Source organism: Mobula hypostoma, chromosome 3 (assembly GCF_963921235.1).
Source record: "Mobula hypostoma chromosome 3, sMobHyp1.1, whole genome shotgun sequence".
Taxonomy (NCBI): domain Eukaryota; kingdom Metazoa; phylum Chordata; class Chondrichthyes; order Myliobatiformes; family Myliobatidae; genus Mobula; species Mobula hypostoma.
This window is the reverse complement of record NC_086099.1, coordinates 99,526,885-99,598,973: the sequence shown is the minus strand read 5'-3', so window position 1 is coordinate 99,598,973 and position 72,089 is coordinate 99,526,885. Positions and strand designations below refer to the sequence as shown.

The 72,089-nt window shown below is 40.4% G+C and overlaps 1 protein-coding gene across 2 annotated transcripts; it reads left to right on the top strand.

Annotated features, from left to right (window-relative positions):
* The first annotated feature begins 29,828 nt into the window (after window positions 1-29,828).
* tmem175 (transmembrane protein 175) lies at window positions 29,829-61,559 on the top strand. Of its 2 annotated transcripts, XM_063042199.1 has the most exons (10): window positions 29,829-30,105; window positions 38,401-38,439; window positions 39,449-39,546; window positions 40,350-40,401; window positions 43,095-43,130; window positions 43,471-43,554; window positions 49,508-49,672; window positions 55,437-55,515; window positions 55,906-56,035; window positions 59,918-61,559. In XM_063042199.1, the coding sequence occupies exons 1-10, from the start codon at window positions 29,890-29,892 to the stop codon at window positions 60,576-60,578; spliced, it is 1,560 nt and encodes a 519-aa protein (XP_062898269.1). In that variant the 5' UTR covers window positions 29,829-29,889; the 3' UTR covers window positions 60,579-61,559. The 2 variants fall into 2 exon arrangements, with proteins under 2 accessions (XP_062898269.1, XP_062898270.1); XM_063042200.1 differs by lacking the exon at window positions 43,095-43,130.
* Window positions 61,560-72,089: the final 10,530 nt, after the last annotated feature.

Sequence of the window (72,089 nt, the reverse complement as noted above, 5' to 3'; positions counted from 1 at the left end):
CAAGGTATGTATGTACAATACAACTCTGATATTTGTCTTCTCTAGATAGTCATGGTATGCAGAAAGATCATGCATTAACTCCCGCTACATGATAAAGAAACAAAATTCAGAGACTCCAAAATCCTCCACCCCCTCCCCGCAGAAAAGAACAATGACAATAGCAACAAATCTCTACCTCCTCCCCGCAGCCAGAAAAACAGGAATAACAATCCCCGACCCGTTCACCTGCAGAAAAAAGCAGCGACGATACAGTGCCTGACTCTTCAGTCGCAGAACAAAATAGACAGCGACTATAGCAACGCATCCCCAGCCCCTCCCTGCAGATAAAAAGCAGCAAAAGTAACAGTCCCTGACACCCTCACTGCAAAAAAAAGACAACATAGCATCAAAAATCCCTGACCCCTCCTCACTCACACACAAAGAACTAATAGTTCACCTACCCACCAATCAGCCACAGGAAAAAAATTGCTGAAAAGCTGAAGGAGACCAATATAGAGTACAGTCCAATCACATAAATCTCAGAACATCAAACTGCTCTTCATTGACTATAACTCAACACCATCATCCCCTCAAATCTCATCATTAAGTTCAAAGATCTGGGCCTCAGTACCTCCCTGTGCAACTGGATCCTCATTTCCTCACTGGAAGACCACAATTAATATGGATCAGAAACAGCATCTGCTCCACACTCACCATCAGCACAGGTGCAGCACAAGGTTGTGTGCTTACCCTACTGCCTTTCTCAGTTTATACCTATGAATGTTTGGCTAAGTACAGCTCCAATGCCATATTTCAGTTTTCTGACGATACCACTGTGGTTGGCTGATCAAAGGTGGAAACAAATCAGCATATAGGAGAGAGATTGAAAACCTGGTTAAGTGGTGCCACAACAATAACATCTCACTCAACATCAGCAAAACCAAAGTCAATTATCAACAGGACGAAGAAGCCGTAGGTCTCTGAGTCAATCCTTGGTACTAACATATCAGGGGATCTGCCCTGGGATTGACACGTAAATGCTATCACAAAGAAGTCACAATGGAACCTCAACTTTCTTGAAGTTTGCATAGATTCAGCATGTCACCAAACACTTTGACAAACTTCTATAGATGCAGAGTAACCTAACAGGTTGCTTCACAGCCTAGGAATGGAAAAGACCACAAAAAGTGGTGAATCACCCAGTCTGTCACAGGGAAAGCCCTCCCCACTATTGATCATATTTACATGGAATGCTGCTAGGAGAAATCAGCATACATCATCGAAGACCCCACTACCCAGGCCATACTCTATTCTCACTACTTCCATTGGACAGGACGTTGAGAAACCTTAGGTTGCACAACATTAGCTTCAGAAATAACCATCACACCCTTCAATCGGCATGAACAATTTCACTCACCCCAACTCTGAACTGACTCTACTGCCTGCAGGCTCACTTTCAAGCGCTCTTTGCCACTCATGTACTCAGTATTACTTTTTATTTGCTGAATGTCTTTTTCATTTTGTCTTTTTTGTCATTCTTTCTTTATGTGCAGTTTTTCATAAATATATTGTATTTCTTTATTTTCCTGCAAGTACTTGCAAGAAAATTAATCTCAAGGTAATATATGGTAAAAATAATACCAAAGAGCTGATTGTGGACTTCAGGAAGGGTAAGACAAAGGAACACATACCAATCCTCATAGAGGGATCAGAAGTGGAGAGAGTGAGCAGTTTCAAGTTCCTGGGTGTCAAGATCTCTGAGGACCGAACCTGGTCCCAACATATCAATGCAGTTATAAAGAAGGCAAGACAGCAACCATACTTCATTAGGAGTTTGAAAGGATTCAACATGTCAACAAGTACACTCACGACATTTACAGATGTACCGTGGAGAGCATTCTGACAGGCTGCATCACTGTCTGGTATGGAGGGGCTACTGCACAGGACCCAAAGAAGCTGCAGAGGGTTGTAGATTTAGTTGGCTCCATCTTGGGTACTAGCCTACAAAGTAGCCAGGGTATCTTCGGGGAACGGAATCTCAGAAAGGCAGCATCCATTACTAAGGACCTCCAGCACCCAGGGCATGTCCTTTTCTCACTGCTATCATCAGATAGGAGGTACAGAAGCCTGAAGGCACACACACAGTGACATTGAACCCTTGGACACTACCCCACTTTTTTTAATATACAATATTTCTGTTTTTTGCATATTTTTAATCTATTCAATATATGTATACTGTAATTGATTTACTTGTTTATTTATTTTTTTTTAATTTAATTTATTATTTTTTTCTCTTCTAGATTATGTATTGATTTGAACTGCTGCTGCCAAGTTAACAAATTTCACGTCACGTGCAGGTGATAATAAACCTGATTCTGATAATATACATTCTTTGATAATAACTTAACTTTAAAATTTGAGAAGAAAACTAGTAAATCGGTCATTTGATAGAATAGAGTCAAAGAAGGAGGAAGTATGTGGTTTCCTTTACAGTGGTGAAACCAAACACAGATTGGGTAACTGCATACAAATCCCTATATTCAGTCTGCAGTAGAAACCCTGAGCTTCCTTTTTCTTGCTATTCTCCCACTCTAACCTACTTGTTATGGTGCCCTGCTCTGTTACAAAATCTTATACAAATTTGGCAAATAGCACATTTCATTCATCTGTGCACATTATGGTTATCATCACTAACCAAGCAACTCCTAGAAGTCATGTTATCTGTATTAGAACTGGCCATTTTTGCCTTACAACCAACCATCTGTGCTATTGGCTCAGTTTCCTCTGTCCACTAGCCTTAACTCCTGGCACATACTCTGCCCTCGAGTCCCCGAAGTATTATCCTCTTTTATCTGTATCAGCAATCTCTAACTCCTACCAGTACCCCATAGACTACGATCACAAATTTTCCCTTTGCCTTAGCTATCCCTATCCCTGTCTTTTGTGCTACTTTAAACTGATTTCCTTTTCTTTTTTTTGACTTCTGATGGAAGACCTTCAACGTAATATGTACAGATTTTGTCTGAATAGCATTTTCTATTTTATTTCAGGTCTCAACCTTTAAAATTCCAGAATGTATTAACACTTTAGTTCAAACTTTCGTCACAAAACAACCTCCTCAATCTGAGGTGAACTTCTGCTATATTAGCTCTGAACTATATATACTTCCTTAATTGACAAAATAAAAACTTTCTGCACTACACTAGTTGGGCCTCACTAAAACCCTGGAGAGTTTCAGTAAGACTTCCTGACTTAGTACTCCATTCCTTTTGTAATTAAAACTCACATTCTATTTATCTTCTAAATTATGCACTGTTCCTATAGACTTCCTGTACGTGTGCAGGGACACTCAGATCTCTTGAGATGCCAACATTTAAATGTCTCATGCTGTTTAATTAATATTATTTTTTTTCTATTCTTCCTACCAAAGTGAATGCATTCACATTTGTTCATCTATTGCCACTTAAATTCCTTTGCAGATATTTTGTGTTCCCGTCAAATCCTACTTTACTACCTACCATTTTATAATCTACAACTAATGCAATTTGTCCCTTTGTCTAGATATGCAACGTATTTTGTAAATAATTGGAATCCTATTATCTTTGATCCCTGATCTACCCAATTAATTACAACTGGTCTACATTTAAAAGTTTCTGCCTATTAATTAACCTGTCACTTGTCCTATGGTAATAATTTATAAAGCACATTATTAAATATCTTCCAGAAATCCAAATGATATTCTTCTGTTTACAAAATGATGCATTCCTGAAAAACATCTTTTTAAAAAACATCTTTTTTTTATATAAACACTGCTCGGGGAGAAGGGCCTGCACTGCGTAAGCGCATGACATAGCACGCCAAGGTTTAAAAACAGACCACCATATACAGCGGGCAGCGTTGTCAGTGGGCAGCGGAGTGAGAGGGAGCAGAGTGGGACGGCTTTGGCTCAACAGGCTTCAGCGAGAACAGGCAGAAGCCAGGGTAGATTTTGGTAAGTTTTTTGTCCAGTTTGTTTAAAGTAGAGAGAATGCCAGGCAGGATGTTGGAATGCTCCTCTTGCAGGATGTGGGAAGTCAGGGAGCCCTTCAATGTCCCTGACAACGTCACTTGCAAGAAGTGCATCCAGCTGCAGCTCCTAACAAACCGCGTTAGGGAACTGGAGCAGGAGCTGGATGACCTCCGGATCATTTGGGAGAATGAGGAGATTATAGATAATAGCTACAGGGAGGTAGTTATGCCAAAGGAGCAGAGCACAGGAAATTGGGTCACTGTCAGGAGAGGGAGGGGGAAATGGCAGGCACAGCAGGGTTCCCCTGTGGCCATTCCCCTCAACAACAAGTATACCGCATTGGATACTGTTGGGGCAGTTGACTTACCTGGGACTAGCTGCAGTAGCCGGATCTCTGACACTGAGTCTGGCTCTGCAGTGCAGAAGGGAGGGTGGAAAAAGAGGAGAGCGGTAGTGATAGGGGACTCGATAGTTAGAGGTACAGATAGGAGGTTCTGTAGTCATGACAGAAAATCCAAGATGGTTTGTTGCCTCCCGGGTGCCAGGGTCAAGGATGTCTCTGATCGCTTGCGTGACATTCTGAAGTGGGAGGGTGATCAGCCAGATGTCGTGGTGCACATCGGTACCAATGACATAGCAAGGAAGAGTGAGGAGGTCCTGGAAAGTGAATATAAAGAGCTTGGTAGGAAGTTGAAAAGCAGGACCTCGAGGGCGGTAATCTCAGGATTGCTACCTGTGCTATGTGCCAGTGAGGGTAAGAATAGGATGCTCTGGAGGATGAACAAGTGGCTGAGGAACTGGTGTAGGGGGCAGGGTTTCAGATTTCAGGACCATTAGGACCTCTTCTGGGGCAGGTGGGACCTGTACGAGAGAGATGGGTTACACTTGAACTACAAAGGGACAAGTATCCTTTCAGGAAGGTTTGTTAGTGCTGTTGGGGAGGCTTTAAACTAGATTTGCAGGAGGATGGGAACCAGAGTGCCAGAGTTGACAGTGTGGCTGAGGTGAAAATAAATGATGTTAAAAGTTCAAGCAAAGCCACAAGTAGAAAGGTTGTGAGTGGTGGTAAAAATCTTCTGAGGTGTATATATTTCAATGCTAGGAGTATTGCGGTGAAAGCAGACGAGTTGAGGGCATGGATTGACGTGGAATTATGACGTTATAGCAATTAGTGAAACTTGGCTACAGGAGGCGCAGGACTGGCAGCTTAATATTCCAGGGTTCCGATGTTTCAGATGTGATCGAGGCAGAGGAGTGAAAGGTGGGGGGGGGGGTGTAGCTTTGCTTGTCAGAGAAAATGTTACAGCAGTGCTCAGGCAGGACAGATTAGAGGGCTTGTCTACTGAGTCCTTATGGGTGGAGCTGAGAAACAGGAAAAGTATGGTCACATTAGTGGGGTTGTATTATAGACCACCAAATAGTCAGCGAGAATTGGAGGAGTAAATCTGCAGAGAGATAGCAGGCAACTGCAGGAAACATAAAGTTGTGGTGGCAGGGGATTTTAATGTTCCATATATTGATTGGGACTCCCATACTGTTTGAGGTCTAGATGGGTTAGAGTTTGTAAAATGTGTTCAGGAAAGTTTTCTAAATCAATATATAGAGGTACCAACTAGAGAGGATGCAATATTAGATCTCCTATTAGGAAAAGAGTTAGGACAAGTGACGGAAGTGTGTGTAGGGGAGCACTTTGGTTCCAGTGATCATAACACCATTAGTTTCAACTTGATCGTGGATAAAGATAGATCTGGTCCTAGGGCTGAGGTTCTAAATTGGAAGAAAGCCAAATTTGAAGAAATGAGAAAGGATCTAAAAAGCGTGGATTGGGACAGGTTGTTCTCTGGCAAGGATATGATCGGTAAGTGGGAAGCCTTCAAAGGAGAAATTTTGAGAGTGCAGAGCTTGTATGTTCCTGTCAGGATTAAAGGCAAAGTGAATAGGAATAAGGAACCTTGGTTCTCAAGGGATATTGGAAATCTGATAAAGAAGAAGAGAGAGTTGTATGACATGTATAGGAAACAGGGAGTAAATAAGGTGCTTGAGGAGTATAAAACGTGCAAGAAAATACTTAAGAAGGAAATCAGTAGGGCTAAAAGAAGACATGAGGTTGCCTTGGCAGTCAAAGTCAAGGATAATCCAAAGAGCTTTTACAAGTATACTAAGAGTAAAAGGATTGTAAGGGATAAAATTGGTCCTCTTGAAGATCAAAGTGGTCGGCTATGTGCGGAACCAAAAGAAATGGGGGAGATCTTAAATGGGTTTTTTGCGTCTGTATTTACTAAGAAAACTGGCATGAAGTCTATGGAATTAAGGGAAACAAGTAGTGAGATCATGGAAACTGTGCAGATTGAAAAGAAGGAGGTGCTTGCTATCTTGAGGCAAATTAAAGTGGATAAATCCTCAGGACCTGATAGGGTATTCCCTCGGACCTTGAAGGAGACTAGTGTTGAAATTGCAGGGGCCCTGGCAGATACACTTAACATGTCGGTGTCTACGGGTGAGGTGCCGGAGGGTTGGAGAATGGCTCATGTTGTTCCTTTGTTTAAAAAAGGATCAAAAAGTAATCTAGGAAATTACAGGCCAGTAAGTTTGATATTGGTAGTGGGTAAGTTATCGGAGGGAGTACTGAGAGACAGAATCAACAAGCATTTGAATAGACAGGGACTTATTAGGGAGAGTCAACATGGCTTTGTGCATGGTAGATCATGTTTGACCAATCTATTGGAGTTTTTCGAGGAGGTTACCAGGAAAGTGTATGAAGGGAAGGCAGTGGATGTTGTCTACATGGACTTCAGTAAGGCCTTTGACAAGGTCCCGCATGGGAGGTTAGTTAGGAAAATTCAGTCACTAGGCATACATGGAGAGGTGGTAAATTGGATTAGACATTGGCTCAATGGAAGAAGCCAAAGAGTGGTAGTAGAGGATTGCTTCTCAGAGTGGAGGCCTGTGACTAGTGGTGTGCCACAGCGATCAGTGCTGGGTCCATTGTTATTTGTCATCTATATCAATGATCTGGATGATAATGTGGTAAATTGGATCAGCAAATTTGCTGATGATACAAAGATTGGAGGTGTAGTGGACAGTAAGGAAGGTTTTCAAAGCTTGCAGAGGGATTTGAACCAGCTGGAAAAATGGGCTGAAAAATGACAGATGGAGATTAATACAGACAAGTGTGAAGTATTGCACGTTGGAAGGACAAACCAAGGTAGAACATACAAGGTAAATGGTAAGGCACTGAGGAGTGCAGTAGAACAGAGGGATCTGGGAATACAGATACAAAATTCCCTAAAAGTGGCGTCACAGGTAGATAGGGTTGTAAAGAGAGCTTTTAGTACATTGGCCTTTATTAATCAATGTATTGAGTATAAGAGCTGGAATGGTATGATGAGGTTGTATAAGGCATTGGTGAGGCCAAGTCTCGAGTATTGTGTTCAGTTTTCGTCACCAAGTTACAGGAAGGATATTAATAAGGTTGAAAGAGTGCAGAGAAGGTTTACAAGGATGTTGCCGGGACTTGAGAAACTCAGTTACAGAGAAAGATTGAATAGGTTAGGACTTTATTCCCAGGAGCGTAGAAGAATGAGGGGAGATTTGATAGAGGTATATAAAATTATGATGGGTATAGACAGAGTGAATGCAAGCAGGCTTTTTCCACTGAGGCAAGGGGAGAAAAAAACCAGAGGACATGGGTTAAGGGTGAAGGGGGAAAAATTTAAAGGGAACATTGGGGGGGCTTCTTCACACAGAGAGTGGTGGGAGTGTGGAATGAGCTGCCAGACGAGGTGGTAAATGCGGGTTATTTTTTAACATTTGAGAATAAATCGGACAGATACATGGATGGGAGGTGTATGGAGGGATATGGTCCATGTGCAGCTCAGTGGGACTAGGTAGAAAATAGTTCGGCACAGCCAAGAAGGGCCTGTTTCTGTGCTGTAGTTTTTCTATGGTTCCTATGGTTCTAAAAATAAGAAATATTATAAATTAGAAAGGTTGGGTAAAGTACTGGAGGACACAAATTTAAAGTAACACAGAGAAGTTTAAAGGAGATTTGTGAAGTAAGATTTTTACACAATGAGTCGTGGGTGCCTGGAACATACTGCTAGAGGAGGTGGGGAAGCAGGTATAATCCAGCATCTGCAGATTTCCTCGTGTTTGCGTTTTTAAACAATACATTTAAAAAGCATTTAGACAGGCACATGAACAGGCAAGAGACAGAGGGATATAGACCATGTTCTGGAATGGCTCTGAAGAACTGGCAGTTTACAAATGTCACTCCACTCTTTAAGGGCGAGGGGGGAGGAGGCAAAAGACAGGAAATCATAGGCCAGTTAGCCTGACTTCAGTAGTTGCAAAGATGTTGGAGTGATGCTGATGTTCTATAAGGCACTGGTGAGGCCTCACCTTGAGTATTGTGTACAGTTTTGGGCTCCTCATCTTAGAAAAGATGTGCTGGCATTGGAGAGGGTCCAGAGGAGGTTCACAAGGATGATTCCAGGAATGAAAGGGCTATCATACGAAGAACGTTTGATGGCTCTGGGTGTGTACTCGCTGGAATTTAGAAGGATGAAGGGACATTTCATTGAAACCTTTCAAATGTTGAAAGGCCTAGACAGATTAGATGTGCAAAGGATGTTTCCCACGGTGGGAGAGTCTAGGACAAGAGGGCACAGCCTCAGGATAGAGGGGCGTCCATTCAAAACAGAGATGCGGAGAAATTTCTTTCGTCAGAAGGTGGTGAATTTGTGGAATTTGTTGCCACATGCAGCTGTGGAGGCCAGATTGTTTGGTGTATTTAAGGCAGAGATTGATAGGTTCTTGACTGGACATGGCATCGAAGGTTTTGGGAAGAAGGCCAGGAAATGGGGTTGAGGAGGAGAAAAAAAATGGATCAGTCATGATCGAATGGCGAAGCAGACTCGATAGGCCAAATGGCCTAATTCTACTCCTATGTCTTATGGTCTTATTATTAAGGATGAGGTACTTGGAGGCACATGATAAAATAGGCCAAAGTCAGCATGGTTTCCTTAAGGGGAAATCTTTCCTGACAAATCTGTTGGAAATTTTTGAGGACATACCAGGCAGGATGGACAAAGAGAAGTCATGCAGAAGGTCTTGGACAGATTGAGAGAATAGGCAAAGAAGTAACAGATGAAATATAGTTTAGGGAAGTGTATGGTCATGCACTTTGGTAGAAGGAAAAAAGGCTTAGACTATTTTCTAACTGGAAATCAGAGTTGCAAAAGGATTTGGGAGTCTCCGTGCAGGATTCCCTAAAGGTTAACTTGCAGATTGAGTTGGTAGCAAGGAAGGTAAATGCAATGTTAGTATCAATTTAGAGTTGTTCTAAGTTAAGTCCTAAATCTCCTGGGATGTAATTAGCAGAAGCCAATCTAAGTTTTTAACTGCCAAATGGTTTTTCTACAACCGTGTAACCTTCTATCATTGATCTGAAGAATAATTTAATATAGTAACAATTCTAGAAACAGACACTTGACTATAATAAGAAATCTTTTATAATAATGGTGATTATTCAAATACAAATTTTCACATTTAAAATGAAAGCTTAGGTTCAAAAGGTATATTTTTGTGATGGAGTGAAGATATATTCCATATTCAAGACATTGAACAAATCATTACACTTGTAATTACTGATTATAGTCAAGCGCCTGTTTTTATATTAATTTATTCTTCAGAGCAATGACAGAAGGCTTCCTACTGAAGAAGTAGGGTTTTTTTTTAAATATGTCCAATGAATTTTCTTTGCAAATTTGTAACTTCCCTGCTAGCAGATTCAAGTCATAAATGTTAAGCCCCCATGATCCCTGACAAATAGAGTTAGCAGGATGCAGATTCTAGGGAAATCTCAGAGCCAAGCTACAGCCTGTACTTACCTTATTTTCATACCTTACCAGTTCCAACAGAAAATGTAACAGACCATTCAGATACAAATAAAATCTTCAAAGATACTTAAACTTAAATATTCTGCAATCCTCTGACTATATGTTATTTATCACATATCAGCCTATCAAGTCAACATGGCTCTCAGAACAACCCCAATGGTCCCATTCCCTCACTTGTTTGTATATCTCTGAAATGTGTTCTTTCTTACATTCTGCTGCCATCCACCTCTACAAGGGGTAATTTTATAGTAGAAAATTAACCTTATAACATTGGGTAGTGGTAGGAAGCCAGAGTACCTGAGGCCATCCCATCTGATCAGCGGGAGAACATACAAACTCCACACAGACCATAAATCACATCAAATCAAAAACAGGTAACTGGACATCTGCAGTAACAACACTACTGAATTGTTGTTTATGTTGACAGCTTTTCATTGTTATAAATTGCTTGTATTTTCAAACTTGTTTTTTAACTTTGAAGAAATATTGATAAACACTTAGTAATTCGCTAGACAATACCATACTTATCGTGTACTTCAAAAACATTTAAAATACTGTCAAAAAGAATAATGTGAATATGTCAAGCAGAATTTTGAAACCTATAACATAGTGTTAGAAAAAAATGTTTTAATAATTTAAATAAGAAACTATTTTAGCAAGAAACTATATTTGTAATAATTTGACTGAATATTTTGTGAATATTTCAATATTATTCTTTTAATACTTGAATGGTATATTTTCAGTAAAATTAATCATGCAACTAAAATCTGCAATTAAAAAGGAAACCATACCAGAATCTGCATACAAGAAGCAAATCCTACTAGAAATCCCCAGTTAAGAAGCAACTAGTGTCAATGTTTACTTCAACAAAAAAGATTCTATAATCGTAATGCATGGAGTCTCTGGTGCAAGACAGCACTACCTATCAAATATTGTAGAATCGTTCTTGAAAATCTGTCAAGAATCATTTTATCCAGATGCAAAGACAAGCTGATATTGAAGCTGTAATTCTTGTTACAATTACTAACGTTAACAATTCTTTTGACATGATAATATCGCTATGAGAGGAAATTTTCAAACCCTTTTAGAGCTGCTCCATAAGTCAACAGAAATTTACAAACCAACACTTTTTCTCCCCTTGGCCTCTCTAAATGAAGAATAGATTTGTATGTATTTATTTAACAATTTATTCATATTTTTTAAGTTAGGATTCAGGATCTAATAAGAATGATGTGTTGTAGGTTTGGTAGATCCTTAGAGAGAATACCAGTAATTTGAACTGACTTTTTAGTTGAAAATAGCCAACAGAGACAATATAGAATATTAACTTAATGAACAGCTTCTTACTAATTCTTCTCTGCTTGTAAATTCTCGCTCTATGTCATTTGACAATGATGTAATCAGCTTATAACTGACATAAACTATGAAAACCAAAAGGAAGTTGATGTAACAAGTCAAACCAAGATAAGGAACGAATACACAATTTAGGATGCACAGGAACTTAAAATTTCAAAACGTATGAGTGTTATTTATAATAGCGGCTAACTCATGAAGTAGTGAGTTGGAAATCTGGTGCAAGAAATTACTCTCTAAGTTACAGATTCTCACACTTACCTGCAGCTTCTTTCTCAGAGTGTTATTACTTTGCCTTTTATCTCTCCAGACTTATTGCCTGATGGTTCATAAATGGTCTTAAAGTTGGATTGTAATTTGGAAAAGTACATTCAAATCTCTCCTTCTTCCATTATGCTCCATTATCTACCAGTTTTAGAAATAAGTTCCAAAAATGCACTGTTAACAGCGTAACAAAGTTGTCAAAAATTGTTGTTAACAGTTAAGGTCCCTGCCATGCATTCTGAGATAACTACCGCATCTACCTACAGATTAGGTTGCAAACCCAAGTACACTGTCTTGCCAATGTACTTATTGCTTTCACGTGAATGGATTTGTTTACAATACACTCAATTAATGCACTATCCACTCCAAACGTTTTAATCATTTAATCTTAATCTTGCCAGTTGCTGTAATTATATTTTGCACCATCACATTGCTGGTGATGATTTTTCTTTGTTTATTAAGAATTTCCTAGCTCAGTCTTTCATTGCACATGCCTGACCACATCTCTAAACCAAATCACAGTTCTGTGGTTTTGGCTCTAATTCCTTACATCTGCAGTCCTTTCCTTTGACGAAATTTCCTTCTCACCTTTTATTTTCTTTGTAATCCAGTATATAAACCTTGTCATCCGCAATGAAATTCCACTGGATGTTTTCTGAGCTTTCTTCTCTAATTGTCCATTCCCAGTTTCATCCTCAGTAACAATTTTTCCACTTGTAACTAATCATTAGACCTAGTGATAAGACGGGAGGTAATTTATTTTCAGAGAAAAAATAATGGCCTTATAAGCAACTTAGTCTGTGAAAGCCAGGAGACCTCTCCTGCTAAGACAAAATTTTCTAATTACATGAATGTATCATACCAGAAAGAGATTACAGATAAATTAAATGCCATATAAAGTACTTAGAAACAGACTTGCAAGAAACCAATCAACATGAAATTATGAATGGAGTAAATCACAATTGTTAAACCTTAGTGCTAAACAGAACTATGACTCAGGCAACAATCATTCCTCCATGAACACCATCAAACTGATTAGTTAGATTTCACCTGATTGTTCTCTTACCATTAGAGCATTAGATATAGGAGCAGAATTAGGCCATTTGGTCCATTGAGCCTGCTCCACCATTTCATCATAACTGATCCATTTCCCTCTCACCCCCAATCTCCTGCCTTCTCCCTGTATGTCTTCATGCCCCAACTAATCAAGAAACTCTCAACCTCTGTCTTAAATATATCCAATTACTTGGTATACATAGCTGCCTGTGGCAACAAATTCCCTTGATTCACCACTTTCTGGCAAAAAAAAATCCTCCTCATTTCCATTCTAAAAGGACTCTCTTCTCTTCTGAGGATGTGTCCTATGGTCTTAGACTCCCCCAACATAGGAAGCATTCACTCTGTCAGGGCCTTTTAACATTCAATAGGTTTCAGTGAGATCCCCCAGATTCTTCTGAATTACAGTGAGTACAGGCCCTCGTATAACAAGCCTTTCAATCCCAAAATCAGTTTTGTGAACCTCCTTTGAACCCGCTCCAGTGTCAGCACATCCTTTCTTAGATAAGGTGCCCAAAAATGCTATCCTTTGCATTCCGAATTGCTCCCCCCAGAAACTCCAGCCATTGCTGCTCTGCTTTCATCCTTGCAGGTGTTTCCTACCCATTAAATTTGTCTGTCTTTTCTCTGATGCCTTTGTGATTCCCTTTACTCCACTGTAATGCTGTATCATCTGAATCTAGCTTCTCCTTTTTGAATTGCAGAGTGAATTCTATCATATTATGATCACTGTTCCCCTAAGGGTTATTTTACCTTAAGCTCTCTAATCAATTCTGGTTCATTGCACACACCCAATTCAGAATAGCTGATCCCCTAGTGGGCTCTATTACGAGCTTCTCTAAAAAGTTTTCATGATAGGCATTCTACAAATTCCCCCTCTTACGATCCAACACAAACCTGATCTTCCCCATCTACCTGCATATTGAAATCCCCCATAACTATTGCAACCTTGCCCTTTTCACATGCATTTTCTATCTCCCTTTGTAATTTTTAGACCATATCTTTGCTACTATTTGGAGGTTTGTGTATAACTCCCAACAGTATCTTTTTACCCTTTCCATTTCTTAGCTCTGCCCATAACTACGTATCTCCCAAAACTATCCAAAACTATGTCACCTTTTTCTAATGTTTTGATTTCATTTTTTTCCCAAATGAGCCACCCATCCCCTTGGCCTACCTGTCTGTCCTTTCAATACAATGTGTGTGTTAAGCTCCCAGCTATAATGTTCTTTCAGCCATGATTCAATGATGTTCACTACGTCATGCCTGCCTAACTGCTACAAGTTTATCTACCTTATTTCGTATACTGTGTGCATTCAAATATAACATCTTTAGTCCTGTATCCATCATCCTACTTGATTTTGGTCCCCTTTTATATTGCAACTCATCCCATTGACTGCAATTTTGCCCTATCATCAGCTTCTCCTTGCTCGCAGTGTCACTACCCACTGCCTCTGATCATAAACCAACTACCACCCTCAGTCTTATCACTCTGGTTCCCATACCCCTGCTAAAATAGTTTAAACCCTCCCAAGCACCTCTAGCAAACCTACCTGCAAGGATATTGGTCTCCCTTGGGTTCAGGTGTAACCCGTCCATAGGCTGTGGAAACATTTCAATAATGGGACCAGTGAAGTTATCCCGTTTGGTTCAAGAGCCTAACAGTTGAGGGGTAATAACTAGTCCTGATCCTGGTGGTGTGAGACCTAAGGTTCCTGTACTTGATGGCAACAGTGAGAAGAGAACATGTCCTAGGTGGTGGGAATCCCTGATGATGAATGCTGTTTTCCTGCAACAGCGCTCCATATAGATGTGCTCAATGGTAGGGAGGGCTTTATCCATGATGAACTGGGACCTATCCACTATTTTTTGCAAGATTTTCCATTCAAGAGCATAGGCGTTTCTATGCCAGGCTGTGATGCAGCCAGTAAATACACCCTCTGCCTCATGAGTAGTAACAGGTAACATTTTTAAATTCCTTTTAATTTGTGATTTTGATTGTGCAGTCAAAATGGCAGTCAGGACAGTGGAATGCTCCTCCTACAGGAAGTGGAAAGTCAGGGAAAGTCATGGTTTCCCTGATGACCATATCTGTGAGAAGTGCACCCAACTGCAACTTCACCAGACTAGGTGAAGGAATTGGAGCTGGAGTTGATTAACTCAGGATTCTGAAAATATCACTGATGAGTTTGGTCCATATTGGCACCAATGACGTAGGCCAGGCTAGGGACGAGGTCCTGCAAAATGACTTTAAGGACCTAGGTAGAAAGTTAAGAAGCAGGACTTCCAGGGTTGTATCGCAGGATTACTATCTGTGCCAATTCAAATTGAGATGAGTTCAATGTGTGATTAAAGAAGCACGGAGGAACATCTGGAGAAACTTCTGAAATGCTTGCTTCGCTGCTGCTGCTACTATGTGATTGGGAAGCTCCGGAGGGCAAGACCCCAAATCCTCGGCTTTGCCTATTGCCTGTTGCCAGGGCCGGGGTCGATGTGCTCGGCAGAGATAGTGCTCAGTGCTCAGTGTCGGAGGCTCGAAGTTTTCGGACGCACCCAGAGTCGGACTGTGATCGGGTGCTTCCAGGGTGCTGCAGCGGCAAGTTTGCGGTGCTGGAAGCTCATGGCAGGGAGAGTTTCTCCCTTCAACCATCTGCATGAGATGATGGAACTTTCGAGAGACTTTGAGACTTTTACTTTTACTGTGCCCATGGTCTGTTCTTCATCAAATCACGGTACTGCTTGCACTGTTGTAACTATATATTATAATTATGTGGTTTTTGTTATTTTTTTAGTCTTGGTTTGTCTTGTGTTTCTGTGATATTATTCTGGAGGAACTTTGTATCATTTCTTAATGAATGCATTACTAAATGACAACAAATGAGGACTGCGTGTCCTCATAATCTAATCTAATCTAATCTAAATCTAAGAGCTGGGGCAGGAGGGCAGGGTTCAGACTTATGGATTATTGAGCTCTCTTCCAGGGCAGGTTCAGTATGACCCACACAAACCAATATCCTCCCTGGGAAGTTTGCTTGTGTTACTTGGGAGAGCAGATAGATGGGAACCACAGCAGCAGAGCCACAGGTGATAGGCTTGACAGTAAGAAAGCTAGTATGAAAAGTAAGATGAAAAGAAAGTACAACATGAGGCAGGCTAATAAACGTCATAGGACCAATAGACTGTGATGTTTATTTCAACACATCGACTAAAGTGGGTAAGGAGGATGAACTTACAGCCTGGATCAGTAAATGGATTATGATGCCTTAGAGACCTTGCTGCCTGAGAGACAGGACTGGCAGCTCAACATTCCTGGATTTTGTTGTTTTGGATGTAATAGAGGGGGCAAAAGAGATGGAGGGGTTTGCACTATTGATAAAGGAGAATGCCACAACAACAATAAGAGGACACACTGAGGCAATTTGGATGGAGCTCTAAATTAAGAAAGGTGCAATCACAATGATGGGATTATACAATAGACCACCCATTAGCTAGCAAGACATGGTGGAACAGATATGTTAACAGATAATGGAAAAGCACAGAAACAACATGATTATCATGGTGGGGGACTTCAACCTCCTCAGTATTGATTGGAACTTCCTAAAAAAAAAGGTTTAGCTGGGGTGAGGACTTACCTTCAGTCCAGCTAAGAGGGGTTCTGGCAACATCACATGGAGATAACATACTGGACTTTGTTTCGGGAAATGAGGCAGGCAGGCCAGGTGACAGACCTGATGGAGGGCAAACGTTTTGGAAATGGTAACCACAACTCATTATGCTTCGAGATAGTTACGATTAAAGGTAATATGTGGGAAAGTACTAAATTGGGAGAGGCCAAATTGTGACTGGATAAGACAAGAGCTAAGAGATGTTGACTTGGAGCAGCTGCAGTCAGACAAATCCATATCTGAGTTACTTAAAGACCAACTGATCAGAATTCGAGGTAAGCATCTCTAGGAAAAGAGCAAGGACAAGGATGGTATGGTGAAGGAACCTTAGATAACCCAAGATGTCCAAAATTTAGTCAGAAAGGAAAAGGAAGCATATGGAAGCTAGAATCAAAGAAGACTCTTGTAGAATACAGATACAAAGCAATTGCTTTTGGAAAACATCTGGCATTTCTCCTTACATAACATCAGTGTAAAGGTTAGTTGAGAGCAATCAGTAATTGAATAAGAGGACTTCCTCATCTTCACTTTATATCTATTAAGGATAGTTGTTGATTACTGTAATGGGTTATCATAATCTCTATTTGAGATCCTGTCCAAAAATTTCTAACGAGGTGGATTTCTCTCAGAGGTAAAAGAGACTGCAGGTGCTAGAATCGAGAGCAACAAATAATCTGTTAGAGGACCTCAATAAGTTAAGCAGCATCTGTAGGAGGAAAGACTGTTGATGTTTTGGGTCAAAATGCTGCAAAGAAGATGGACGGCTTGTGCTAGGTGGGGGAGAGGAGGATTTTGATTTGAAATTGATAGACAATTGCAGGTGGATGATAGATGGAAGCAAAGAGAAGTAAAACAGAGAGTCAGGTGGAATGAGGTTGGGGGGAAGGTGACAGTGAAGATCTGAGAGAGCTGCTGGAAGGTGATAAGCAGAAATACAAAGGGCTACCAGTATCTGCCACTGCCACTGTCTCTCAACTCCAACTCTCTCACTCTCCTCCCTGATCCTGATAGAACCCTCATCTTCTTTCACCACCCGTCAGTCAACCAATCACCTCAGTCTCCTGTCTCACCGTTCACCCTCTCCTCTTCATACCAGCCATCTCACCTCTCTACTCTCAGTCCTCATGCAGGGTTTTGACCCAACACTTTGGATTTCTCTCAGAACTGTGTTGATATGCAAGCTTAGATTATGAAAGCCCACTCATTACATGGAGGACACACAGACTCCTTACAGGTGACTTCGGAATTAAATTTAAAACTCCCATACCCTGAGGTGTAACAGTGGCATGGGGCAATTAGCGCAATGCTACTGTGGCACCCCATACCACACAAAGCCATGTCGACTACCCCAATCAGGGACTATCTATCCAAATATTTGTATATCCTATCCCCTACTTGTCCTGTGAGGGTGTGGATCTGTGATGATGATCTGTTCTGGACAGTTAGATCAAAGCTGCAACTTTATTACCTTTTACAGTAAGTACATTTCTTTCTGTATAGCTCTAAATATATTTTTTTCTTCTGTATATGCACTTTAAAAATAGCAATGAATTATCCTTTTTTCATATATTTAATTTTCAAATTATCTAACTTATACAGCTCCTGTGGAGCTGCCTGAAACTTGACTCCCAAAAAGGTATATAAATAGCACTCGGGATAGTATTGAGAACTTCCTGTCCATGTATCAGAAGTACACAGATGTCCTCCATAATAATAGAAGGAAAAGGTGCTCCTTTTAAATATGTTGTCAACTGTCTATGGCTTAAGTCAAATGAGTCAGGCAAGCCACCAGGATATCTGCACTGGGAATGAAGAGATTCATGACATGATGATAATTTGAATGATGAGCATGAAAAGCTCCAAACTCTGAAGCACTGCCCAAAACATAAAATCTACCAAAGGTTGACCCTTAGGGAAATTACAATGATGCCAAATTCAGGTGCCTATTCTGCCTCATCTTGTCTGCTTAAAGTAAAAGGCAAAAAGTCACTTTTAGAATCCAGAATATGAGTGAGCTTCCATGACAGGGATGGGGCTCCCATGCTTTTTGCCTCAGTTCTTGCTCATAATACCTTTTATTTTTGCACCCAAGCTTTATGTCTTCTGAAAAAAAAAAGCAGATGTACCACGGACAGTAGTGATGATCAAACTGTAGTTTCAGAATGAGTAGACAACCCCCAGGTTTCTGAAATTGTGAATAAAGTATAAATATGGTTCCTAACCACACAGGGAGCTTTATAGAAATCTGGTTGATTTGTGAGCTGCACCAAAAGGCAAGTTTCATCCGTTGAGGCTAAAACCTTGGGTCGGGTAACGAATGATAATACTATACAGGCTATTGCAGAAATGTATCAATTACAGAAACACAATTCGTGCTGGAACATGCCCAGATGTATTTCCAGTGTGATATGAAACAAGCTGGAGATACCTACAATGAGGTTTAGAATTCACTTCAGCACCATCTTCAATTACACAGTCTTCTTGATACTCTTCGGACCGTAAGTACTAACCAGTGGGCTACATGGCCTATCTTGTCTCTGATCTATCAGGAAGGCTCAGTATACCAGCTCCAACATGCAGACTGAAACTTCTGCCCTCGTAGTTGCTATTATTAAATTTGCTCCTAATTTCCTTCCCTCCACTCTTCCAAATTGAGCAAAGCAAGTCTCAGATAAGTTGTGAATTTTCAATTAAAGACACATCCACAGATGTATGTTCTTTAGTGGGGAGTGACATTGTTTTAAAGTTCAGCAGAAATGCTAAAAAATTCATTTTTCATTATGATGTTCAATTGATCTTCCTTGATCTGTTTCTTCAATGTATCTTTTACATTCAAAATGTCTTTTCCACTTCTCTGTTTGAATTTGGTGGCAAGGAGAAGTGAAATAGCTCTTCATTAAAGCGTCCTTCATAAATTGTTCTGAAGCATGGATTATTCTCCAAACTGACTTTTTGAAAACAAAACTTTTCAACCATACACACATATACCATTACACACTCAAATGAGCCAGTACCTGGCTGAGTACTAAAGACCTGTGCTGATCAACTGGTTGAAGTGTTAACCTTGCACTTCAGCAGTCTGAGGTATCCACCTGCTTCAAGCTTCAATTATACAGGTACCTAAGAAGAATGTGGTAACCTGCTTTGATACTGTCTTCCAGTAGGATTTACATCTGCTGTGATGAAGTGTTTTGAGAGATCGGTGATGAAACACACCAACTCCTACCTGTTAAGCAAATTGGATCTGTTCCAATTTGCATACGTTAGGTCAAAAGCAGATGCAAGGTCATAGTCTCTTCACTCAACTCTGGGACATCTGGACAGTGAGGATGCATACATTAGGATGTTCTTCATTGACTACAGCTTGGCATTCAATACTATCTGTTATGTATTTGATATCTCAGTAATATTTGAATAATCTTGTATTTATTTATTTGATTAAGCATTCTTGTTCCTTTAAATAATTTGTTACAAGTTATATGTATAAATATATGAATTGCATACATCTTCACACTACCATGTGATGCGTGGGAATCTCACTTAAAGTAAACCCGAAGATAGACCCACATTTTCGGACTCCCATGCCTACCCTTGAATTAGTTTAATACTTTTAAGTTACAAACATAACACTGGCAATTAGCTATTTTTAAAATGAACCTAAGACAGCTATCAGTCTGTTGAAATGCAGTAAGACATTTGAACTGAGGAAGGGTTGAATTTAAAAGAAACAGCCCATCACATGCAGAGACTGTCAAGTAAAAGAAGGCAGTGCAGCACATATCCTTCAGAAGGGAAGACAAAATCAAGTTTTTTTTTTAAAGTCCGAAAACAGAAGAATTAACAGGTTTATACAGTAAAGAGTGAGTACCGGATGATAATAATCATTAAAAAAAGCAGAAATGACTGGCTATGTTTGAAAAATAGAGATGTTTGATTACACAAAAGGTAACTTGAATATATATGCTGAGCTAATTCAACAATATTTTGAAACAAATGAAATAGCTAATGAGAAACAAGAGCCAATTTTGCTGAGTGCATTGGTTTTAAAGGTATACAGTTTGCTATGAAGTTTGACTGCTCCAAACAAACCAGTAGAAATGAGTTTTGCTAATATTGTCAAAGTAGCACAGGAATATTTAGAACCAAAGCCACTGTTTATTGTAGAATGCTTTAGGTTTCATAAGTGGAATCAAAAAGAAGGGAAGTCAATTTCAATGTATGTGGCTCAATTGAAGAAATTGTCAGTTTATTAATGGTCTTAATGGTGCACTGAGAGATTGTTTAATTTGTGGTATCTTACAAGAAAGCATTCAAAAACGGCTCCTAACTGAATCACAACTCATATTTTAAAAACACAGTTGAAAACTCTGTTTCAAATGGAAACCGCAGACAGAGATGCAATTGAGTTGCAATCAGGAATGTAAGTGAGTGTGAACAAAAATTGCAAAATTTAAACAGAAACCTGCCTGGCCAAACAAATTGTGTTACCATTGTAGCAGGGGCTCACATGCACCAGACCAATGCTGGTTTAAGGGTAAAATTTGTAGAAAATGCAACAAAGTAGGACACCTGCAAAGGGCATGTAGGACAGACAAAAATAAATGGACTACACAGGGAACAGTAAATGCTAAAGTTAAAATCTCCCACCACAACAACCCTGTTATTATTACTCCTTTCTAGAATCTGTCTCCCTATCTGCTCCTCGATGCCTTTGTTACTATTGGGTGGTCGATAAAAAACACCTAGTAGGGTTATTGACCCCCTCCTATTCCTAACTTCCACCCACAGAGACTCTGCAGACAACATCTCCATGACTTCCTCCTTTTCTGCAGATGTGACACTATCTCTGATCAACAGTCCCACCTCTTTTGCCTTCCTCTCTATCCTTTCTGAAACATCTAAAGCCTGGCATTTGAAGTAGCCATTCCTGCCCCTGTGCCATCCAAGTCTCTGCAATGGCCACAACCTCATAGCTCCAAGTGCTGCTCCACGCTCTAAGCTCATCCACTTCATTCATAATACTCCTCGCATTGAAATAGACACATCTCAAACCATCAGTCTGAGTGCGTCTCTTCTCTATCACCTGCCTATCCTCCCTTTTGCCCTGACTTCAAGCTTTCTCTATTTGTGAGCCAACCTCCCTTTCCTCCGTCACTTCAGTTCAGATCCCACCCCCCAGCAATTCTAGTTTAAACTCTCACCAGTAGCTTTTGCAAACCTCTCCACCAGGATATTGGTCCCAATATAGACCGGTTAGCCTGACCTCAGTGGTTGGGAAGATGCTTGAGGCAATTGTTAAAGATGAGGTGATGGAGTATTTGTGACACTGTACAAGGTAGTACAAAGTTGGCATGGTTTCCTTCAGGGAAAATCCTGCTTGACGAACCTGTTGGAGTTGTTGTAGGAGATTACAAGTAGGATAGATAAAGGAGATGCAAAGGATGTTTTATATTTGGACTTCCAGAAGTCCTTTGACAAGGTGTCACACATAAGGCTGCTTACCAAGTTGAGAGCCCATGGTATTACAGGGAAGTTACTAACATGGTTAGAGCATTGGCTGATTGGTAGGAAGCAGCGAGTGGGAATAAAAGAATCCTTTTCTGGTTGGCTGCCAGTGACTGGTGGTGTTCCGCAGGGGTCGGTGTTGGGACCACTTCTTTTTATGCTGCATATAAATGGTTTAGATGCTGGAATGGATGGCTTTGTTGCCACGTTTGCGGATGATAAGAAGATTAGTGGAGTGGCAGGTAGTGTTGAGGAAACAGGAAGGATGCAGAACGACTTAGACAGATTAGAAGAATGGGGAATAAAGTGGCAAATGAAATACAATGTTGGAAAATGCATGGTCATGCACTTTGGTAGTAGAAATAAATGTGTGGACTATTTTCTAAACGGGGGAAAATCCAGGAATCTGTGAGGCAGAGAGACTTGAGGGACTTGTGCAGAACACTTTGAAGGTTAACTTGCAGGTTGAGTCAGTGGTGAGGAAGGCAAATGCCATCTTAGCATTCATTTCAAGAGCTCTAGAATACAAGAGCAAGGATGTGATGCTGAGGCTTTATAAGGCACTGGTGAGGCCTCACCTTGAGTATTGTGAACAGTTTTGGGCTCTTCACCTTAGAAAAGATATGCTGGCATTGGAGAGGGTCCAGAGAAGGTTCACAAGGATGATTCCAGGAATGAAAGGGTTATCATACGAGGGACGTTTGATGGTTCTGGGTTTGTACCTGCTGGAATTCAGAAGGATGAGGGGGATCTCAATGAAATCTTTTGAATGTTGAAATGAATGTTGAAAGGCCTAGACAAAGTAGGTGTGGAAAGGATGTTTCCCATGGTGGGAGAGTCTAGGACAAGAGGGCATACCTTCAGGATAGAGGGGTGCCCTTTCAAAACAGAGTTGTGGAGAAATTTCTTTAGGCAAAGGGTGGTGAATTTGTGGAATTTGTTGCCACATGCAGCTGTGGATGCCAGGTCACTGGGTGTATTTGAGGCAGAGGTTGATAGGTTCTTGATTGGACATGGCATCAAAGGTTATGGGAAGAAGGCCAGGAAATGGGGTTGAGAAGGAGAAAGAAAAAGAATCAGCCTTGATTGAATGGCGGAGGAGACTTGATGGGCTAGATGACCGAATTCTGCTCCTTTGTCTTATGGTCAAAAAATGAGTTTTGCTTATTCAAAGGCACTTCATAGTCTTGCCCCTGAAACTTTCTGAACGCATAATACAATCACTAAAACTGTAAAAATTCTGCATACAATACATATACCATTTGCAATATTTTATACCTATGTAAGCCTAACTCCCGATCAACTATTTTCATGCCTAAAAATATAAAATTAAGTTTTTCACCTAAACTCCTCAACAGTACCTTAACAATTTCAACACTATTTGTTGAACTGTCCACCCTATTTCTCATTCCAACATACAACATTACATAATTTAATGTTAAATTTCATTGGCTACAATTCTGTTCACTTAAAATATCCTCTATGTACCCTCTATCCCAGTGACCTGCAGGTCTTTGAAATGCTTTGAGAGGTTGGTTATGACTAAACTGAACTAATGCCTCAGATTGCAATTTGCCTATCACCACAATAGGTCAACGGCAGATGCAATCTCAATGGCTCTTCACACAGCTTTAGACCACCTGGACAACAAACACCTATGTCAGGATGCTGTTCATCAGCTAGAGCTCAGAATTTAATACCATCATTCCCACAATCCTGATTGAGAAGTTACAGAACCTGGGCCTCTGTACCTCCCTCTGCAATTGGATCCTTGTCTTCCTAACCAGAAGACCACAAACTGTGCGGATTGGTGATAACATCTCCTCCTCGCTGACAATCAACACTGGTGCACCTCAGGGGTGTGTGCTTAGCCCCTGCTCTACTGTCTATATACACATAACTGTGTGGCTAGGCATTGCTCAAATACCATGTATAAATTTGCTGATGATACAACCATTGTTAAATATTTAATGAGATATGCCAACTAGTAGAGTAGTGTCACAGCAACAACCTGGCACTCAATATCAGTAAGACGAAAGAGCTGATTGTGGATTTCAGAAAGGCTAAGATGAAGGTACACATACCAATCCCCATAGAGGGATCAGAAATGGAGAGAGTGAGCGGTTTCATGTTCCTGGGTGTCAAGATCTCTGAGGACCTAACCTGGTCCCAACATATCAGTTATAAAGAAGGCAAGACAGCGACTATACTTCATTAGGAGTTTGAAGAGATTTGGTATGTCAACAAATACACTTACAAACCTCTATAGGTTTACCATGGAGAGCATTCTGACAGGCTGCATTACTGTCTGTGGGGGAGGGGATTGCTACTGCACAGGACCGAAAGAAGCTGCAGAGGGTTGTAAATTTAGTCAGCTCCATCTTGGGTACTAACCTACAAAGTACCCAGGACACCCTCAGGGAGCAGTGTCTCAGAAAGGCAGTGTGGTGATATCACGTGCAATGATGTGCCAATACATGACTGGACAGCACTGAGCATGCGTGGGGTTTGTCAGAATGTTTCAGCACATGGCGGGGTTAAGACATGTTTGTTTATTATTGTAAATAAAAGTTCTCTAATTCTTCCAGAATATGATTCTTTACTGTTAACCATGGTACGTTTAAACAGAAGTAACATAACATGGTGTCAGAAGTGGTTCTGGAAGAATAATAAGGGAGAATCGAGAATCAAAGATAATCAAAAAAAAGAAGGAAAAAGTTTGAACTGTAAACGGTAAAATGGAAGGTTTACAACCTCCACCAAAACTTCAGCTGACTGGCAATGTAGCTGAGAATTGGAGGATATTCAAGCAACAGTTTGAACTGTACTTATCGGCAATTGATTATGAAGAAAAATTGGAAAAAACCAAAGCTGCACTTTTGCTCCATGTAATCGGGAATGACGCAGTAGAGGTATACAATAATTTTGTTTTTGAAGATGGAGATAATTTCAATTTAAAGTTGATAATGGACAGATTTGAAGTATTTTGTATACCTAAGCGTAATTTAATGTACGAGCGGTATAAATTCTTCACATGTGCACAGAGAGCTGCTGAAACAATTGATCAGTATGTTACTGAGTTAAGAAAGCATAGTAAAACATGTGAGTTTGGATTGCTCACAGACTCTCTTATTAAAGATAGACTAGTTTGTGGCATTCGAGATAATGCACGTAATGTCACAGGCTGAAGAGCTTATTGGTGAAAACTGCAATGTAAATGCTGTAAAAAAGCACAAATATATCAAGAAATATAATAATACATCAACAAAACTGACTGAGAGCAAGACGGCATTTGGGAAAAAAAACATGTGATCGCTGTGCGTGGGAAAACCGTCCAAATCAGTGTTTTGCATATGGCAAAATTCGCTACAACTGCGGTAAGATTAATCATTTTTCACGCTGTTGTAGAAATAGAAAGAAGGAAAATGAAATGAAACAAGTAAATGCAGTGATTGAAGATGAATGTGAGAATTTTATAAAGTGCTGACATGGAGAATATAAAAGCAATAGCTGCAGATAGATGACCAAACAGGAGGCAATTGATGATGTGAAAAAGCAATGGCAGGAAGAGGTTGCTTCAATACAAGTGATAATGAAAGAGACACGGAGAGAATATGGATTCAGTCTAATCACCGTCTAGAGCAAGAACGCTCACAGAGGGCACAATATAGGGAAGAAGTGAAAGCACAAGTGAAGGAATCGAGAAGTTCTATTGAAATGGTGAAGTCTCAGCATAAAAAAGAGACTACACAGTTAATGAATGAATTAGATGAAGAAAAGAAGATTCACATTTCATTACAAATGGAAGTGGAAGGAATTAGGAAAGATACAATCCAAACAAAAGCAGGGAAGCAGATTGCTGAGGAGGATAGCGTGAACTGCTTACCTGAGGTTCCAGATTTTAACCAGGAGGCATGTGAGAGTATACCAAAAAGCTTAGTTGAGATACATAAAGAAAAGCTTAAAGCAGAAAAGAAGAAAAAGAAGCAGCACAAGAAGAGTCGTGGCCCAGATAGCGAAGAGCCAACTTCAGAGTTTTAGTTAGCTGATATAGATTTATTTATTGGTTAATGTTGTTATTTTTTAAGGAAACGAAGATGTGATTCTTCAGAGATTCAGTTAACTGATGCAGACAAGACAAAACATGTAAATACTAACAAGGACACAAGATCTGTGTGTACCATTTAGGAGGTCTACTCATTTTCGTAAACCCTCAGAGAGACTGATTGAGACTTGTTGAATTATATATTTGCTTTGATTAATGTTGTTAATTGTTTTTCTTTTTAAGGAAGGGAACATGTGGTGATATCACGTGCAATGATGTGCCAGTACATGATTGGACAGCAATGAGCATGCGCAAGGTTTGCCAGAATGTTTCAGCACGTGGTGGGCTTATTACTGTAAATAAAAGTTCTCTAATTCTTCCAGAATATGATTCTTTACTGTAACCCACGATACATTTAAACAGAAGTAACGTAACAGGCAGCATCCATTATTAAGGACTTCCAGCACCCAGAGCATGCCCTTTTCTCACTGTTACCATCAGGTAGGAGGTACAGAAATCTGAAGGCACTCAGTGATTCAGGAACAGCCTCTTCCCCTCTGAATCCTAAATGGACATTGAACCCTTGAACACTACCTCACTTTTTTAATATGTATTATTTCTGTTTTTTGCACAATTTTTAATCTATTCAATATACTTATACTGTAATTGATCTACTTATTTATCATTATTATTATTTTATTTTTTTCTTTCTTCTGTATTATGTATTGCATTGAACTGCTGCTGCTAAGTTAACAAACTTAACGACACATGCCAGTGATAAGTCTCCACCGGATCTGCTCCGAGGATCAGGCTTTCTGTTCCAGGACATCTCAAATGTCCTCTTTCTTTAAGGATCGTGGTTTCCCTTCTACCATCATCAATGATGCCCTCACCTGCATCTCCTCCATTTCCTGCACTTCGACTCTCACCCCATCCTCCCACAACCACAACAGAGACAGAGTTCCCCTTGTCCTTACCTACCACCCCACCAGCCTCCGGATCCAGCACATTATCCTCCGCAACTTCCGCCACCATCAACAGGACCCCACCACTAAGCACATCTTTCCCTCTCCACCCCTCTCCGCTTTCCGCAGGGATCGGTCCCTCCACAACTCCCTTATCCGCACGTCCATCCCCACGGATCTCCCACCCGGCACTTATCCCTGTAAGCGTAAGTGCTACACCTTTCCCTACACCTCCTCTCTTGCCACCATTCAGGGCCCCAAACAGTCTTTCCAGGTGAGGCAACACTTCACTTGTGAGTCTGTTGGGGTCATCTATTGCATCCGGTGCTCCCGGTGCGGTCTCCTCTACATCCGTGAAACCTGACGCAGATTGGGGGATCGCTTCGTCGAGCACCTTCACTCCGTCCGCCACAACAGACAGGATCTCCTGGTAGCCACCCACTTCAACTCTACTTCCCATTCCCATTCAGATACATCCATACATGGCCTCCTCTACTACCATGATGAGGCTAAACTCAGGTTGGAGGAGCAACACCTCATATACCATGTAGGTAGTCTCCAGCCCCTTGGTATGAACATAGAATTCTCCAACTTCTGGTACTTCCCTCCCCCTCCCTTCCTCTATCCCTATTTCACTCTGCCCCCTTCCTCCAGCTGCCTCTCACCTCCCTCATGGTTCCGCCTCCTTCTTCTACTATCCATTGTTTTCCTGCCTATGACATCCCTGCTTCCCCTCCCCCACCCCTTTGTCTTTCAAATTACTGGTCTTTCAACTGAACCTACAAGCATTCTTCAAATCCTTCCCCCCCTTCTTTATTTAGTCCTGACGAAGGGTTCCGGCCCGAAACGTTGACTCATCATTTCCACTGATGTTGCCCGACCTACTGAGTTTCTCCAGCGTGCTGTGAGTTGCTTTGATCCCAGCATCTACAGATTATTTTCTGCCAGTGATAATAAACCTGATTCTGATTCTGATCTAAAGTATTGGCTTGGTCAGGTCATCCACACACATCAAAAACATTAGTCTGTGATGCCAACAAATATTCAAGGTAAATCCAACTGGGTAATCTCTCTGCAAACACCAACAACCTTCAGCTGCCCTCAGAAATTATTTTCTATCCTTTGAACTGATTTCATCGCACTATCTAAGTTTCCCCCATAAAGAAACATGAATTACAATATTCTAATGGTTACTTTTGTTTCAACATTCATCTTTTTCTTCATAGGCAGCCTTTTGTGTCAAGAATGACTTGCTTTTATTCCAGTATTGAGAGTTCTGAGGAGACTGAGACCAAGGTGGGATGCAGACCCATCCATAAGTGGAGCAGGAAGTGTTTGATGGGGAAGACAGGTGGTTTGTTGTGGGAGTGGCATGCTGTTTCTGCCACTTATGCCTGGCTTGTGCGTGCTCTCAATGTATGACTTTGAAGTTCTCCATACCATACTGATAGTTTCTTAACTTAAAATGGTGCCAGGGGTTCCCAGGTGGGAATGTTGCAAGCATTCTAGAAAGCTTTGAATCTTTATCTGTTTACATATTAATTTTCTCCTATGTCAATGCTCAAAATATATCCTGCCTGACGTCAGGCACACAAATAATGTTGCACGCCTATTGTACCCAACTGGACCTCAGTGTTGGGGATGTTGGCCTAGCAGATGCTGCTTTGCTTATCCATCCATTGACTTTGAAGGATTTTTTAGAAACAGAATTGCTGGTATTCACCCATTGTCTTAATTCCACTATGGACAGCCCCCAGCCCAACTGCAAAAGGAGGGTTGGACATGGGACTAGCAACCCCATCCCATAAAAACTTAAAGCTACAGAAAAGCCAGCAGAAGATCCAAAGGTTTCATCTCTGGGAGAGAAAAGATCTTTGAAGATGAACTACACCAGGGTACAACTTGAAAGACTGGCCCAAGACAAGGATTCTGCCAAGCTGCTGTTAACAGCCCATGCCACGGTGGGGGTGATGGGCTTAATCACTCTAATCTTCTAGTGCCTTGATATTTCTGTTGTAGGTAATCCATATTCAGATGTATTTATGAGATTAGGGATCACTACCACCTGGTAGGTCATGAATTTTGTGCCACTTTGAGAGAAGAGATTTAGAGGAGACCTGAGGGGTCCTTTTTCACCCATAATGGTGAGTATCTAGAAGTAACTGCCAGAGAGAATGGTGGAAGCAGAGTCACTACTAGAATTTAGTAAGTGTCTAGTCAAACATTTAAATTGTCCAGACATGAAGACTGAAGACTAAGTGCTAAAGAATGGGATTAATGCAGGTGGGTACCACTGACCAGTTTCCCATAGTGGGCCAATTTGTCAATTTCTAAACCGTATGATTCTTATGTTTGCGGTCTTGATCTTCAAATACTCTTTTCCCTCAATTGACCAAAGGCTGTGCAGGCAGTTTAAGATGATGCTGATTTCATCACTGATGCCTGCCTTCACCAAGAGGTGACTCAGTGAGAAGTGGTCCATGTTTTCCAGGGCCTCTCTGTGACCGCATGGTGCAGACAGGGCAGTTGGTAGATGACCTTAGTCTTGCAAATCTAATTTTCTTGTATCTTTTGAAGAATAAAAAATGTTTTGGTTTTGCCTCCCAATGCGTGCAGAAACGCCTGTTGTTTACATAGTGCAGCGTGACTACTGAGGTTAGGGCGACCTTGGTGTCAAGAGTGTATTCAGATGAGAGTTCTTCTCAAGCTTAACTCCACTCCCACACATTGAAGGTGAGGTGCAAGGTTGCGGCTCAACAGTAAAGAGATGGCAGAAAATCACATCAAAGAAAGACTGGTATACTAGAGAACGGAGAAGGGGCGGTAACCCTCAGCAGGCCGACGGGCTAAATCAACTCAACTCTGCCTCGACAACGGGCAACCAACTCGCAACTTGCACAGAGCGAGCAGGCGTGAAGCGCGCGCCCTCACGCCTCCCATTAGCTACCCCGTCCCTCCCCCCGCGCGCGTGTCCCAGCACCGATTCGAGACTTCTCATCCCGCCCACGCGCCCCATCACGGACAGCCCTGCGTGTGCACGCGCGCAGGCGCGAACGCAGCGTGACTCGTCCCCGCGGAGGGCGGGAGTTTGCTGGAGAAGCGTGAGGAACGCTGGAGGGCGCGCTGGTGACGGTTCGCGGCTGGTGCGATGTCTGTGTCGCGGCATGGGCACGGGGAGGGCATCGAGGAAGAAGCGAGTCCCTTGGTCCGCTCTGCAGCGGAGGAAGAGTCGGGGCAGTCCGGAGGCAGCCCGAGTCCGGACTCGGGGCGTGTAGAGGGCCGTCCAGGTCACGGCAGCGAGCAGTCGTCGCACCGGCTGCTGGCGTACAGTGATGCGCTGATTTCTATCATAGCCACTGTCATGGTAAGAAGGGCAGTGACAGTCAGCAGGGGTGGCTTTTCAGCTTAGTTTCAGTTCTGATTTAAATGAATGCGCAACCTTTCTCTCACAGATGAACTTCCGCATTACCCAATAGCATTAGCAGGGGAATCTCACAAACATGTTCAGGGAGCGACACGCAGTATTTGACTAAATGGCAAATGCAACTCCTGCAATAAAATATGGAGAGGGTTGAATCTAAAGAATTTCGGTTATTGTGCTATTACTCCTATAATCATCTTTTAAGCACTTAAAGCACAGCAAAGTACTGATAATTCTTAAAGATGGGCATTTTAAAATAGTGGGAATGTGATTTTAATAAATATTCAGGTGGACTGGCAGATTTATTAGTGGTTAGATCTTATGAACTCAGGGATCATACAACCAACCCAACCTGTGACCTAACAGCAAATCACCGCAGATAATCTAAATCTTAAGAATAAAGATGGGGAAAGCATCCAGCAGGTCAGCAATATGTGCATAGAGAGAAACATCTAATGGGACAAATCGTGCTCATATCACTACTGCAGCGATTCAGCAGAGAAGAGTGAACTACCTGGAACATTTGGGACTCCAGCAGAGAATTTTGAGGTCGATCTTCTGACTGAATTGAAGACACATAAAGATAGCTTGAAAGAAAATAATTAAAAATGTTAGATTGCTTTAATGTTTTAGAAACTAATTAAAAGTGTTAAGAATTAGTAAAATAAATCTGAACTCAAATTCAGATCATCAAATAAAATGGGTCACACTTCATATGCCAACCATTCACTGGTGCAGAAACTGAAAGTTGGTACAAAGTGCATCTGGCCTCTCAGACCTGTGTCCTCAATGTGAGTACAGGATTGGAGCAGGAGATTAGATGCATTTGCAACTGATCTCCAGCTCATTCGTAACTTCCATGTTGCAATGCATAGATGCAGAAGGCAGGGACAATCTGAACTGTTCACTGTAGCTAACTGACAGTTCACAATGGAACAGCCATCTAATCCTGTAAGGATGTGTGTACTTTGGTGACATTGTGGTTAAATTATGTGGATTTATGGGCACACTAGTTTAGTTTAATGAGTACCATTTTCCATTGACGGGACTTGACTTTATTAAAATGCCCATAATACGTTTTCCAGCCTTTCCATTTATAAAAATACGCTTAACAAAATATTTACTGAAAATCATCCCTTTCAAAAAAATTAGGAATAGCTGTATCGGAATAGTCATCCTGTCACTTGGACTAACAATCCAGAGACCCAAATGGATTTGAAATGTACTTACTAGTATTTTTTTTAAATCAGACTAGTCATTGGGAGCTAACCTCTTGCATGAACTTGTTTAAACTTATTGTCAAAAACATATATACACAGGGTATAAATGTAATGAAAATCTGATTTTTGCAGGAGTAGCACAGTACATTACAACAATGCCAAACATAAGTTAACATAATTAGAATTGGTTTGTTATTGCAGTGAGATACAATGAAAAGCATATCATGCATATTGTTCATACAGATCAGTTCACCATGCATTGGGGTAGAACAGGGAAATACAATAGCAATAAAGCAAAATAAAGTTCGACACCTACAGAGAAAGTGCAGTGCAGGTGAAGGATAAGGTGCAAACTCATAATGAGGTAGATTGTGAAGGGTCCATGTAATTGTACTAAAGAATCTTTCAAAGGTCTTACAACAGCAGGGTAGAAGCTGGCTTGAGCCTGGTGGTGCGTGCTTTCATGCTTTATATCTTCTGTCCGATGGGAAGGGGCAGAAAAGTAAATGTCTGTGGTGTGTGGGGCCTTTGATTATGTTGACTGCTTTACTGAGGCAGGGAGAAGTATAGACAGAGTCATTGGCAGGATGGGGGAGGCTGGTTTCTGTGATATGTAGAGCTGTGTCTAACTCTCTACAGTTTCTTGCAATCACGTGCAAAACAATCACCACATAAGCTATTACACATCTGGATGAGATGCTTTCTATGGTGTATCAATAAAAATTGGTAAGGATTGATGGCGACATGCCAAATTTCTTTGCCTCCTGAGGATTTAGAGGTCTTGTTGAGTTTTCTTGACCGTGGTATCTACGTGATTGGAGCAGCACGGGCTATTGGCGATGTTCACTCCTGGGAACTTGAATCTCAACCTTCTCAGTCTCAGCACAGGGGATGTAGATGGGAGCATGTGCACTGTTTCCCTCACTGAAGTCTATGGCCAGCCTTTTCTGTTTCGCTGACATTGAGGGGAAGGTTGTTGCTTTGACGCCGTGTGATGAAGGTCTACTCTGACCAGTCGTTATTTGAGACAAGGCTCACTATGGTGATATCACCTGCAAACTTGTAGATGGAGTTAGAGCAGAATATGATCACAGAGTCATGAGTGTATAGGGAATTAAAAAGGGGGTTGAGGATGTAACCTTGTGGAGCACAACGTTTAGAATAATTGGTTTGGAGGTGTTGCTACCTAACCTTACTGATTGCCATCTGTTGGTTGGGAAGCCAAGGATCCAGTTATAGAGGGAGGTGTTGACTCTCAGGGCTCAGAGTTTGGTGATGAGTTTGCTTGCAATTATAGAATTAAAGGTGGAGTTGTAGTCAATAATCATTAGTCCTTATAATCCATTTGCTTCAGTGATAAGTGTAGGGTCAGGGAGATGGTGTCTGGTGTAGACCGGTTTTGGTGGTAGGTGAATTGCAGGGAGTCAAGGTGTCTAGAAGGCTGGAGTTAATTCATGCTATGACCAGCCTCTCAAGTGTCATGAAAGCACTTTATGAATGGTGGAGGTCAGAGCCATTGCATGGCAGTCATTTAGGCAATTTGTCTTGTTTTTTTCTGTGGTACCGGAATGAGAGTGGTCTTCTTAAAGCAGGGAGAGGTTAAAAAGTCTGCAAATACTCTCAAAAACAAATCTAGGCAGGGTCTAAGGACATCACCTGCAATAGCTTCCAAACTTAATTTCGGACTGGTACTGTCTTTTAAAATAAACTTAATTAATTTTGACATGACAATATAAAAACTCTAATGCAAATTGAGAGAAAGAGAGAGAGAAATATTGTATAAATATTGACCAAAGTTGTGTTAAGGGTTTGTCAAATCATTCTAGTACTTTATGGCAATAGGGAAGAAGTTGTTGTTGAACCTTGAGGTGTGGTACTTCAGGCCTGTTCATAGTGTCTTCTGGATGCTGTGTCAGGTAGTACCTCTGACTGTTGGCGGCATTGAGAAGAAGGCACGGCCAGTTTTGTGAACCCATTTTATACAACATTGTCCTTTAGTGGCGAAAATTTGTCATTCTTTATTTTATTTAGTGGTGCAATGCAGAGTTGGCCCTTCCGACCCTTCAAGCCACACCGCCCCAGCAACCCCCGACAAGCCCGATTAACCCAAACCTACTCTGGACAATTTACAATGACCATTTAACCCTCTAACCAGTATGTTTATGGATTGTGGGAGGAAACTGGCGCACCTGGAGGAAATCCATGCATTCCACAGGGAGAATTCCACTGTCCTTACAGAATAGTGTTGGAATTGAACTGTGAATTCCAGAATGTCCCAAGCAGTGATACGTCACGCTAACTGCTGTGCGACTGTGGTGCCCAATCTCATCTGCTCTAGCCAATATGTGACTACTGAGCCATCTTTGTTACTGATTCTGAGGTGGCCTGCTAAGGCATAAGCAAGTTTCAAAAGCAATCGACTTTGAAACACTTGAAGCAGTGCTGTTGGAGAAGTAGCTCCGGCATTTAGAGCTCGTAACAATATTTCCAGCTGCAGGTGGTGTTTCCATGCACAGAAAATCCTTGTCCTTAATAGTGGATGTCACAGGTTTGTGAGGTGTAGTTGGAGTACCCTAGCCAACTAACTATTGTGCATTGATGGTGCACATTGCAGTTACTGTTGTATCAGTAGAGGAGAGGCAGAACACTTAGGATGGATAGAGAGCCAGTTAAATGAGGAGTTTTGTCCTGAATACTGTCAAGGTACTTCAATACCAATCTAGGCATTCCATCATGCTTCTAACATGCCTTATGGATCTGGAAAAGCTTTGAGTTCTCAGGGTTTTAGTCAAAGACTATACCATAAGTAGTCTCTGACCTGTTCTAAGATTTTTGACTAATCTGCTTGCATTTTTGTCAAAGTTGATTGGAACTTGCTAGTGGCACTGCCATTGAATGCAGGGTTATAAGGTGATTCAGCTTTCTCCCTACCTAACACTCAGGTGCAGTGGTCAGTAAACAACCCACTTCTGATCTTATAATAGATATAAAGATGATTGTATCTAAGGCACTATCCTGTGGAAATCTTGCAGTTATATATTGGAGTTGAGACGATTGACTTCCAACTGCTATAAGCTTTTTTCTCCCTTTAAGATAAAGCTAATCTCATTTTATAATCTTATATTAATGGGGTAGACATGGGAGGAGGCAGCTCTGGTTAGTGACTATTTTAATAGATATTTAAGTTTAGTGTTTCATGTGTTGGGCACGCGGCCAAGTGGTTAAGGCGTTCGTCTAGTTACCTCAAGGTCGCTAGTTCGAGCCTCAGCTGTGGTAGTGTGTTTGTGCCCTTGAGCAAGGCACTTAATCACACATTGCTCTAGTCTATGCGAGGAGTGGCGCCCCACACAGACTTCTAATCTGCGCCTTGTAAGGCATGAAACGTTCCCCGTTTCATGATAAGATTGTGCTTTATTTTCGTCCCTCAAAGAGGCATATAGAAAACTTAACAATGTACCTACTAACAGCCAACAAGGAATGGTGATGATCAAAGTTTACCATACGTTCTAGGCCTATACTTTGTGTGAGCGCTGGTTCTCCTCACCACCAACACAATCTCTTTCCCTGAAGTCACCCTTTCCAACTGAAGTTTGCTGTGCTGAGCTTACAACTATGTCATTGACCACAATAAGCTAGAGCTACCAGTTGGTTGTCCTACAATTTTTAATTACAGAGGCCTAATTGTACAATTGAATGCGTTGTTTGCATTAACAACCAACACAACCTTAGGGTGCTAGGGGCAGCCTGTAAGTGTCGGCACATACCTGGAGCAACATAGCATTCCCACAGTGTTCAGAACAATACAAGCAACAAGAAGAAGAAAACAAAATAACAATAGCAAAACAAGCCCCTTTTCTACCCTCCCATCCACTTTCACACATAGATAGGCCTTCAGCCCCAGGACAAGCCACCTCTGGGTCTCGGACTTCCAGTCCTTGGCCCCTGACTGGCAGATATCACACCTCCCACCACCAGTCCTTGGCCCAGACAACCAGTCTTTGGGCCTCTGACCTCTGAAATCTGACCATTGGCTTCCAGCTGTTGACTCCTCAATCATGGGCCTTGGACTTGCATGAACCTCTGACCCCTGGACGAGCAAGCTTGGGGGTTCACCAACCCTCATACCTTCTCTCTGCACAGACTTCCAACCTTGGGACTTGTCAACCTGGCCAGAAGTCACTAGCCCACATCTTTTGGGCCCACCAACCTCGCTATATGATCATGGGAATTGCTGATCTTCATTTGGGGAGCACTCCAACCTGGATTCCCACCTTATACTGTCCCTAATTCTTTCTTTCTTGCCACTGACCACTAACTCTCTCTCATCCCTGTAATTAAACTATATCCCAACCCCTCACTTCCCACACTGTCCCCAAGACCATTCCTAGGAACCTGAGGAACAACTAAATCTGAGCCACAACCTCAATGGACATTCCTGTTCGGCCTCATCTTGGACTGGGTCTGACACATACTCTACATCATTTTGTTGTGTAATCCCAGCATATCATTTTACTCTAATTCTAAGTGCATTTAAACACAATGGTGTATGTTACGGGATTTAGGAAAAACATCTGTTCGGTTTCCACAATAGATTTATTCAAACTATCATAATGGATTAAACAGAGAGTGCTATTTAGGTCCATAATTGACAAAGGGTAGACATCAATAATGGACCAAAGAGAGAGACTTAGCAGATGCATTTCAGACTAGCACAAAGTTTGTAGTGATATTTCCTAGGGAATGAACAATCTTCGTTGAAATAGAAAGTAAAATTTTGAAGTCAGCAGCTGATCCAAAATTTAACGATGTATGAAATAGCTAGGACAGCAGCAGTACATAGAAATGTGAATAGGCATGCACAACTTCATGTTGTTAAGTGTAAAGGCAGTATAATCTAATTTGAGGAATTGCAAATTGATTGTTATTCATAATTGATGGAGGAACCTGGCTGTTAACAATGGCAAATGACTGTAAATTTGAATTTGTCATAACTACACAAATCAAGGAATCCATTCTAAACCTTTACAAATCACTGATTAGTTTATTTTGCTTTATTCTGAACACCACACTGCCACACATTTGGAATGTCAAGAATTTGAAAATGATAGAGAAGTTGACTAGGATAATTATTGGATTATGTTTGATGTTTATGTACCTTTTGCCAAAAACCAAAATACTACAGATGATGGAAATACAAAATCCGAAAGAGAAAATGTCAGTAATATTGAGCATTTATGGAAAGCAAAATAGAGATAAAATTTAAAATATATACTAAAAATTCTGATGACAAATTATTGACATCATTTAATAATTGCTTCTCTTTTTACATAAATTTTTTTGCATTTTCTGTCTATGTTGAATATATGCTTCCTTGTTGTAACTTTAACCTAACTTGAGCACGCAAAAAGTAAACCTGCAGGGTCCTTTTTCAGTATAGTTGTGAGGGTTTAATGCCATCATCAGTCTCATTTTCTGCTTAAAGTGGTGATCTAAGTTGGGAAGTCGCAGGGTCATATATATTAAGATAACCTGCTAGAAAATATGAGCTAGGGTCAGAAGAGGCCTAGGATTTTAAATAATCAACTAATTATCCTTGTCCCAGAAATACTTCAACATCCGTTCTATTTAGTAATTCAACTAAGAGGCTGCAATTGAATCAGTATAAATAGAGTTAAATATGGCACAGTTAATGCCTGTATTTTTCTGGAATATGCTGTATATCCGAGGTACGGTATTTGGTATTTCTGAAGTATGGTGGGCATTGGTTACCTAACCAATTCTGTTCGGATCCAAGACCAACAGGCAAATCAGTGTAGATTTAAGCTCAAATGTTGGAGTTTTAGAGTTGTGAATTGGAACAACCTTTTTAAGCAGTTGTGAGACTATGGGGTGAATTCCCAGTGTTAAAAATTAAAGCAGAACTCTTGTCAGCCAGCGTGATTTAGAGTAATTATGTGCTTAAAATAACAAAGAATAAAAGGATAAGAGAAAAAGTGTGCAGGAAGAATAATGGAATAAACACAAAAATGGATTGATAGAGTCTATCAGCCTGTTTCTGTGTCATTATTCCTGTGATTTATTTTTATGGTTGATGTGGAAAAGCAATAAATTAGATATTGCTGTAACTATGATGATTTGTTACTGCAAACTGCATATTTTGTTACAAAAGTAGGTCAACAAATCGATGCTTAAGAGAGATCTCGGGATTTTCAAATCTCCAGAATTTTTGGTCATTTTACATTGCTCTACCACTTGCTATGCACAAACAACATTTTGCCTTTAATTTTTCTACCTTTTTCAAACTGTTAAATTTTCACACTAATTAATATTAAACTCATCATAGAAAATTATATATAACAATTACAATTGTGATAGCCTTATTATAATAAATTTAATCTACCTACATTAAAATTGAAACACTTTAAATGACTGATTTATTCCTGTATATAGACATTAATAGAGATCTAACATTCTATTCTTTTCTTTTAATTCTTTTGGTTGAGTCCTTGTTTCCCTCCAAATCTTTCTCTACCTGATTTGGCACATTCCCTGTTTTCTTGTTTCTCTATTTCTCTCTTATTCTTTTACTTATGTTGGTTAAGGGCATAGGACTGAGTTACCTGATGACCTTTTGCAATTGTCACAGTTCATTCATTTGACAATTGCTGTGCAAAACATTTCAAGTCAAGACATGCTAATAAAAGTCTGATGACATTAATTATAAGTTGTCATGCTGCAGCAAGTTTTACCCCGATAATTTGAGGGCATTCTACACATGCCTTCTCGTGTGGTGTGACCATGAATTTATCAGACTTTAGTTAGGAAGAAAATATACCGTACTTTGTCTGCTCATCCACCAGTTTTTGCTGATACAATACCAGAAATGCAATTTTATTTATAGTAAGTTATCTTTTCAATCTGTTGAATAACAATGTAGTCCAGTTTTATTCACAACTTTTTAAATCTTACAATAAAGCAACATCTGCATTTATAATTTTGTAATTGTGTTTTCTTTCAGATTTTGCCTGTAAGCCATACAAAAATTAGAACAGACCAGGTTTGTAGCTTTCAGAATCTGACTATAATTGTTTAAGATAATTGTTGTGTCCCTGCATGTTACTTTATCTACCTTGGCATTAATAGACAGTTAATTTTGTTATCTTCATATTAGGATAAAGATAAAATGTGGAACAGAATGATGTTAATGGAATTTTGGAATTTCACCCCCCTTTCTAATAAGGCAGAATGTTGGGAAAATATCTGCATCGACATTGGTTTCATAGTAATTACTTTTGTTCTTAAGTTAGTAATTTATTGGTTTTGTCCTCATTCCAGTATTTAATCAAGTATTTCAAGTCACTGTAGTATTTCAGGGTAGCACTTCTCTGACCTGGTGGCTTTTGGATAAAATTTGAAACCACAGGTGCCTACTTTGGTGGGAGTAATAGAAAAGTAGGCATTTCTCCTTATACCCTGCTCAGTCACGTGGCCTAAGTCACTTCGCTTTTCTGAGGTGTTACTACACACAAATTGATTGATTCATTGGCAACAAAATAACAGTGACTACTTTTCAAAAGTGACATAAATGTAAATGATTTTATGTTCTAAGAACCTAAAAGTTACTGCATTAAGTTTTTTTTGTTATCAATCAAATACTTCTTAGGGATTAACTATCCCTTTATTCCAAAGAGATAGTTGATTTACATTAGAAAAAAATAAATATAAGCGCCAAAGCTACTGATCTAGAACAGATATGAAGTAGAATTTGTACCTTTGTTTTAAAAATGTATTAGTTGTAACTCATATCAAATACTAAGGTAGCTGACAGTAATAATGATCCTAATAAGTTCACATTTACAGTTAAATTTGGTATTTACCATTCAGGTGTTCCTTGCCAGGCACGCTATGTGATGAAGAGTCTGACCTGAAGCATAAATTCTCTTCCTCTTTTCACGAATGGTGCTTAACCTGTGCAGTTCTTCCAGCACTTTCAGTTTTTATGCCATGTAATAATTATATTCACTTTAATTAATACCAGATAAGGTCACTGTATTTTCTATTCCCAGGAACTGGAAGAAAGTCTGCAACAACTTCTTGCAACCAAAATTGCTGTTTACATCATGACATTTCTAATAGTGACAGTGGCCTGGGCGTCACATATCAGGTAAATATTGTTTTAGTACTACACAGCAGTTTAATGTTAAAGTAAAAATAAATTATTGTGCAAAACGGACATCATTGGTGAGCGCAGGTCCTCTTGTTATTATAAGTTATATCAAATAGTATTGCACTGATAATTCAAGATACACGAAGTTATATTAGTAAAGAAAAGTGTTCTTGCTTTCATGTTTTAAATGAAAGACACCAGGTCATAGACAGCACTGTTTCCTCAAATGCTACACTGCAACACCAACTTGAACTCCTCACCTCCTTCGCTTTACTATTTGGTCCACTGTCCTCTCCTATCAAATACTTCCTTCTTCAGCCTTTGTCACTTTCATGTCCCAGGTCCTTACATCATTCCCACTCCCCCCTCACCCATCTGTATATTCTTCCCCCTCATCTGATTCACTGCCAGCTCTACCTCCACCTCTCCCCTCTTTCCATTCATGAAGAAAGACCTCAAACCAAAATATTGTCCATTGTCCTCCATAGATGCTGCCTGACCTGCTGAGTTCCATCAAGAATTTGTGTGTTGCTCCACATTCCTGTGTCTAAGGTCTCTTTCGTGTCACCAATTTTACATTCTGAGATGGAATTGAACCCATAATTTTCTAATATAGAAGTAAAAGTAATACAAACGTATAATGAAACGAGGATAATGTTGGTTTTTATTTTTAACCAATTGTGAATATGATGAGATACTTTATTCTGATTTGCAAGAATCTTCTGTTTACAGTTTTTCTAAAGAATAATATATCACTTTTGAACATAGTTTTTTTTTTAAATCTCTCACCACTTTTATAGATTGTTCCAGGTTATTGAACGAATAGATGACGTTCTTGCACTTCTCAACTTGGTGAGTATCAAATGTCATGACAACCTGCCTTGAAATATTTCATTAACTTAAATCTAAAATAAACCAAGCATTCTTAACTGTTGTAGAGGTGTACTAACAACTTATTGGTCAGTTCCTGTTCTTTTAAATCCTACTTAATTTTAGTCCCTGGTAAAATGATTGCACTTTTGTATCTTTGGTATTACATATAGTGAAGACATAGTACATTGCAATAGATTTCATATTGATCTCTAATAATAGTTCTTTAATTATACTACAGAAATTTGGAAGGCTCCAGATTGAATCCTCTATCAATGTTAGTCAGTTGCCACTTTAATTGTAATAATAAGGTCCAGTGGCCCAAGTTAGAAATATCAGCAAAATTGTTCTATTGTTTATCTTCATCCAATGACTATCAAATTGTTTGTGAATAAGGTTTAATGGCAATATCGGCATATATTACCTACACTTAAATAATCATGCAAAGTGTTCAAAACATTCCCTCCAGAAGATGTGCTTAGCCCAAGAATTTGTCACAACTAGCACCCTGCTGCGTTGGAGAAACAAATAAAAGGCATCATCTCAACCCCAGTGATCCAAGTATTTGTCAGATTGCATCATTTTCTAAGCAATAGAGGTAGCGGATGTACTTGTTAGCCATGTCATGATAGATGCTGGTGACTGATGGATGATCAGCCACCTATTGGGTCTGCCATCTCTATCAACCTGATCTCTAAATAGAGTAACATAGGAAGTGCTGCTGCAGAAGATCAAAATTGAAGGATTCCCAAAATAAAGGAAAGCTCCACTCAATCAATGCTTGAAAACTCCCAACCAACTGGTGGTCAGAACACCTACAGTGCCTGGCCTGACTCCACTAATAGTACCTGTGATGAAAGTCTTTGGTTTTCCACTGGAAAACAGTAGGTTGACGTTGACAAGAATGATTAGGAGAAAATCTGGTTTTAGCAGGCAATTTAGATACTACTATTCTGATTTTTGTAATTTGGATTTATTTTAAAATAGATACCTCCAAGTTTACCATTCAGGTGCTTCAACCGAGCACTTGTAGTAAGCTGAATGAGAGTGGTTTATCTTAGAGTAGTCCAGAGACCAAGTGAGAAAGGTGCAGCGATTTCCCAGATCCAGCACAAGATCCGGGTGACAGTGAAGCAAAGGAGAAGCAATGATACAGGCCAGCAGAAAGAAATGAATCTCCGTCGGCCCCCTATCCCTCTCTCCTACACCAACTGGTGCAGCTCTGAAAACCTCTCATCCTTCTTCCGTTGTTATGCAGGTCAAGGGAGAAACCTAGTAATGTTCTCATCACCAAGCTCTCCCTTTTCCTTGTGACTCATTTAAGATATCCATTAAGAAAGAATACACACTATTTACTGTTGTGTGAAGTCTCGGGAAAAATTCTAGAAGTAATGTCAATTGGTACTGGTGTATTTTTGGCATTATCCAGCAAATCACCAGCTGACTTTCAAAATTCATTTTCATGACTGAAGAGTAATACAGTACTGTGCAAAAGTCTTAGACACACACACACACACACACACACACACACACATATATATATATGCAATGCAATACATAAAATCACTACAGTATTACGCAAAAGTCTTTGGCACCCTAGATTATATATATATATATCTAGGGTGCCAAAGACTTTTGCGTAATACTGTAGTGATTTTATGTATTGCATTGCGCTGCTGCCACAAAAAAAACTTGACGTATGTGAGTGACGATAAACCTGATTCTGCTATGGCCTCTACTGGGGATTGAGAATGGAAAGGAGGCAAGGAGAGCGGAATCTTATTTGGGAAAAAGGGAAGGGAGAGGGGAATGAGTGGGAAGGACCAGAGAGACATTCTGTAATGATCAATAAACCGATTGTTTGGAATCAAGTGGCCTTGCCTGGTGTCTCAGGGCTGGGTGTGTCTGTACCCGGGTCACACTTCACCCTGGCATTCCTTCTCTACGACCTCTCCCACATTCCTTCTGTGGTGCTCCACCCACACCTTTCCCACCAGATTTACAAACTTGCACTTCACTCCACGTTGACAAATACGGTACTGTACAAAAGTGTAGGCATCCTAGCTATATATATGTACCTAAGACTTCTGCACAGTGCTGTATGTAATAGACCTTTAAATGGTGCTCACAGTTCTTTGTGACGACTTACTTTCACCAGATTCAGTAGTTCATTTTGGAGAAGGTAGTGGGTCAAATTCTACATATCAAAATATGGTTCAATGTGATGTGGAGCCAACAGACATACTGACCAGTTAAAATGAATATGGAGCCAAGTGAGACCATGCTTTCTTTGTAATGAAATGTTAGTCCTGACGAAGGGTCTCGGCCTGAAACGTCGACTGCACCTCTTCCTACAGATGCTGCCTGGTCTGCTGCGTTCACCAGCAACTTTGATGTGTGTTGAATGAAATTTTGAAGTTGGGTTAGTCTCTTTACGAATAATACCTTAGCCATTGTTAAAATAGAATTTTGAACTGAGCTGTATCTGAAATGAAGCCCGTGGGATGAGTGACAGTCCATACTATTACATGTTCTCAGATATTCCAGAGGTCAAATTGAGTCCTGGCTCCAGTTACAGTTATTTTCTTTAATGTATACTTTTAATCTACTCTTGAAGAAAAAAATCTATGCAGTCTCAGTATTTCAGCTAAATAGATGTAATATTTATCTTTTAGGCATGTATGATGCTCATAACCTTCTTGCCTTATACAGTAAGTAAATACTATGTCAAAGTGAGATAAAATGGCAGTTCTTTAATGTAATGCTTTTTGGAAAACGTATATTATGTTGACGTCCTGAATTTCTAAATGAATAATTGTGTGCCATAAAACACTTGTAAAAAAAATTCTGTTAAGTTGTGATTTGGTGGGTTCTTGGGATTATAAATACATGTAATTCATATCACTGTTGAATTTTGACTATGCATTTACTAGGTTTTAACAAATATTTCAAAGTGTAATTTAATACCTATGTCCCCAGATCGTTGTTGGTGTTCTACAACTATTCTGAAAATATCATTATGTCTAAGTAATTGAAATGTTCTTCTTTTAGTTTTCTCTGATGGCTTCATTTCCAGACGACACACTTGGAATCCTGTCATTTTGTGTTTGTGCAATCATCATTGGATTAATTCAGGTACAAACTAAGTGCTTTTTTAATGCAACATGATAATCTGGCAGAAAGTGATTAATATTGTGAAGCTGTACATATTTGTACCATGAGTCACAAAACCACTTTTTGGAATAGGTCATTAATGTGTGTAACACCAATGCCTGCCAGAAGGATGCTGAATAGGCAACTTACAGTATCATTGAATTCTCAGATTTCCTGTAAATGAGCATCTGTCTGTTTGCATTCAAAAGGAGGAAGAATTCTTACCAATCCTATTTAAAGTGATCACTGGCATTTTGCAGCTATCATGATTGTACAGGTATTTGGGGTTTCTCAACTTTGAAACTTGCTAAATTTACAAAAAAGCAGTGTGCCAGAAACTGAAGAAGGCTTCTACATTGGATGCAGTAGCAGACATTACCCTTGTAATATAGCTGGAAGAATAAATGGAGGGCACCCAGCTGAGGACAAGCTGTTAGAGAGGGTGAAAGGTGATATGAAGAGTGTTTCAGCCGGATGTATATTAATCTGTGATTTTCAGTGAGCAACTCCTACCTGAACCTCATTGAGGATAACCCTGCATTTTCAATATAAATAACGTCATTAAAATAGGCAACCTGCTACATTTTCAGTGTCAAACTAAAACAAGATAAACAGTGTTTCGCCAAAGATATACTGTATGGATTTAAGATGAGGTACCTGTAATTTATCATGGTTTGTTGCTGTTGAAGGGAAATGCTAGATAGTTTCTACTACAAGACAAGTTAAGACATTTCCTACTTACTATGAGAGCAGCAGGTAGAATAGTCAAGTTTGTAGGCTTCTCCAGTGTTAAGGTTGCTTTGTAAGCACCTCTTATCAACTCGAAGACATACACAACCAGATTCTATTCCCTCAATGTCTAACTGACATGTGAATATAAAAGCCTCTCATGTAGATAATTGTCTATCTGAGACAATCAACTGTGCCAAATATATTTTGACTAACATACCAAACCAGTGAAAGCAACCTACGTGGTTCTTGACTCGAACGTGCATCCTGAGCTCCTCAGAATAAATCAGTGCCATGCTGCCTTGTTGTTAGGGGAGGGTAGTTGCCTCCTGCAGAGCAATATTGATGCATTGGTAAGATGGGCAGGAAAATGCTAGATAGAATTACACTGTGTGTAATTCTGTGTATCATTCTGTATGAAGATTGCATTGGAGGAGGTTTAGAAGAGGTTTACAAAAGCATTGCATTGCAGTGTTTCAGCTATGAGGAGAGACTTGATAAGCTAGATTTAGTTTCTTTTAAGCAGAGCAGGCTGAGGAGGAACTTTACAGAGGTATACAAAATCAGAAAATGCAAGGATAGGGTAGATAGTGAGAAATTTTCCTTTAGCTAAGATCTATACTTCCAGTTGTTATAGTTAAGATAAGGAATCAGGAGACTTAGGAAGGAATTGACGAGGAATGGTTTAACCCAGAGAGCAGCACGGCATCATAGAACACTACAGCACAGTAGTAGGCCTTTCACCATCTGGTGATGATCTCATGATGAACTATTAATCTGCTTATTCCCATCGACCTGCACCCATACCATAGTCCTCCATATCCCTCCCATACATGTCTTAAATGCTGAAATTGAACCGGCATCCACCACTTCTGCTGGCAGCTCATTCCACATGCTCACAATCCTCTGAGTGAAGAAGTACCCCCACATGCTCCTGTTAAACATTTCACCTTTCACCTCCAGTTCTAATCTCCATAAGATCATAAGATATAGACGCAGACCCATTGAGTCTGCTCCCCCTTTTTATCATGGCTAATCTATTTTCCTTTTAGCCCGAATCTCCTGCCTTCTTCCCATATCCCTTCATGCCCTGACTAATGAAGAATCTATTAACCTCTGCCTTAAATATACATAAAGACTTGGCTCCACAGCTGCCTGTAGCAACAGGTTCCACAGATTCACCACTCTCTGGCTAAATAAATTCCTCTTCATCTCCGCTCCAAAAGGACAACCCTCTATTTTGAGGGCTGTGTCCTCTGGTCTTAGACTCTCCCACCACAAAAGATAAACTTTCCATATCCATTCAATCAAGGACTTTCATCATTCGATAGGTTTCAATTAGGTCACCCTGCATTCTTCTAAATTCCAGTGAATACAGGCCCAGAGCCATCAAACACTCTTCATGTGACAAGATGTTTAATCCTGGAATCATTTTTGTGAACCTTCTTTGAACCCTCTCCGGTTTCAGCACATCCTTTCTAAGATAAGGGGTCCAAAACTGCTCACCAGTGCTTTATAAAGTCTTAACATTACGTTCTTGCTCTTGTATTCTAATCCTCTTGAAATGAATGCTCACATTGCATTTGCCTTCCTCACCATAGACTCAACCTGCAAATTAACCTTTAGGGAATCCTGCACAAGGACTCCCAAATCCCTTTGTGCCTCAGATTTTTGTATTTTTTCTCCATTCAGAAAATAGTTAACCCTTTCATTCCTACCTCCAGAGTGCATAACCATACACTTCCTAACACTGTATTTCATCCGCCTCTTTGCCCATTCTCCTAGTCTGTCTAAGTCCTTCTGTAGCCTCAATTTCCTTAAAACTACTTGCCCTCCACCTTTCTTCATATCGTCTGCAAACTTGGCCACAAAGCCATCAATTCCATCATCCAAATCATTGACATATGATGTAAGAAGCAGCGGTCCCACACAGACCTCTGTGAAACACCATTAATCACTGGCAGTCAACCGGAAAAGGCTCTCTTTATTCCCACTCTTTGCCTCCTGCCAATCAGCCACTGCTTCATCCATGCTGAATCCTTCCTGTAATTTTATGGGCTCGTACATTAGCTTGTTAAAGCAGCCTCACGTGTGGCACCTTGTCAAAGGCCTTCTGAAAATCCAAGCACAGCATCAACCAACTCTCATTTGTCTGTCCTGCTTGTTGTTTCTTCAAAGAATTCCAACAGGTTTGTCAGGCAAGATTTTCCCTTGAGGAAATCATGCTGACTACAGCCTATTTTATCATGTGCCTCCAAGTACCCTAAAACCACATCCTTAACAATTGACTCCAACACCTTCCCAACCACTGAGGTCAGACTAACTAGCCTATAATTTCCTTTCTTCTGTCTCTCTTCCTTCTTGAAGAGTAGAGTGACATTTGCAATTTTCCAGTCTCCTCCAACCTCAGAAAAAAACTCTTTAAAATTAACCTATCTATATCCCTCATAATTCTGTGTACCTCTATCAAATGTCCCCTCATTTTCGCTATTCAATCTCTCCATACAATGCAGCTCCTCAAGTCCTGTCAACATCCTTGGAAATAACTGCTGCACTCTTTCAATCGTATTGAGATCTTTTTGTAGTTAGGTGACCAGAACTGCACACAATGCTCTAAATAGGCCTCACCAATGTCTTATACAACATCAATACAACATCCCAACTCCTGTACTTAATACTTTGTTTTATGAAGGCCAATGTGCCAAAAACTCTCTTTACAATCCTATCTACCTTTGATGCCACTTTCAAGGAATTATGAATCTATATTCCCAGATCCCTCTGTCCTACCGCACTCTTCAGTGCCCTACCGCGCGCCATGTAAGTCCTACCCTGATTTATCTTCCCAATGTGCAACACTTCACACTTGCCTGCATTAAATTCCATTTGCCATTTTTCAGCCCATTTTTCTAGCTGGTCCAGATTTCGCTGCAAGCTTTGATAGCCTTCCTTACTGTCCAATATACTCCCAATCTTGGTGTCATCTGCAAAGTTACTGATCCAGTTTATTACATTACCATCTAGACAATTGATATAGATGAAAAATGATAATGGGCCCAGCACTGATCCCTGCGGCACACCACTAGCCGTAGGCATCCAATCTAAGTGGCAACCATCTACTGCCACTCTCTGGCTTCTCTGCTGAATCCAGTTTACTACATCATCCTGAATGCTAAGCAACTGAACCTTCTTGACCAACCTCCCATGTGGGAACTTGTCAAAGGCCTTGATAAAATCCATGTAGACTACATCCATTGCTTTGTCTTCATTAGCTTTCCTAGTAATGTCCTCGTAAATCCCTATAAGATTGGTTAGACATAACCTATCACGCACAAAGTGATGTTGACTATCCATAATCAGTCCCTGTCCTTCCAAATACTTATATATCCAGTCCTTTAGAATACCTTCCAATAACTTACCACTTATTCTATCATGCACACCAGCCTATAATTTTCTGAAGTATTCTTAGAACCTGCCTTAAACAATGGAATGAAATTAGCTATACTCCAGTCATCTGGCACCTCACCTATGACTCAGGATATTTTAACTATCTTTACCCATATATGGTCCATAACCTCACTGCTGTTTTCCCTCACTTCTATAGAAGTGTCTGTCTCCCAAGTAACTAGAGAAGCAAAATGAAATGAAGCACTTCACACTTATCTGGGTTGAACTCCATCTGCCACTTCTCAGCCCAGTTCTGCATGCTATCGATGTCCTGCTGTAACCTCTGACAACCGTCCAGACTATCCACAATACACCCAGCTTTTGTGTCATCAGCAAACTTCCTAACCCACCCTTCTACTTTCTCATCTAATGATGATACTAAATTGTGTGGAAGGGTGGGGGTGGTGGCTTGTTAACAGTGTAGTAAGTTACAATGAATTACAAAGATATCTTGATAGTTAGAGAAATGTAATTTTTCTCAGCATCTTTGAGTAAAGAAAAATGTCAAGCATAGTTCCCATTCCTGGTATAATCACAGAATAGGCCCTTCAGCCCAACTAGTGCCAGTTGCCTGCATTATGCCAATAACCTTCCAAGCTCTTCCCCTATCCAAATGCATCTTAAATGTTGCAATTGCACCTGTCTTGACCACTACCTCTCGCAATTATTTCTGCAACTCACTACCCGCTGTGTAAAGATGTTACCTGTCAGGTCCCTTTTAAATTCTCCTTCTTGGCATGTGTCTGTGCCTTTTAGATTCTCCAACTTTGGGGAAAAGACTATGACTGATCATTTTATCCATGCCCTTCATGATTTTATAAACTTCTGTGAGGTACTTCTCCAAGGAATAAAGATCTAGCATGGTCTGCCTCTCTCTATACCTCGAGCCATCTAGTCCAGGCAGTCTTCTTGTCAATCTGTATTCCCTTCTCCTTGACAATGTCTTTCCTGTAACAGGAGTACCAAAACTGTACACATTCTCCAAGTGTGGTCTCACAACAACTTACAGGACTGCAATATACTGTCCCCATTCGGAAACTTGATGATTTAACTGATGAAGGCCAGCACACTAACCACCTTTTCCACCATTCTGCTTTCAGCAAACTGTGCACTTGTACTCCTGGGTCCCTCTCTTCAATGAGATTCATCAGTATCCTGCTGTTCACTCTGTTGGTCATGGCCTGGTGTGATTGTCCAAAATGTATCACCTCACACTTATCTGAGTTGAAATCCATTTGGCGTTCCTCAGCCCATCTCCCTAGCTGATCAAGATCTCTGTAATTCATTGTAACTTTCTACACTGTCAACAAGGCACCCCAATTTAGTATCATCAGTCTTGACTGTCTAAGTGATGGTAGATTCTGCCCCTCAGTATTCCCTCTCGTGATTTCCCTACCACTAAAGTGAGGCTTCTAGCTTGTAGTTCCCTGGCTCGTCCTTGATACCCTTGAGCATATCCTGCTTCCATTTGTGCAAGTCTACATAAATGAAACAAATTGGTAAGTGGGTTTATTATTGTTACATGACAAGGTACAGTGAAAAACATGTTTTGTATACTGTCCATACAAAACAAATCATTACAATAGTACATTGAGGTAGTACTAGGTAAAACAGTAACAGAATGTAGAACACAGTGATTTAGTCACAGAGAAACAAGAATACATTCAAAAAATGTATGCTTTTGATGATATTAACTGTCATATTCATGTGATAATGTTAGAGAAAGTAACAGATCTAACTTCTTCCTTTAATTCCTTAACAGGCTATAATTGTAATTTATGGATTCCACCAACCTTATTTATTAAATGCCCATGTTTGTGCAATAGAAGATCGAAATGCATATAAGTACCAAATTCTAAAGGTGACTTTACGAGCACCTGCTCTGTTCTTCATAGCAGGAATCATATCGTTCATCTATTGTCCAGTGGTAAGTTTCATATTGTGGATCTATATACAACTGGTCAATCCAGAACCATATTTGAAAAGAATATTCCTGTAAACAAATTCAGGACTAATGGTATGTGCGCATGCAGTAATTCAATTGGTTACATTATGGCCTATCACAAAAGTACTTCATCTGCTGAAAGTTGTTGGTTCAGATGATGTTGATGTACTGATTTATTTAGAAGAGCTAATTACCCGGTTGCCTCATTTGTTTTAACTCTCACAACTGACATTGTCCAATATGAGCAGAAAGCTCTTACAGTAAACTTATCAAAGAAAATGTCATAATCAAACTAAGATGTTGAATGTTATGGGCTGGATTCATACTGCTTATCCTGGCAAAGTACAGATAATGAAATGTGTGAAGAGCTTTTCGTATTTGTCTCTGTAATATAGGTATATTGCCATAGCACTGCATTTAATGAAATTTGATCAACAAATAATGCATCACATTAGAGATTGAATAATTTGAAAGGAATAATTCCCCTCATAATTTCTAAACCCTGCTTAGTAGAGTATAATATTCAAATTTGATTGACAGCTATCTTCTTGAGGCTTTTCTGGTAACCTCAGGAGCCTAAAAAAATCTTCTACAGAAGATTAAAGTACTCAATTAAGATAAAAATTCAGGGTTTATTGCCATTCCAAATACAGAGTTCTAATTAATTCATTCATTCATTCATTGAGGTACAATGCAGAACAGGCCCTTCCAGCCCTATTTAACCTTAGGCTATTAACAGGACAATTTACCTGCTAACTGCTCTGCCCTTGGAATTGGGGAGGGAATCAGAGCACACAGGGGAAACCCACATGCTCACAGGAAGGACATACAAACTCCTTACAGACAACATTGGAATCGAACATAGAACTCTGCGCTCTTAACGCTGCAAGCTGTAATAGCATCGCACTAACTACTACCCCACCGTGGCATTGCGGATTATTTTGCATAGAATTGAGAATTTTCCTAGAGAGTGTACTTCTCTGACTAATTACCACCTGTACTCAGAAGTTTTAATCACATTGGCTGAACCATTATTAACAAGTTGCTCTATTACAGGACTGATAATGAAATTTCCTGAATACAGTGGTGGAATTTAAACTTCACAGTTTAGAAATAACATCTGGGAAATTTAGTTCAGTTAATTAAATAATCTGGAGTAAGACAGTTTCAGTGAAGGCAAACATGAAGCCAACACAAAGTCTTTAAAAGTTTTTTGGCTTGCTGCTAAGGAAGGGCATTTGCCAAGCTAATCAGGTTTGAACTTTATTTGACACCACATCAAGAGAATGTGGCTGATTCTGAACTAACCTTTGATATGGTCAGACGAGCCACACAATTGTTAAAACAGCTTCATCGAAGCATAATGAGTAAACTGATAAGCTACTTAATGTAGATTTTGCAATAGACTCAGGCATAATGAAGGTACACGTAACCCACTCAATTCCACAATGTGCTCCTTGCACTTCTGAAGCTTTATGTCTAAATTGAAAAAGCTTTCCATGGCAACTCATAGTTATAAATATACAATCAACTATTTATGGTCTTCCGTCATGGTTTCAACAGGTGTAGTAGTACATCAGCAGATAGTTGGAAGGGGATTGCTCAGGGAGTCCTGACTCCACACACATGAACTCTCTGTGGTACCAGTCAAAAATGATCGAGAAACCCGCCAGTTGATTGCCAGATCCCTCAGCTAATGAAATAATATTTTTACGTGGTGGCAGCAGCATTACAGAAGGTAGCAAGGAAACAGAGTAAACTTAGATTTAGAGGGCCATCAACAAGAGTGAGCTGATGCTGCAGTCCTGAACAAGTAGCTGCACACTGCATCTGCAGCATGTGGTAGGGCAACTAATAAAAGGGGAGAAAGTTCCTTGACAGGATTGGTAGTTTTTAAAATACTGCAAGATGATTGATATTTTTGTGGGGTCATAAATTCAGTTTGTTGGTTGTTTCATCTCTTTTCCCAGGGAATGAGAAAAAGCAACTCCTCAAGCACCAGGAATTTTCAGTCCTTATAAACCCTGAGTACACTTTTATACAAATAGAAAATTATGGATTATTCAGCAGGTTAATGAGCAGCTGTACTGAGAGAAACTGACTTTGCTTAAGTGAGCTCCCATAAAGGAACACTAGATTTTTATTTCTGCCATCAAATAGAGTGTCTTTTACAGAGTTCTGTGAAACATGTTCCATTGAAGGTTTCATTCCAAACTTATGCAGAAGTGACCATAGTTATATGAATAAAAAAATGAGTTGTGCACCCATACTTTCTTTACCACTACTCACACATCAAAGTGTAAATTTAGCACTAATGATAATGTAAATTCAATATTACAGTCAAATTGTATTACATAGTTATGCATATTTATTGACTTCTATGTACAATGGTGAGGTAAGAGATTATAATTGCTCAAATCTTCTCTATAAAAAGCCAGCATTCTGTGAAGAACTATTTTCACTTCAGAAGTTCGAAGTACATTTATTATCAAAGTATGTATGTATTATACAACCCTGAGATTCTTTTTCCCACAGAGAGCCACAAAACAAAGAAACGCCATGGAACCCATTCAAAGAAGACAATAGACAATAGGTGCAGGAGTAGGCCATTCAGCCCTTCGAGCCAGCACCGCCATTCACTGTGATCATGGCTGATCTTCCACTATCCGTATCCAGTTCCTGCCTTATCCCCATAACCTTTGATTCCACTATACTTAAGAGCCCTATCCATCTCTTTTTTGAAAGCATCCAGAGACTTGGCCTCCACAGCCTTCCGGGGCAGAGCATTCCATATATCCACCACTATCTGGGTGAAAAAGTTTTTCCTCAACTCCGTTCTAAATGGCCTACCCCTAATTCTTAAACTGTGGCCTCTGGTTCTGGACTCACCCATCAGCGGGAACATGCTTCCTGCCTGCAGCATGTCCAATCCCTTAATAATCTTATATGTTTCAATAAGATCCCCTCTCAGCCTTCTAAATTCCAGAGTATACAAGCCCAGTCGCTCCAATCTTTCGACATATGACAGTCCCACCATCCCGGGAATTAACCTTGTGAACCTACGCTGCACTCCCTCAATAGCAAGAATGTCCTTCCTCAAATTTGGAGACCAAAACTGCACACAGTACTCCAGGTTGGTCTCACCAGGGCCCTGTACAGCTGCAGAAGGACCTCTTTGCTCTTATACTCAATTCCCCTTGTTATGAAGGCCAGCATGCCATTAGCTTTCTTCACTGCCTGCTGTACTTGCATGCTTGCTTTCAGTGACTGATGTACAAGAACACCTAGATCTCGTTGTGCTTCCCCTTTTCCTAACTTGACTCCATTTAAATAATAGTCTGCCTTCCTGTTCTTTACCACCAAAGTGGATAACTTCACATTTATCCACATTAAACTGCATCTGCCCACTCACCCAGCCTGTCCAAGTCACCTTGCATTCTCATAACATCCTCCTCACATTTCACACTGCCACCCAGCTTTGTGTCATTGGCAAATTTTCTAATGTTACTTTTAATTCCCTCATCTAAATCATTAATATATATTGTAAACAGCTGCGGTCCCAGCACTGAACCCTGCGGTACCCCACTGGTCACCGCCTGCCATTCCGAAAGGGACCCGTTAATCGCTACTCTTTGTTTTCTGTCAGCCAGCCAATTTTCAATCCATGTCAGTACTCTGCCCCCAATACCATGTGCCCTAATTTTTCCCACTAATCTCCTATGTGGGACTTATCAAAGGCTTTCTGAAAGTCCAAGTACACTACATCCACTGGCTCTCCCTTGTCCATTTTCATAGTTACATCCTCAAAAAATTCCAGAAGATTAGTCAAGCACGATTTCCCCTTCGTAAATCCATGCTGACTCTGACCAATCCTGTTACTACTATCCAGATGTGTCGTAATTTCATCTTTTATAATTGACTCCAGCATCTTTCCCACCACCGACGTCAGGCTAACCGGTCTATAATTCCCTGTTTTCTCTCTTCCTCCCTTCTTGAAGAGAGGGACAACATTAGCCACCCTCCAATCCACAGGAACTGATCCTGATTCTATAGAACATTGGAAAATGATTACCAATGCATCCACGATTTCTAAAGCCACCTCCTTAAGTACCCTGGGATGCAGACCATCAGGTCCCGGAGACTTATCAGCCCTCAGACCCAACAGCCTATCCAACACCATTTCCTGCCTAATATAAATTTCCTTCAATTCATCCATTATCCTAGGTCCTTTGGCCACTATTACATCTGGGAGATTGTTTGTGTCTTCTCTAGTGAAGACAGATCCAAAGTACCCATTCAACGCGTCTGCCATTTCCTTGTTCCCCATAATAAATTCACCCACTTTTGTCTTCAAGGGCCCAATTTTGGTCTTAGCTATTTTTTTCCTTTTCACATACCTAAAGAAGCTTTTACTATCCTCCTTTATTCCCCTTCAGCACCATTCTCTGGAGGCACTGAGCAAGAGCGAGAGAGAGACACCAGTTAAGCGCAAGCACTTTCCTCCACAGTAGCAAGCGAGAGGGAGAGAGAAAGACCGGTCAAACACGGGCACCTTCCTCTGGCAGAAGTGAGCAAGAGGGAGAGGGAGCCAGTCAGTCAAATGAGGCACCTTCGTCTGGCAGCAAGTGAGAAGGAGAGAGAGACTGGTAAAACATTGGCTGATGACGCTAAACACCCACTTGCCCTCTGCTTTCATCCTCATTGACTTCAATCTTGCTCATTTTAATCAGTGAGAAACCTGAGTCTCCAGGCTGCACACTCTGCTCCAAAATTCACCAAACTCCTTCAGACAGCAAAGTGCCGGATCACTCAATCAGTCCAAAAACAAATCATCAAAATGGAAATCACAGGTTCCAATCGCACACGGCTCAGTAGCAGAATCATATTTGAAAAAAGAAGTAATAAACAAAATAGTTTCATGAACTGTCTGACGGACGTTGCCGTTTGTCGCATTGTTCACTGGGGCTATCTTCTCTTGTAAATATACATACGTTTGGGATTCTCGCACAAATGTATGTAAACATGGGAAAGTTGAATTCCTGCACAGTTAATGGCTACTGACTATGTTCTGTGGTTGACACTAGACACTTCATTAAATCCAGTGGTGAACCACAAATCTGCTTTTACCAAACTTATGATGGAAATGCTTCCTGCAGAATCTAAAGTAGTAGAGGGGCCAGCATAGTCATCTTGGTGGGCAATGAATTGGTACAGCATAGGAATTTTATCCTGTCGTCAGTTGCTGTTTCTGTGGTGTTTGCACATTGCTCTGCTTGGAACTGGCAAGGATCCTGTGGTGAAATAATAAGTAAGGTTCCATGTATTTCTGTGTTTCATTTTTAGTAGTCTTTAGATGTGTGCTTGCAAGTGAGAGGCATATTCAGAAACAGTCTTGTGTCCTCAAAAACAATCTTTTTGATATTTGGTAAATGCAAGGCCAAGACAGCCAGATGCCAGAGGAATGTTATGTGAGGAGCTTTAGGATATACAATAGGCAGACTTAGACAGTGCAAGAGCTTGCCAGTTAAGTCTGACATGCTTCCCAGATGAAATCTGTGCCATAGGATCCCTCCAAGCTAGGCTATATTTTCTTGGGCAGGTGGTGTAATGAGCTAAATAGCTTCTCTGTGCTGTATGACTCAACTTCTGTTTTTTCTCTTGTAAATTAAATTACTACAGGTATCTTTTGCTGCATTGTGGCGTGATCTCACATTGATTTGATTATTGAAAACATTATTTTTCACAGGCATATGTAGTGCTTGCACTTGTCATCTTTCTCCCATACGTTACTCAGATTACACAGTGGTGTGGAAACAAAATTAAGGGTGAGTATTTGAAATATTAAGATCATGCAAAGTCTGTTTCTGGCATTTCCAATGTGTTTATTGCTCTATAATCATATTTAGAAAGTGAAATTTAAAGGAAATGCAACAGCAAACTGCTTTTCCATTCCTCCCATTTCTTGTCAATGTCAGTAGGTAATTAACGTAGTAATCGTGGAGAGTTTACAACTAAAATACTTACGTTCTTTTGGGAAACATAGTGTCATGGTAAGAAGTAGTATGTAAATAGTTCAAGCATAAGCCAAGGGAACACAAATTTTAGGTAAGTTTTAATGAAAACTTTGTGATTAACTACTCCGATTGCAAAAATACATTGTAACTAAAATAAAAAGGATGCAAAAGTTTGTTTATGTATCTTGTTTTCCTTCCAAGGTCGAAAAGAAACACAAAGAGTGCTATTTTACACATTTCATCCAAATGAGCCGCTGAGCAAAGAGCGAGTAGAAGCTTTTAGTGATGGAGTGTATGCTATTGTTGCAACTCTTCTTATCTTAGATATATGGTGAGCTATGTATCTACACTGTGTGCATCATTAGAGTTTTTACCCACTTAACCATATTTTGCTTTCTTAGCTGGTTCTTTGCTGGTGTGTTGAGATATTATAGAAGCCTTTAATGGATTAATCACCCAAATTTAACACTGAACAGTGATTTCTAACATTGCTAACCACAATTTCATTAGAAGTAGAAGGAAAATGGTACTGAAGTACTCCTTCTGCATTTGTTGACACCTTCCATGGACTGGATTGCACTGAATCTGATCTGCTTACCCTGCCCACTAACCACCAACTCCACCCCCCACCCCCCACCTCCCACCTCCCACCTCCCAAACTCCTGTGCTTTTCCCAGAGCTGCATATACCATTTGTGGCTTTGTAATATCGTGTGACTTGGAGTCCTAGCTGCCATGTCATTCCAGAGAGGGTCATGGCGGCCACTAGACCACACGCAGTGGATACTGAAACTCAGCTTTGGAATGTCCTGGTAGCCTTTCAACATTTTACAGCTGTCAAAGGCCTTTTAAACCGCTTTTAAATACCTCTGACTGTCAGTCACTTAAAGATAAGTCAAATAAAATTAAATAATATTTTAGAACTAAAAACAAAAAATTTTTTTAAAAAGCTCAAAACTACTAGAAAGTAAACTAAAAGTAATAAACATAAACAAATCATTTGCTTTCTTAATCAAGGTCGATGATTTTTAGTGTAATGCCAGATTATTACCAGAGCAGAATGTGAGATTCACTGGTATGTGAACAGCAGATCATCTCCAATTTCCAAGTGGTAATATTCAGGCATAGAAGTCAAATACATGCTGAGCCATGAATTTGCTCTTGCAGTGGTTCTGCAGAGAATTATTAAACATAATCTAACATAGTGATTTACTCATGCAGTATTCTGATCTATTCAGTCAAATTTGAAGTCACTGTTTTACTTTTTTATCTGTGTTTAATAACTGATAATATTTAATCCCTCTTTAAAATTAAAATGTAAAGTTGTTTTTTGAGAGTCATGGATTACAATAGATCATAAACAAATGCAAATGTATTATTATGAGCTAAGGAACAACCTTCGAAAAGTAGAGAGTTCATAGAGAATTCATAGCATTCTACTCTGTAACTGAGTCTCAGGACCCATACAAACCAAGTTCAGGAACAGCTATTACCCTTCAACCATTAGGCTTTTGAACTAAAAGGGATAACTTCACTCAACTTTATTTGCCCCATCACGGACCTGTTCCCATAACTTATGGACTCACTTTCAAGGACTCCTAGTGTCATGTTCTCAATATTTATTGCTTTTTTTGTCTTTTATATTTGCACCGTTTATTGTCTTTAGTACACTGGTTGTCTGCACTGTCGGTGTGGTCTTCCATTGATTCTATTATGGTTGTTGGATTTACTGAGTATGCCCACAAGAAAATGGATCTTACCGTTGTATGTGGTGACGTATGTTCTTTCATAATAAATTTACTTTGAACTTTGAATTATGTGATGAGTAGCAGTGTTAAATTGCCTCAGTGATTCAGGGAAGCTTTGTGACCAACTAGTCTGAGGACAAGAAAGGATAGTTAACCATTAGCAAGTATGTCATACAGGTTTAGCCAATAAAGAACAAGGATATCTTAGGAATTAGCCACTTTTATTAGACATTTTTAGAGAAATCTTAGTTTGATCCTACAGATAGAAAGTGAACAAAGCTTCAAATGTAGAAAGAAAGAATAGAAGTAAAATCTTCTTGTGGGTACATCAAAATATTAAACATCCAACTGTTATGTAAACCAGGATCATGAAATCAAAACATACACAATTAAGTTAATGAAACTGTACAGTATTCAGTTTCCTTTTTCTGGAATTATCCTGGCCTTACTGTTTTTGGAAGTGTTCCTTGCAATTAAATCAGCATTGCCAAAACTGAGCTTTGCTATTTAACGTAGCTGAAAGGCATCTTTTACTAAAAGTGGATTAATGATTTTGAAAGGGTGGTACAATAATGAGAGCTTTATAGGAGAAGAGAGTGATTTTTTAGTGATTACTGTTCATTTCCCAGTAGTCGTTGAAGCCAACTTTGAACAGTTGCTACTTGTGTGAAGAAGGTAATCCAATAATGTTGATTGCTTGGACATTCCAGGATTTTTGCCCAGTGAAGATGGAGGAAAAGCAAGACATATTCAAGTTGTGATAATCAATAATGGATATTTGAGATCTAAGTGTTACCCCTACTGCTCTTGTCTGTATGGTTGTCTGAGTTTGCAGGTTTGAGAAATACCACGTCAGTTGGCAGTTTACTATAAACTATTGTGTATATAGTGCTGGCTGCAGCCACAGGAAGCTTGCATAAAGTATTAAATGGAGGGGTGCTGTTCAACTTGTAGACAGCATCAGGCTCCTTGTGTGTGCTGTAGCAGCTACATCTATTCACTCAATGGAGAGTTCATGATGGAGGAAGAAGCTGGCTCAGTTGCCACAGCATTTGAATAAGTTTGTGATGTATTGTTCACTGTCAGGGTATCGGTATTGTAGGATTCAGCAATGGTAAGCTGCTCCTCATCTTTCCACTATTAAATATAATCATGACTGACTATTTATTAAGTAGTAATGGTGTCTAAATTATATAGTAAGGTAACTCTTTTACAAATTGTTATCTTTTAGACTCAGGTGATTTGCTCTCCACCCACTACACATTCCAGCTTTTTAAAACACATGAGGTTTGCATCTCTCATTTCCCCGCTGTAGATCTGTATTCACTCCCTAATGTAATCCATTTCTTTTAAAACTGTAGCAAGAAACATGCAGCTGAAGTGACTCAGTGGGTCGGGCAGCGTCTGTTGCAGCAGTGGGATAGTCAGCAGTTCTGTTGGAAACCCTGCATCAGGACTTGGTGTGTAAAGGGGAGGTAGCTAGTGAAAAGATTGACCGACAAGTGATGGATGGAGTAACACACACAAAATGTCGGAGAAACCCTTCAGCAGGACTGGAGAAGGGTTTTGGCCTGAAACATCGACTGTACTCTTTTCCGTAGATGCTGCCTGGCCTGCTGAGTTCCTCCAACATTTTGTGTATGTGTTGTTCAGAATTCCAGCATCTGCAGATTTTCTCTTCTAAGTGATAGATGGATACAGGAAAGGTGGGATTGGTGGGCAGCTGGAGCCAGATGAAGAAAGGAAGGGTGGAAATAGCAACAGAAGCTGGATGACAATTGCTACACTGCCTCTTCACCTGGATGTACCAATAGCTTGCCAGCTCCAGTTTCACTCCTCCCCTCACCTCATTATACTGGTTATCTTCCCTTTATACACTGCCATGATGCAGAGTCTTGATCCACAACATCAACCAACCTTTGACTCCAGAAATGATGGGCCTGACCTACTGAGTTCCTCTGGCAGCTTGTTTTTTTTTATTTGGGATAGATCCTAGCATCTGCAGTCTCTAATGTCTCAAATTTAAAACTGTCATGATCTATAAATCAATCCATAAGCTATATATCTTCCTTTATTCCATATCTTTTCCTCAATGGAATTCCTTTAATGCTGGCCTTCTGAACCATCTCTTCCTTCCGTGATGGCAGAGCTTTTAGCTACATCGATGTTCTCTTTCCAGCTTGATCTCTAAGTTTGTTTATTTTGCTACCTTTCACATTATCTTTAAAAATTGGCTCATAACATAGTATTTTGTGAATAAGTCATGTGTTAGCTTTCTAATCGATCCACTTTTCAGATCTACATTTCTACTTCTTTCTTTTCTGGCTTTTCTTAATTTCGTTGGCAAGAAAGGAGTTTTTTTTTATGAGAAATGCAAAGAGTCAATTCATGTATTAGCTAAAGTGATGGTCATGGCACTATTGGACTGAGTTTTCTTGTAACATTATTGGCACATTGTTATTTCAGTGAGGACAATGTTCCTGATTCTAAAGAAGTTGCAGAAAAGTTCCATGGTAAACTCTTCGAGGCACTTAGTGAGTATGGTCCGGAATTTTTAGCATATTTTGGTTCATTTGTGACAGTTGGCCTTCTTTGGTTTGTTCATCATTCACTCTTTCTCTACATCACTAAGACAACAAGACTAATGGGCCTTCTGAATACTCTCTCTCTCGCTTTCATTGGTGGACTTCCATTGGCCTTTAGGCTCACTCATGAATTTGCTGCCAAGTCACGCAATGAAATTGAGGCAATTCAAATTAATTGTGTTATAATTTTTCTTGCAAGTCTTTTTCAGTTTGCAATATGGATTGTAGCACTTTACAATGAGAAGGAAACTTTGCATCGCCATATCCGTTATGGGGGCAAAGAGCATACATTTATGTTTGCCAAGCTTTCACTTTATCCTTCTATTGCATTTGTTACATTCTGCTTGACATATATTTTAAGTAGATTTAGCACACAAATTTTTCATTTGATGCAAATTGTTGTTCCCTTTGCATTTGTTCTTTTACGAATCATTGTCCGAATTACTCTAATTGTTGTGAAATGGTTATTTAATCAATTAAAACCAAGGACATCAGTGTTGAAAGAGGAAGAAGAGTGTGCTGTCTCTGTGAGTGAGGGATGAGAAAAGCAGTGTTGCAGTGCATACAACATGGAAATGTTGATTGGGTTGAAAATGCTCTTAAACATATTTGAACTTTGTAATAATTTTCCTCGTTATTTTGTTCACAAAACATCTTAATATCTCAAAACTCATAAAATGAAACTTTAAAACTGAAATGTCATCGTATAACATAGTTATGTGGCAACATAGATGATAAAAAATGTTGTAAAATTACATTCCTTGTATATCCAAATAATGTTATTTATTTTGTACCTAATTTTTGTCTAAATATTTTACATGCACCATTTTGTGTGTAAAAAAAGATTTGAATAATTCAGCAATGGCGTAGTTTCAGTGTTATTATTACAATAACAATGTTTCAGTACAATTTTCAATTTTCTGTATTAATTCAAGTTTCATTTTTGTCCTTTTTCTTAACATGAAACACAATTTTCATTTTTTTTATATTGCATTTTTCTAAAACAACTACAGTATTATCTTAGTGACAATTTTACTGTATGTAAGTCGGTAATACTGAAGAAATAAGTTGCTTTAACAATTGATATGTTTTTAAGTATAGAACATTCCAGATAGACTCCTTAACCCTGTGACAATAATTTTCTGAAATAACAGATTTATGTTCCACAGATAAATCCTTCAATCTTCATGCCTGTTCACAGAATCTATTACCTTTTAAATGATCACCTCCAACAGCATAACTGATTATGTTGTTGTAGCAGTTATTATAAAATAAGTTATAGCATGAAGTAATATTTTTGAATAAGCTGGGAAAAATCATTGTACAGTGGAATGGAATTATGTAAAATCTTGCAGTACCTTTTAACCTTTGTTTTAAAAGTCTTCAAATTTATCAGTTGTTAAATTGTCATCTTATTCTATGTCCATGCTGAACTTTTGTAGTGTTTATTGTCAGATGCTGATTGTTCTGGATCTGGAAATTTAAGTCTGCAATATCAATGTAAGTGAACAGTTATGGCTTTAAATAAATTATGCTTATCATATAGTGTTGTTTTCATTTCCTTCAAAAGTAATTGGATATAGTTCTTTATTGAGATTGTCATATGAGATGGCGTACAGAGAGGAGGTGGAAGAGATCGAGGCCTGGCGCCAGGCAAATAACCTGTTCCTCAATGTCAACAAGATAAAGGAGATGGTTATCGACATCAGGAGAACTCACACCACTCACACTCTTCTTTACATTAGCAGCACAGCAGTAGAAACCTCTCTTGCCAAGGCACACATCGTACAACCTCTCATAGATCCCACCCAATCAGGAAGACTCAAGCATGCCTCTACTTTCTGAGGAGGCTAAAGAGAGCTGCAAAATGCACATCTATACTCTCATCCTTCTACAGATGCACAGTAGAGAGCATCCCAGCATGCTGCATCACTGTAAGGTACGGAAAATGCCCTGCGACGGACAGAAAGGCTCTACAATAGGTAGTCAAAACTGCCCCAGTGCTTCATAGGCACCAGGCTATCCACCATCATGGAGATATATTCAGAAAGGTGCCAGGAAAAGGCCAGTAACATAATGAAGGATCCCACCCATCCTGCTCATGAACTGTTTGGCTTACTTCCGTCAGGAAGGAGGCTTCGTAGCATCCATGCCAAGAGCACCAGACTCGGAAAAAAGTCACTTCCCCAAGCAGCAAGCCTGATCAACAGCTCCAGCTACTAACCCCTCCACCCCGCCCATTACCTCTACTTTATCATTTCCTGTCAGTCACCTTATGTAGGGACACTCCTATACCTAGCATATGATCAATCTATCTATATAAGTTATATATTTATTTTTATCGTGTTTTTTTATCATGGTGTTCTTTGTTCTTTGTGGGGTTTTTTGTTGCTCCTGATCCAGTGCAGCACAATTAAAAACGCTAGCATGGACACTACCCTTAATTCCTTAATAGGGTAAGCACAGTTGAAATTGGTGCTGGGCTTCCTACTTGAATTGCTACATTTCCCAATGTAAAGGTAGCTGGGATGGAATTGTACTTGATTCTAGACCATATCTTTGATGTTACAGCTGAGATATTGTCAGGGCAGAGCCTTGGTTGTTTCTATGCATCATCCACTTTTTCAGATGATCCACTCTTATTAGGCAAGTTGGCTGAACGGTAACACCAGTAGTGATTGAGGCTAAAGTGAATTTACAATTGATACTTTCAGTTGAAGATGGTTGCCAATGCTTCAGCCTTGCTTTTGCATGAAATGTTGTTACTTTGCAATAGTAATTTAAAGCAAATGATTGACCGATGTTTGAAGTGTTAACTCAACACTAAAAAATCAGCAGTGGCAATTTGTTACATGGCTTGACATGAAGAAGGTTTGTGCAAGTCCTTCCACTTCCAGCCATTTTTTGCCTCTCCAAGCCTGAATGCTTGAATCCGCAGTGAGTGAAATAGTTTGGAATTGTCTTGCTGCTTATTTCTCGCCAATATATCAGTGACAAAAATCACTGTGTTTTGAACACACACACACACACACACACAGGCACCTGATGCTGTTTAAAAACGGATCTCTCTAAGCACGGAGTAGTGTCTAATGAGCATCCAAGTGCACATGACTGACACTAGTTAGAATCTAGCAACTCTCTCCTGCCCTGCACCAAATAAGTGACATAGAGTCCCAAATAAATGAAGGGAATCCTGGCTATTTTCTCAATTTAGTTTTTGTTCTTAAATGGCTGCCCTGATTAACCGATAGCCCAATTAACTGTATCCATTGTATTAAATTTGGCCTCATTAATAATGCTATATTAGCTCAAATTATTGTATACAAAAAATAAGACCATAAGAGATAGGAGCAGAATTAGGCCATTTGGCCCATCAAGTCTGTTCTGCCATTTCATCACCCCATTCTCTCCCTGACAAATCAAGAACCTATCAACCTCTGCCTTAAGTATGCCCAATGACCTGACCACCATGGCTACCTTTGGCAATGAATTCCACAGATTCATTACTCTCAGGCTAAAGAAATTCCTCCTCATCTCTGTTCCAGATCTGAGCCCCTCTAATCCGAGGCTGGGCCCTCTGGCCCTAGACTCCCTCTCTATGGGAAACATCCTCTCCACATCTACTCTATCTACGTCTTTCAATGTTTAATAGGTTTCAGGGAGATCCTCCCCTCATTCTTCTAAATACCAAGGAGTACAGGCACAGAACCATCAAACTCTCCTCTGTGATAATCCTTTCTCACCCGAAACATTCTCGTGAACCTCCTCTGAACCCTTTCCAATGTCAGCATATCCTTTCTTAGATAAGGCACCCAGAACTGCTCACAATACTCCAAAGGCCTCACCAGTGCCTTGTGAAGCCTCAGCATTATTTTTGTATTTTAGTCCTCTCAAAACGAATGTTAACATTCCATTTACCTTACACGAGGAATTCTGCAGATGCATTTACCTTCTTCACCACTGACTGCATGAGGACTCCCAAGTCCCTTTGCACCTCAGATTTTTGAATTGTCTCTCCATATTGAAAACAGACTATACTTTTATTTCCGCAAACACGAGGAAATCTGCAGATGCTGGAATTTCAAACAACACACATAAAAGTTGCTGGTGAACGCAGCAGGCCAGGCAGCATCTATTGGAAGAGGTACAGTCGATGTTTCGGTTTTATTTCTTCTACACTTCCCTACACTGTATTCCATCTGCCACTTCTTTGCTCATTCTTCTAATCCGTCCAAGTCCTTCTGCAGTTTCTGCTTCTTCAACATTATCTGCCCCTCATCCTTTCTTCATCTAATCCACAAATTTGACCACAAAACCATCAATTCCATCATCCAAATCATTAACATATAATGTAAAAAGAAGCAGTCCCAACACCGATCCCTATGGAACACCACTAATCACCGGCAGCCAATCAAAAAAGACTCCCTATATTCCCACTCTTTGCTTCCTGCCAGTCAGCCAATCTTCTATCCATGCTAATACCTTTCTTGTAACACATGGGCTCTTATCTTGTTAAGCAGCCTCAGGTGCAGCACCTTGTCAAAGGCCTTCTGAAAATCGAAGTACACAGAGCCCACCAATTCTCCTTTGTCTAAGCTGCTTGTTGTTTCCCCAAAGAATTCCAACAGATTTGTAGGCCTTCCTTCAAGGAAACCATGCTAACTTTGGCCTATTTTATCATGTGCCTCTAGGTACCCTTAGACCTCATCCTTACCAATCAATTCCACCATCTTCCAAACCACTGAGGTCAGGCTAACTGGCATATATATTTTTTTTCTTCTGCCTCCCTCCCTTAAAGAGTGGAGTGACATTTTTAATTCTCCAATCCCCTGAAACATAGAACATAGAATAGTACAGCACATTACAGGCCCTTCGGCCCACAATGTTACAACAATCCTTAAACCCTGCCTCCCATATAACCCCCCACCTTAAATTCCTCCATATACCTGTCTAGTAGTGTCTTAAGCTTCACTAGTGTATCTGCCTCCACCACTGACTCAGGCAGTGCATTCCACGCACCAACCACTCTCTGAGTAAAAAACCTTCCTCTAATATTCCCCTTGAACTTCCCACCCCTTACCTTCAAGCCATGTCCTCTTGTATTGAGCAGTGGTGCCCTGAGGAAGAGGCGCTGGCTATCCACTCTATCTCTTCCTCTTAATATCTTGTACACCTCTATCATGTCTCCTCTCATCCTCCTCCTCTCCAAAGAGTAAAGCCCTAGCTCCCTTAATCTCTGATCATAATGCATACTCTCTAATCCAGGCAGCATCCTGGTAAATCTCCTCTGTACCCTTTCCAATGCTTCCACATCCTTCCTATGGTGAGGCGATCAGAACTGGACACAGTACTCCAAGTGTGGCCTAACCAGAGTTTTACGGAGCTGCAACATTACATTGCGACTCTTAAACTCTATCCCTCACTTATGAAAGCTAACACCCCATAAGCTTTCGTAACTTTGGCGTTTGGCTCACAAATCAAGAAACTGTGCCAGAATCCTGTGATTCTTGGAAGATCATTACTAGTACCTCCACAATCTCTTCAGTTACTGCTTTCGGAACCGTGTGGTGTAGTACATCTAGTCCAGTGAATTATTTTCTGCCCCCGACTGTCTCGAACTTCTAGCATACTGCTTGTGTCTTCTACAGTGAAGACAGATGCAAAATACTAATTTAGTTCATCCGCCATTTCCACGTCCCCCATTGCTATTGCTCCAGTGTCATTTTTCAGTGGTCCAATATTTACGCTCTTCTCTCTTTTACTCTTTATATATCCAAAAGAGGTTTGATATCCTCTTTGATATTACTGGCTAACATACCTTCACATTTCATCTTTTCCTCCTTATGGCTTATTTAGTTGCCTTCTATTGGTTTTTAAAGGCTTCCCAATCCTCTAACTTTGCACTAATTTTTGTTCTATTATATGCCCTCTATTTTGCTTTTATGTTGTTTTTGAATGCCACATCTTTGGGATGTATCTATCCTGCACCTTCCGAATTGCTCCCAGAAACTTCAGCCATTGCTGCTCTGCCGTTATCCCTACTAGTGCCCCTTTCCAATCAACTTTGGCCAGCTCCTCTCTCATGCCTCTATAATCTCCTTTACTCTACTGTAATACTGATGCATCTGACTTTAGCTTCTGCATCTCAATTTGCAGGGTGAAGACTATCATTTTATGATCACAGTATCCTATGGGGCTCTTTACCATAATCTCCTATTCAAATCCGGTTAATTACACAACACCCAATCCAGAATATCCTTTCCCCTGGTGGGCTCAACCGCAAGCTTTTCTTAAAAGCCATCTCGTAGGCATTCAACAAATTCTCTTTCTTGGGATCGAGTACCAACCTGATTTTCCCAATCTACCTGCATATTGAAATCCCCGTGACTATCCTAATTTTGCCCTTTGACGTGTTTTCTATCTCCCATTGTATTTTGTAGCCCACATCCTGGCTACTGTTTGGAGGCATGTATATCATATTATGGTTGGGAAAAGGGTAAGGGAGAGGGGAGGGAGTGGGGAAACACCAGAGGGTCATTATGCAATGATCAATAAACCAACTGTTTGGAAACAAATGATGTTGCCTGGTTTCTCAGGACTGGATGTGTCTGCACCCACATCACCCTTCCGCTCCTGGCACTTCACAGTGTCAGCTGTACCACTGATGCCCTGATGTGTTAATCAACATTTATGCATACTGCAAGGCAGGCAGCGCAATTCTAGCCATGAAAGCTAACCCCCTCCCAGGTGAGCAGCCACTGTCTGTAGCAGCAGACGTGAGAAGGACTCTGCAGAGAGTCAACCCCCAGTACAACGGCTGGACCAGATAACATCCCAGGATGAGTACCCAGGGAGTGTGCACACTAGCACGCTAACATCTTCATGGACAACTTCAGCACTTCACTCATCCAGGCTGCTGTCCCCGCATGCTTCAAATCAGCCACAATCATCCCCGTACTGAAGAACTCCACACCTTCAGAAGAGTTCAAACTAGAATCTCTTGGGGAGAATTTAAACTAGAATTGCTGGGGGGTGGGAACAGAACTGAAGAGACGGAGGAAGGGGCATTTGGCTCACAAATCAAGAAAGCTTGTAGACAGTGTGAGAGGCAGGTGATAGAGAAGAGATACACTCAGACTGATGGTTTGAGATGTGTCTATTTTAATGCAAGGAGTACCATGAAGAAAGTGGATGACCATAGCGTGTGGATCAGTACATGGAGCTATGATGCTGTGGCCATTACAGAGACTTGAATGGCTCAGGGACAGGAAGGGCTACTTAGAGTGCCAGGCTTTAGATGTTTCAGAAACGACAGGGAGGGAGGCAAAAGAGGTGGGGGTGTGGCACTGCTGATCAGTGATAGTGTCATGGCTGCAGAAAAGGAGGAAGTCATGGAGGGATTGTCTACTGAGTCTCTGTGGGTGGAAGTTAGAAACAGGAAGGGGTCAATAACTCTACTAGGTGGTTTTTATAGACCACCCAGTAGTAACAAGGACATTGAGGAGCAGATAGGGAGACAGATTCTGGAAAGATGCAATAATAACAGGGTTGTCAAGGTGGGAGATTTTCATTTCCCCAAAATTGATAGGCATCTCCCTGGAGCAAAGGGTTTAGATGAGGTGGAGTTTGTTAGGTGTGTTCAGGAAGGTTTCCTGACACAATTTGTAGATAAGCCTACAAGAGGAGAGGCTGTACTTGATCTGGTATTGGGAAATGAACCCGGTCAGTTGTCAGGTCTCTCAGTGGGAGAGCATTTTGGAGATAGTGATCACAATTCTATCTTCTTTACCATAGCATTGGAGAGGGATAGGAACAGACAAGTTAGGAAAGCATTTAATTGGAGTAAGGGGAAATATGAAGCTATCATGCAGGAACTTGGAAGCATAAATTGGGAACAGATGTTCTCAGGGAAATGAACAGCAGAAATGTAAATTTCAGGGGATATTTGCTTGGTGTTCTGCAGGGAAAGGATGGTAGGATACAGGAACCATGGTGTACAAAGGCTGTTGAAAATCTAGTCAAGAAGAAAAGAAAAGCTTATGAAAGGTGCAAAAAACTAGGTAATGATAGAGATCTAGGAAATTATAAGGCTAGCAGGAAGGAGCTTAAGAATGAAATTAGGAGAGCCAGAGGGGGCCATGAGAAGGCCTGGCAAGCAGGATTAAGGAAAACCCCAAGGCATTCTACAATTATGTGAAGAGCAAGAGGATAAGACGTGAGAGAATAGGATCAATCAAGTGTGACAGTGGAAAAGTGTGCATGGAACCGAAAGAGCTAGCAAAAGTACTTATTGAATTCTTTGCTTCAGTATTCACTAAGGAAAAGGATCTTGGCAATTGTAGGGATGACTTATAGTGGACTGAAAAGCTTGACTATATAGACATTAAGAAAGAGGATGTGCTGGAGCTTTTGAAAAGCATCAAGTTGGATAAGTCACCGGGACCAGGCTACTGTGGGAGGCAAGGGAGGAGATTGCTGAGCCTCTAGCAAAGATCTTTGCATCATCAATGGGGACAGGAGAGGTTTCAGAGGATTGGAGTGTTGCAGATGTTGTTCCCTTATTCAAGAAAGGGAGTAGAGATAGCCCATGAAATTATAGACCATTGAGTCTTACTTCAGCAGTTGGTAAGTTGATGGAAAAGATCCTGAGAGGCAGGATTTATGAACATTTGGAGAGGCGTAATATAATTCGGAAGTCAGCATTGCTTTGTCAAAGACAGGTCATGCTTTACAAGCCTGACTGAATTTTTTGAGGTGTCACGTGACCAGCAACAATGAATATAGAATTGAGTCAGGTTTTAAAAACAAACATAAACATTTATTAAACTCAGCTCAACAATAGCGAAAAGTAGTTAAACGACTAACTTAACCGGAATTTTAACTGCTATACGACAACTCTGGAACAGTTCTTGAAGTGGTAAATTCAAACACTGTCTTTAAATAGTAAATCTGAAAGTCCAAGTGATTTACACAGTCAATAAGCAGAGACTTCTTTGGAAACAGATTTCTTCGAAGACATGACGTTACTGCTGATCCCGTCCAAAGGATTCAAGACGAAGGAAATAAAATGGCTTAAAGGAACTGACCTTCTCCTGGCGAATGAACATTGCAAAAACCTTCCTGATATTACAGGAGTTATCTCAGATGTAGGTCACTATTTCTGAATGAAGATTCAATAAGGTCGACCCTTTATGAAACCGCCGAACGACACCAACTTTATTCAATCCTTCAGGTTCCCGTACTTTAGTAAGATCTTCACTCTCCAATACTAGACTTACAATAGAAAGTAAAACTCCACTTTAAAACGAAACTGCATCATGAGACGAATACGCAGCATAACGGGGTAACTGACAAATTAAACAACAAATCAACTGCATAACTACAGGGGTTTCCGGTTATATACCTGTTGAGAACATGCCATCATGTGACCTCACACTGGCGGGAAAATTACATCACCCTACCATCACAAGACCGTTACATCATGCTCACAAGAAACTCAATTACATCATGGTCATAAGACAGTCACAAGATACCCAGGAGGTATGTAACAGAGAATGTAACTAAACACATTGATGAAGATAGAGCAGTAGATGTAGTGTATATGGATTTCAGCAAGGCATTTGATAAGGTACTCCGTGCAAGGCTTATTGAGAAAGTAAAGAGGCATGGGATACAAGGAGACCTTGCTTTGTGGATCCAGAATTGGCTTGCCCACAGAAGGCAAAGAATGGTTGTAGCCAGGTCATATTCTGCTTGGAGGTTGGTGACCAGTGGTGTGCCTCAGGGATCTGTCCTGGGACCCCTACTCTTCGTGATTTTTATATGTGACCTGGATGAGGAAGTGAAGGGATGGTTAGTAAATTTGCTGATAACAGAAATGTTGAGGGTGTTGTGGATAGTGTGGAGGTTACAGAGGAACATCGATACGATACAAAACTGGGCTGAGAAGTGGCAGATGGAGTTCAACCCAGATAAGTGTGAGGTGGTTCATTTTGGTAGGTCAAATATGATGGCAGAATTTAGTATTAATGGCAAGACTCTTGGCAGTGTGGAGGACCAGAGGGATCTTGGGGTCTGTGGCCATAGGATACTTAAAGCTACTACGCAGGTTGACTGTGGGGTTAAGAAGGCATACGGTGCATTGGCTTTCATCAACTGTGGGACTGAGTTCAAGAGCCGAGAGGTAATGTTACAGCTATATAGGACCCTGGTCAGACCCCACTTGGAGTACTGTGCTCAGTTCTGGTCACCTCACTACAGGAAGGATGTGGAAATTATAGAAAGGGTGCAAGGAGATTTACAAGTATGTTGCCTGGATTGGGGAGCATGCCTTATGAGAATAGGTTGAGTGAACTTGACCTTTTCTCCTTGGACCGATGGAGGATGAGAGGTGACCTGACAGAGGTGTGCAAGCTGATGAGAGGCATTGATTGTATGGATAGTCAGAGGCTTTTTCCCCAGGGCTGAAATAGCTAACATGGGAACGCACAGTTTTAAGGTGCTTGGAAGTAGGTACAGGGCAGATGTCAGGGGTAAGTTTTTTTACGCAGAGAGTGGTGAGTGCATGGAAAACGTTGCTGGCGATGGTGGTAGAGGTGGATATGATAGGGTCTTTTAAGAGTCTCCTGGTTAGGCACATGGAACTTTGAAAAATTATAGGGCTAAGGGGAACCCTAGGTAATTTCTAAAGTAAGTACATGTTCGGCACAGCATCGTGGACCGAAGAGCTTGTATTGTGCTGTAGGTTTTCTATGTTTGTATGTTTCTAAATGACTACTACCCAGTGGCACTGATGCCAATCATCATGAAGTGCTCTGAATGGCTGGTAACGTAGCACATAAAAAACTCCATCCCTGTCACACTGGACACTAAACAATATGCTTACTGACAGAACTGCTCATGCATCTGGCCCTGTCACACCTAGAAAACGAGGACACGTGTTAGAATGCTGTTTTCAGATTTCAGTTCAACATTCAACACTTGTCTCACAGTTGTTGGTGACAAACTCTTACTCCTCAGTTTAAGTGCACCACTGTGCAACTGGATGTTGAACTTCCTAACAACGGACCTCAGACAGTCAGGATGCACCATCACTCCTCCCTCCCCATGATCCACAACACTGCACACCCCTGCCTCCAGGGCTGTGTGCTAAGGACATTAATGTACACTCTCCTCACACACGACTGCATGGCCAACACCTATTCACATTGTCAGGATAGCACGATGTTGATGATGGCACGATCTCATCACCAACGACAATGAGACAGCCTATGGAGAGGAGGTGGAAGAGCTCGAGACCTGGTGCCAGGCAAATAACCTCTTCTCAAAGTCAATAAAACAAAGGAGACAGTTTTCAACTTCAGAACACTCACCACTCATATTCCTCTTTATGTCAGCAGCACAGCAGTGGCAACTGCGAGCAGTTTCAAACTGCTGGGAGTGCACATTTCACACAACCACTCACGGACCCAGATCACATTCTATACAGTCAGGAAAGCTCATCAACATCTCTACTTTCTGCTGAAGAAATATCTCTACTCATGTCCTTCTACAGATGTGCAGTTTACAGCACCCTAACATGCTGAATGGTATGGAAACTGCACAGTGCCAGGCAGGAAGGTTCTGCAACAGATAGTCAGAACTGCCCAATGTATCACCGGCACCAGTCCTACCCACCATCAGGGACATACACACAGAAAGGTGCTAGAAAAGCCAGTAACATCATAACATCATAACGTCATAATAACATCACACACCCTGCTCCTGGACTGTTTGTCCCACTGCCACCAGGGAAGAGGCTAAGTAGCATCCATACCAGAACGACCAGACTCAAAACTTTCCCCAATCCGTAAAGCTGATCAACATCTCTACCCACTAACCCAGCCCACCCACCGCCACTGCTTTATCATGTCCTGTCAGAGTCACCTGACGTACAGACTCGCTTGTGCCTAGTGTTACTTTATGTACATGCAATCAATTTCTATATAAGAAATGTATTTATATTTATTGTTCTTTATTATTGTGTTCTTTTTCTTATTGTGTTTTTTGTGCTG

What these genes read in the sequence shown, in the direction of transcription:
- tmem175 (XM_063042199.1), top strand. Translation starts at nt 29,890, where the DNA reads ATGTCTGTGTCGCGGCATGGGCACGGGGAGGGCATCGAGGAAGAAGCG. An exon ending in CTATCATAGCCACTGTCATG is followed by an intron (nt 30,106 to 38,400) that starts GTAAGAAGGGCA and finishes GTTTTCTTTCAG; the next exon opens with ATTTTGCCTGTAAGCCATAC. An exon ending in CAAAAATTAGAACAGACCAG is followed by an intron (nt 38,440 to 39,448) that starts GTTTGTAGCTTT and finishes TTCTATTCCCAG; the next exon opens with GAACTGGAAGAAAGTCTGCA.